This window comes from Xenopus laevis, chromosome 3L (assembly GCF_017654675.1).
Source record: "Xenopus laevis strain J_2021 chromosome 3L, Xenopus_laevis_v10.1, whole genome shotgun sequence".
Classification (NCBI taxonomy): domain Eukaryota; kingdom Metazoa; phylum Chordata; class Amphibia; order Anura; family Pipidae; genus Xenopus; species Xenopus laevis.
The window spans coordinates 144,507,518-144,567,273 of NC_054375.1; the positions used below are offsets into that span (position 1 = coordinate 144,507,518).

Consider the following 59,756-nt stretch of genomic DNA (forward strand, 5'->3'; position numbering starts at 1 on the left):
AAAGAGAAACTGGTGTGTGCCACTGTGTAACCCTTTACTGGTACATTCTCTTTATTTTAGTGCAGTTGCTATGGCGATCAAGTGACCTGAGCCTCTATGCATGACAGATACTGGGAACTGAGATTTACAGCGCAGTGTCTCTACCTAGTGGGTACTGAGGAATTATATCCCAGGGGAAGTCCACCAGGAAAATAAACACACACCTTGCAGTGTATAAAAAAATAAGAAAAATGTGGGAAGACTTAAAACCAGGTTGCACTGAAATATGTCTATATAAAATGAAATAGAACATGTGACGGAGAATCAGTGTCAGAGGTTAGTTTTCTGTTTTGTTTCATTAGAACTGAAAGTTACAATTACTTTTTTTTATGCATGCGTTGGTTTCCTTAATGTTGTTTGCAGCGGTGCTGTATCCTAAAACAAAGATATTCATATTACTCTATTGATCTGACTCAATGACAGTAATAGTTTAAGATAAATCCCTATAAGTACTACTAATATATACTATATATACTATACATGGCATACAGCATGTCCTGACCACAAAGTTGTCATTATCATGTATTCACTACTCAACATTTCTGCCATATTAAAGGAACAGTGTAAAAAAACTGGGTAAATAGACAGGGGCGCTCCGCCAATGAGGCAAGCTGAGCAACCCGCCTCAGGCGGCAGCGCCAGATAGGTTTCCAGGGTTGTCAAAAAGCTGCTCCTGGTACCTTTAAGAGCTGAATTTCTGATTTTGAAACCGGAAATTCGACTTTACTAGAGCGTGAGAGCGCAATTGGCCTCTTCACACTAGTGTTCCTGCTCCTTCATAAGAATCGGCGCTGTAAATAGATGTGCAAACTAAAAAATGTTTCTAATATAGTTAGTTAGTCAAAAGTGTAATGTATAAAGGCTGGAGTGACTGGATGTCTAACATTTTTTAAGAAAAACACAAGACAGGTAGGTGATTTGGGATTATTCCTTGGAGATAGACTAAAAAATATTGTACTGTATTGTATAGTTTCAACATGATGGAAGTGAGTTTTTTTTATCCTAATCTACCATGTAGAGGTTTGATGTTTTGGATGGATTTTGAGTTATTGGGGTGTATTATTGAGTTTTGTTAATTCCTACATTCAGCATAATAATTGAGGAATGAATAGCAGCCTCTGTACATGGTGTTGAAAGCAAACTGTTAGATTACCTGGTGGTCTAGCAGTCCGTTGTTGTCCAGTGGGAAGTCAGCGGTACCCGCAAAAACCCGGTTGCATGCATCTGTTGCACCCCGGTCTTTGTTCAGTCACGCAAGCATGCATTTTTAAAAGGGCCATGGGCAATAACACACTGCCCAACATAGGTTCTATTTGCATAGTTCCTGGGTGTGTTTTTATTCTGATTTCCGTTTGATACTTGCCTGTTCTTGACTCCGATATTAGCTGCCTGTCCTGACTTTTTTGCCTGCCTTTTGACTACGACTTGGATTTCGATTTTGAACTACGCTGCTCTCATGGTATTGACCTCAGCCTGTTTTTTGTCTATGCACTGATTGATCCCCGTTCATCTGCTCTTACACTCTGGTCCCTTGCCTGCCCAGAACTCCTCCCTCTGATCCTCTCACAAGTAAAGGTGGCCATAGACGCAAAGATCCACTCGTTTGGTGACATCGCCAAACCAGCGGATCTTTCCCCGATATGCCATTAACAAGCATGTCTATATCGGGGGGCAATCTGAACGTTCGGCCGTATGGCCGAACGATCCGACTACGATGCGCAATGGGCTCCGGCGGGATCGGTCGGGTCAAAATTAAACCTGTCCGATCGTCCAAATGACCGATCTCCGCTGGACGAAAAATGACGGCACACTCCACACACGATCCAAAAACCATACGAATCCTCGATTTGTACGATAGGATCTTTGCGTCTATGGCCAGCTTAAGACCTTGTGGCATCCGAGTAGCAGAGGGCTCCTCCCGAAGTAAAAGGCGGTTGTTAGAGACAGAAGGGCAGTGTCGGACTGGGATGCCAGGGGCCCACCAGTAAACCTCAGATTGTGGGCCCACCAGAAAACCTTAGACCATGGGCCCACTATCGAAACTATTATTTTTCCTCTCCTAACTTAACCTCTTTATTCTCCTAGTCTTTTATATCTACTTACTATAATCTATTCTTCCATTATTAAGCCTAAAAAATAGAGAATGACCATGAAATAGGCCAAATGGTTAGAAGCAAGAGGCCCTGGTATCCCGGTGGGCCAGTCCGACACTGCAGAAGGGTGACCCGAGACCGGGACATTGGGGGTTGTTCAGGGCTCTGGGAAACCGAGTGTGACACAAACTCTGGGTCAAAAGGATTATATACTGTATATTGTATTTTCTTCAAATTTGTCCTCAATGAGTTTCAGGCACACGTGCAATTAAAGACAATCCCACACTAGCTCCAACAGTGTTGTGCAATTTTCCTTTCAATTATTACTCACCTCGAGCTCTAGTGCACATGACCACTATACAGGAATCTGAAGAAAAAATACAAAAAAGTTTTACCATAAGGATATAACTTATTTATCGTGCATGTAAAGACTTTCATGCCACCTTCTTGGACAATACTATAGAAATGGTCCCCAAATATCACAAGATTTGCTTTTATTGGTGCCCTATAACCTAGGCAACTGGACACCAGCCAGTCATAATCCACTAGGACTGTGTGTAAATGTGTAAGAGTCTGGAATATGGAGGGGGGTTGCTGGATGTTTTTGCAAGGAATTTAGTTAAATAACATATTGATGAAGAAGATGCATTTAGTGCCACATGTTAAACCTGGATGGAAAAAAACTCTACCCAAGTAAATGTTTCCCTTCGCTGATTCCTATTAACTACAGACTTTGGTTAAATAGAGGAGTAATTAAAGGGGTAGTGAGTTAAAGGGGTTAGTATTCCCATGGGCAGAATTGTAAGAGCACAGAGGCATCTGTTCACTAAAGTGCCTGCATGATTACTAAAGTGCCATGTGACTAATTGGTCTTTTAATAAGTGGATAAATGGTGTTATTTATACAAAAATAATAATATTTAGGAATCTTTGTAACAGTAATAAAAGATCAGCTGATTTGAGTCTCTATAAATGATGAGTAAATATTGAACTGTGGGGTTATGTAAGAAAAGATGAAAGCATTCAATGATTACCCAAATAATATTTATCATAGGGAATCATATAATAGACCTTCAGACAACTGTTCTTCTTTAAAATATCCAACATAGAGTATGCACTCTATGGGGCTTTAATACAGCACAAACCACTCTTTTGAATACAAAGAAGCCCTGTACTTAAATCCTGCCTATAGCAATGTGAACCACCCAGGAGGAGCAGAATCATTTCATATTTGCATTTTTTATAGAGAAGATCTTTACTCTCCTGGGAAAAAATAAATAAAAAACCTATAAAAGATAGTCTAGGGCTAGAGCAACACTTCAAGCCAACATGGCCCTTGTGAAGCTTTCTCCACTGCATGTCTGACCCAAGCATTAATCACAGTTCTATTCCCTTCCTGACATTTTCTAAGATGATTAAAGGGTTTGCAAACGTAAGTATGGATAAATGCCTAATTTTAAATATTACTAGAGTGGTCCAATAATGAATATGTTTTAAAACTAGGCACTCCTTATAATTGCAAAACTAAGGAGCCTTTTATAGACCAGCAGGGTTTCTCACACATAGAAAATATTAAAATAAATTAAAAAGCCTGTCTCTACATAACAAATGCATATTGGCCATCAACCTATAGCATGTTGTGTCTTTGCTTATCTATCTGGTTTATATAATTAAGCAGGCCTGTACTCTTACATAGGAAATAATGGACCAGATTCAATTCAGTGAGAAAAAGCTTTATCACGAGAAAAGTAATGGATGAGATTCAATGTGAGATACAATTCAGTTTAGAAAAATGGTTTATACCATGAAAACTCTATTGAATTCCATGGGAAAAATGGAACTGAATTTGGAGAAAAGCTGGAATAAAATCTCATCCATGAGTTTTCACGTGATAAATCATGAGATAACTTTCTCTCACGGAATTGAATCTGGCTCAATGAACCAAAAAGACTCTACTTACTATCAGACAGAGAACAGTGTACCCCTATCATAAAATATAGAAATGTTAGCACTCATTGAGGAGTACCCTGACCAAACAAATAAACAAGTGCTTTAATACAGGTCATGGAACTCCAAGGTGGGTTCTAATATTCTCATTAGTTGCAATAGGGGGGGTGAATAAAAGTTTATAGTACACACAGTTCTGACAAGAATCAAGTGGCAAGATCCACATCCCTAATGACTGACTCTAACTAATAACATCAGTAGTCAGTCTTTAGAAGGTAATACATTACACGTGACTGCAAGTGAGGTGCTGGTGGAACCCTAAATGAAATGGGAGCTGCTTGAGAGAGGGGCACTCTTTTGTTTAGACCAAGTTCCAGGTTTAGGTAGTGAATACCATGTCATTGCTTTTATAAGCATCAGCTCTGACATCATTAATCATAAAATGCACCAAATGAAAAGAAACGAGTGAGCTGCAGGGTTTCTAGAAGTTGTAGTTCTGTTACAGCTGGAGAATTTCCTCCCCTGGGTCTTAATGCTCTGTCATTCCTTCATTACTCACCTTCACATTTATTATCCTCTTTATTATCAGTGATATTGAATTTAACTGTGTTGTGTTTCGTACGATATCCAGGATTACACTGGCACCTGTAGCCTCCCTTTAAGTTTTTACACTTTGAGTTAGCGCCACATTTGTGGGTGTTTGTATCACACTCATTTATATCTGCAACACAAAATAACAGATATTTTGAAACTCTGCTTTTTGGACAAAAAGATTATACAGGTAATTTACATCAGCAAGTGCAGTGAGTAAAGTGAAATTTCAAATACTATTGCCATGTTTTTTCCCACAATGTATGTATATTTTTATTTATATAGTGCTCATTGAAGCACTGTACAGCAAAACAATAGTTAACAAACAAGGGATCACTACAATAATAAGTAACAATAAGGGCATTATTAGAAATACAATTATAAATATATAAATAAATATAAAATATAATTACACTACAGAGTATGTGCTCTGTGTCAAGGAGACAAAAGGATGGAGGACTCTACCCGAAGGGTTTACAGTCTAAACAATGCAGCACCAGCAATCCAGGATTGTTGCATTCACTGGTGGGGGTGTCATCTGTCATAGTTATGCCTATGCATTAGGATTAACACAATTGCCTAAATATTTTGTTGCAAATTGACTGCAAGTGGGGTAAATATTCAGTTGGCATTATCTCCAGTTTTTAGTGAACACAGAATGCAGGCTGATGTGGGCAGGGTTAGACTGGGCCAGGGGGACACCGAGAAAAAACATGGTGGGTCCCAGCCCTTGTGGGGGACCCAACAACCAGATCATGGACAGTAAGTGAAGTGCAGGGGAAGGGGGGGGCATGGTGTCACTTTGTGTGGGGGTTGGTGGCACTTGAGACTAGCTGTGGGAACCTGGAACAACTGCCTGGTCCAGGGGTGGTAGTAGCTCAAAAGCCACCCAAGTCAGTCAAAGCTCTGTGTCAATTGGTGCAGCAGCACTTGATTTGGAACATGAGGCAGGAATAACTGATTGTATGTACCTTTAATGAATTGAGTTTAAAATACAATTCGGATGTTTAATGAAGATGTTAACATATATTGCCAGAGCGTTAAGGTTCTGGACCAATCCTTCAGTCTAATTGTTTATATGAAGAAGTGCAATTGTCTATATCCCCATTGGTCCCTCGGGGGACAACTTTTTTGAATCTCTGAGAGAGAGATCATCTTATTATCAATTATAAAGTCCTTGATTCTAGTTGATCTATTTTCCCACACGTTCTATCTGTTGAAGGAACTGGGTTCCATGCTAGAAATAAATTCTGGATTGAACATCAATGGTTGTAATATATACGGAGAAAGGGATAAGTGAAATTTATTTTTGTTTTCATGCCAAATTTTTAATGTTGTTTTCGTTAAAGGATGATCGGAAATGTACCGCAATAAAGAACTCTTTTCAATCCATTAAGTATTTTCTAAGGGATATTTGACTAAGTTCTGCTCAGGAATAATACAGTCCTTTTCTTTGTCCTTAGAGTGCCAATCCAAAACTCTAACACGATGCACAGAAACATAATAGTAATAAATGTCTGGCAGACCTAGTCCTCCCTTGTCTTTGGGTAGGACTAGTAGTTCGTATTTTAGTCTAGGTGTTTTCCCCTTCCAAATGAATTTAGAAATTAGAGATTTTACAGATGCGAAAAACGTTTTGGGGGCAAGTATGGGAAGCACTTGAAACAAGAGGAATTTCGGAACTATAAACATTTTAATTGCTTGAATTCTTCCATGCCATGTGAGTCCTAATTTATCCCAATTGACAAATCTTTTTTTGTATTGATGTTAGCAAGGGTAAATAATTGTCTTGATACACTTTTGAAATATCCGCCTGAATTTTTATACCTAGGTATTTAATACTAGGTTTTGTCCATTTAAAAGAGAAATTTTCGTTCAAATAATTGGTCATATTAACTGAGCTATTTCTATTTAGAATTTCTGATTTAGTGTAATTAACTTTAAAGTTAGACAAACACCCAAATTCAGCAATGTTACTATATTTCGTAAAGAAATTTTTGGTTTTGTAACGCATAGCAGTAAGTCATCTGCGAAGGCAGCACATTTGTATTCTTTCCCTGCTATTGTCAACCCTGCTATATCCGTATTATTCTTAATATGATTCAGTAATGTTTCCATCACTAAGACAAATAGAGTTGGAGAGAGTGGACATCCCTGTCTTGTTCCATTAGATATATGAAGTTTAGGGGAGAGTATCCCATTCACTCTAATTCTTGCTGAGGGTTTATCGTATAGGGTCATAATACGATATCTTATATTTAAACCTAAACCAAAACCTATCAATGTCCTATCGAGAAATTCCCAAGAAATTCTATCAAAGGCTTTTTCTGCATCGGTAGTATGTAATATTATAGGAATATTCTTAAGTTGTGCACGATGTATTAGGGATTTGACTTTAGTAGTATTATCCTTCCCCTCCCTTTTAGGAACAAATCCTGCTTGATCTGTATGAACTAACTCTGAGAGATACAATTTCAATCTGTTACTTAAAATTTGGGTGTCAATTTTCATATCAATGTTGATGAGTGAAATTGGTCTGTAGTTAGAGCAAAACTGAGGGTCCTTGCCTAGTTTAGTTATAACTATAATAAGTGCTTCTTGAGCTTGTTGGTAAAAACCGTTGGTATCAGAAATAGAATTAAAGTACTTTAATAGAAGTGGGGCTAGGTGTTCCTTGTAGACTTTATAGAATAAAGCTGAGTATCCATCTGACCCAGGACTTTTACCAACTTGAAGGGAATTGATGCACTCATTAATTGCAGTAAGAGAAAAAGGGGCTTCTAATTCCTCTACCTGTTCTGGTGTAAGTTTAGTTAGATGTGCTTCATTGATAAATTTATCCATATCATTGGCTGAATTTGTTTGTACGATCCTTGGTTTTAAATTGTATAGATTTTGATTGTATTCTTGAAATGAGGCAGCGATGCCCTTTGTATCGAAATGTATTTGGTTATTCACATCTTTTATTGATTGAATCTGTGTTTTTACTATGAAATGGGTGTCAGATATTAATTGACAGTTAGATCCAATATATCTTATAGGGGGGCTCCTTTTGCCTATAAGATGTATTAGAGCTCACTCTATTAAAATCCCCAGACATCTTGTCTCTCTACATGCAGGATTTGTGCAAAAGATTATTTTGTTAGATTTTGTTTGTACTGGAATCAGTTATTTGAGTGAGCTCTAATTCCTCTGCTAGGAAAGGAAGCCCCCCTATAAGATATATTGGATCTAACTGTCAATGAATATCTGACACCCAACTGCTGCATAAAGACAGAATGAATAGAAATAGATGCTGAGAGAGGGATAGTGGACATACATTTAATTATTTCAGAAATAATGCAGCATATTAATTGATTGTATTTAGAACTTTTCTTATTTGAGTCTGATGAAACTAATATTAAATTTTCATTTTCGTGATAGTGCCCCTTTAAAAATAACTGAATGGAGATGCCCTTAAAATTCTGAATGATAAATCACATAATTAGTACCTCTCCTTCTGCTGCTTGAGAGGGGTGCCCAATCTCCATGTGAACCATACATGTTTTTGTGCTCCTGTCCTGGTTATTTACTTACCTTCACATTGAGTATATGTTTCATTATGGCAGAATTCTGTTTTGTTTCCTTTTGTCTGAAAGCCAGGGTCACACACACACTTGTATCCTCCCACAGTGTTCATGCACCGAGCATTATAACCACAGACATTTGGGTTTTTCTGACATTCGTTTACATCTGAATAGAAACACAAAATACTGTCACTATATATTTCCCATTGTCATTTAGTGGCATGTCACACATTAATGGACCTATTTATGTGGCCTTGATTTTTTAGGGGAAAACTAACATTTTTAGAGAGAAAAAAAATGTATTATACCCCCAAAGCTGCTAAAAATCCAAAAATACTCCAGCTAAAACCTGTTGAAGTCATATAGAAGTCAATGGCAGATGCCCCTTTTACAATCTTGAAATGATGATCTGTGCTGGATAATCCAAAAAAGTTGGGGTTTTCGGGCAACCATTTGAAAAAATTGAGCGATTTGAGCGTCAAATTAAAAAAAAATTGACAATTCGAATCGTCTCACACTTTGTCAAGACTATTCCCACACCAACTTTTTCGAGCTGATTATTTGAAATGAGTTAAATTCATGGATGGGAGTTAGGTCAACTTATTTAATAAAAAAATAGGATATATTTGAGTTTTAGTATATTTTTAGTATACATCCCTAAGTCAAATGGGCACGTAGCACTGCAGTTTAAGATGTGGTGGGGCCCTGGCAATGAAAGAAGGCTGCAACAGCATTTTACACTTATAAAGGGTAAGACATTAAATTAACCATGAAGCCCTCGGGTCATTGCTGAATTGCAATACCCAGTATCCGAGTGTACTGATAAATCTGATTTAAGTGAAGAATTTACATAACCTTTATCAAAATATGCATTTTTGAGTTGTTTTTTTTTTTAATTTCAAAAACAGGATCACATAAAAAGTGAAATAATAACTTGAATCACTTTCATAGTTTTCAGTATATCTGCCAAATTTCAAATCTATCTTGAATCCTGCTAATACTGCTCCCATTGACTTCATGAACTCCCCAGCTATTAGATTCCAAGTTTTTATATTTCAGTTTTCATTGTTTTGCATTTAATACATCTGGAAACACCTCAGTTATTATTTTACAGGGAATTTATAACTCTTCCAATTCACCTACCTCCCTTCAACAAGCTGCAATAGACACAATATCACATGTATTACACAATAATTATATTGCCAGTCTGTAACTCTGCCGGCTACTTCCAAAAGTCTGGGATAGATACACAGATTATTTAATCAGATATGGTATATATACCACTAATTTATAACACCTCCTCTCCTTCAGATTATTCAGATTATCTCCTCAGCTATTATTGTTAGAAACCTTGTCCCAAATGCATAAATTGCTCATTCAGATACATATGACATTACTGCTGCACAATAGGTACCCTCCATCCAGAGCCATTTTATATATAAGCACGAGGGATTGTGCAGGGAGGAAGCTTTTGGGGGAGGCCCTCTGGTGCATATATAATTGAAAAGTTTTTCAAAATAAAATGTAAAAATATCCCCCCTAGTGCCACAGTTGATTTACAGTTTAAAGGACATGTACACCCCCACACAAAAATGGAATCACTGACGAGCCTCTTTGAAATCTCTAAATACCTGCCACTCTGGTTGTTCAAAGGTTAACAATAAGGCTGCAGCATCCCCTTAATCACCTAGGATTCATTCTACTCCTCTAACCCACTCAGCCCCCTCCCTCGGGAATTTCCTTTGGCTGTTGGCTCATGAGCATGCTCAGTTCTTCTCACCTCAGATTAACAAACACACCCTCCAATCTAGCAGCCAATGAAGATATGGCATTGCTGGTTCCCATAGAAACTCTGCTCTAGCTGTCTGCTCCTATTTTTAAATCCTTACCCCCTCTCCTGAGCTTGGCTTAACTATTACAGTGCTCAATCCAAGCAGGACTTGTCATTATAGTAAATTATGTTTGTGTTAGCCTGCATTCTTCAATTGCATGCACTTTACATTACATATGTGCTGTTGGTGGATATAAATGCACTGATGATGTGTAAGAGGGAAAATGGCCCCCGGGTGAAAGATGCTGTTTGTTTTAGAAAATGTGATGGCGCTGGCAAATGGAGGGGATGTATGCAGTAAAAATAATGCCATTTTGGTGTGGGAGATGTGCCCAATTTATATACATGGTAGGAAAATGTAGGCATTACATGTCCTTTAAATCTGAGGATGAATGGTAGAGGGCCTATTGTAGTAAAATCTGGAACAGTGTGCATGACATCATTCTGCACATTGGGGGCTGTAAGATCCAGTACATAGGGTGGCACCGGAGCTAAATACAGCCCTGTCCCCATCACATACAGAAATGCCCATCTATCCAAGTATATACTCACCCTCACATTCTGGTAAATGAAATCCAGGAACAGAAATGCAGTTCTCTTCTCTCACTGTAAGTGATCACAGGCAAGAGGATTGTGTTAGATGTCTTACCCTTTATATATTGTTTTTCATTATGTTTCAATACATAAGATGACCAATTAAGTCAAAATCACATTTGGTCTGGCCAGTCATGTGCTCACTTACATTTCCTTGATTTTGAATTCCAACAATATACACAAATATCATATAGTGAATAATGTATTGGAAAGTAAGAGGGCATTAGAAGTTACAAAGGCATCCCTTGGGGTTTATTCCCTGATGGGCTCAGTAGCTGTAACCTCACATGCCTTAACTGTTTTGATAGTGTAACTATCACCTTACTCACAACTTGTTCTCTTGACCTTGTGCCTTCTTCTCCTAAACACTGTGCTGCAGAACTTACTCCAGCTCTTACAGCTTCAATTCTTCTGTAGTACTTCACCCCCTCCATTCAAACAGGCCTGTGTCAAGCCTATTGTTAAAGAGTCTACCATTAACCCATCCTCTCTCTTCTGCTACTAAAACATATAATTAACTTTCTACACAATCTGGTTGCTGGCCTGCACGCTCTACTGAAACTGTTTTGTGCAGAGTTTAAATAAGTTTCAGGTTGCCAAAACCAAAGGTCGCTTCTCTATCCTAATCCTCGTTGACCTATCATCTGCAACTGACCACTCCGTCCTTATGTAAATTTGGTATTTGCTGGCTACAAATAAAAATTTGCAATTCTGTTTGTACATAAAAACAGTTTAAAGGACATGTAAACCCGCCACACAAAAATGTAATCACTGAAGAGCCTCTTTGAAATCTCTAAATACCTGCCACTCTGGTTGTTCAAAGATTAACAATAAGGCTGCAGCATCCCCTTAATCACCTAAAATTCATTCTACTCCTCTAACCCACTAAGCCCCTCCCTCGGGAATTTCTGTACTTGGCCCTTTATTATTTTGCCCATAAACTCCCTCTTTGGGGAATCTAATCTACTCATTTGGCTTTAAATATTATCTGTATGTTGGTAACAAACTTATCAACCCCTTCATTAACCGCAAAAAGTCACTCATCACTCAAACTCAAATCTGTATCTGCCTCCTAGCAATCTCCAATACCACCTCAAACTAAACTTCAGGCTAACCATAACCTTACAAGAAGTGATCAAATCTTCTTTCCCCATAAGCCTGGTCATATCCCCCCCTTTACTATCTCTCTTGATGCAATGCTCATTAACCCTGTCAGCACTAGTGCTGTTTCCAACTTTAAACTTTTCCTTCTCGCTACTCCTTACATCTGGAATGCCATGTATCCAAAACTGGTCCACAATAGTGAGCTCTGCCGAAGAAACTTACGAAGACCGCTTGCCTTCATCCATATCGGCTTTATTCAAGCATACCTAGTGATGCAGTGGCTTCAACAGTGCATATACGTTAAACATCCCCAGCCATTCTATATCCTATGGTGGGAAGGGGGCGCACATATGCACGGGGAGGGGAGTGGGCGGAAGAGTTGGGAGAATGGGGATTGGAGTGCGCCAGGCCCCTCTAAGGATTTGCAGGAGGGCCCGGTGCACTCTAGTTACGCCATTGGTCACAGTATATATTAAATGGGTGTAAATCACTACTGTATGATAGGTGCACATTAGCAAAAGGAAAAGAGAAATGTATATAATATACAGGGCAAGAGAAGCATCTGCACAGGGCCCACTGCATTGGGGAGCCCATTGTCCCACAATTTTTTTTTTCCAGGAACTTAAAGGGGAACTAAAGCCCCTCTCCACTGACCTCTCCTCTGAGTCTATTACATAGAAAAGCATCCCAATTTGTGAATCTGACATATCAATGCAGAGTAGCAAAGCTGAGTTCTCAGGCATCTTCTTCTGTATCTTTTGTATTTTCTGCAAGGCACCAAAGTGGGTAACGTTGGGTGCCCGGGACTGTGGGGAGGTACTGGAAGCAGCGGGAGCTCTGGAATCGCTATATGGGATAGAAGGATTGGTTGATGGCACTAAGGGAGGGCTGTTATAAAAAGTGGAAGCTTCTTAGCCTCTTCCTCTTGTGACGTCATGGGCACCTGGAGCTCTGTGCAGGCTGGCAGCTTGTCTGGTCTCCCCTAATATTGAGTATCCCATCCCCCCACTTGTTGCACTGTTACGCTTATATTGTAACATTTATGTGCTAAAAAAAAATTCAATGAATTGTTTTCCATATTGTTAAGAATATGATGTGAGAAAAAAATATTATTATTGTCACAGCTGTTGGCAGGTAATTGTTTTTGGTCCATGCCATTTGGGTATGGCCAGTAAGTTTTTCCCTTTACATGCCCACCTTGGCTGCGGTGGCTGGCATCTGTGGTAACCTGGGCTTGGTATAACATGGCAAGGTTTTAATAAAAGCTGCGGCCGACCTTCACCCACGAAAAGGAAAAGCTGAGTCTTGTGTTTTATTATTATGCAATTTTCCTTTCAATTGTTACTCACCTTGAAAACTGAGCAATGCACAGAGAGCTGAAGAAAAAATAAACACAGTGTTACCATGAGAGTATACAGCACGTTTGATTCATTGTGCATGTAAAGACTTTCATTTCATCTTTGTGGACAATACTTTACAAATGATTCCCAAATATCACAAGAATTGCTTTTATTGGTGCCCTATACTCTAGGCAACTGGACACCTGCCAGTCATAATCCACTAGGACTGTGTGTAAATTTGGGAGTAATAAGAAATGTCTGGAATATGGGGGGGGGGTGCAAGGAATCTAGTTAAATAACATATTGATGAAGAGGATGCATTTAACGTCATATATTTACCCTGGATGGAAATAATTCTACCCAAGTAAATGTTTCCCTTCACTGATTCCTATTAACTAGTGATGAGTGAATTTATTCGCCAGGCGTGAATTCGTGGCAAATTTGCGCGATTCGCAAAACGCCTGCGAAAATTGGCTGGTGAAAATTGGCCGGTGTAAAAAAAAAGGACACCGGCGTCAAAAACGGATGCCGGCTCCATTTTTTGCCATTTCACAAATTTTTGCAAATTAACCCATCATTACTATTAACTACAGATTTTGATTAAGTAGAGGGATAATTAAAGGGGTAGTAATTTAAAGGGGTAGTAAGTTAAAGGGGTTAGTATTCCCATGGTCAGAATTGCAAGAGCACAGAGGCATCTGTTCTCTAAAGTGCTTACATTATTACTAAAGTGCCATGTGACTAATTTGTCTAAGTGGTGTTATTTATGCAAATGTAACAGTTAAAGGGGGTTGTACAGTGAGCTAACCTTTAGTATGATGTAGAGAGTGATATTTTGAGACAATTTGCAATTGGTTTTAATTTTTTATCATTTGTGGAGGTTTTTTCAGCTGCTCTCTAGTTTGTAAATTCTGGTTGCTAGGGTCTAAGTTACCCTAGCAACCATGCACTAAATAGAATATGCACTGACTAGAAAGATGAGTAATAAAAAGTAGAAATAACAATGGATTTGTAGCCTTACAGAACATTTGTTTTTTTTATATGGGGTCAGTGACAGTGACCCCCTTTTGAAAGCTAGAAAAAGTCAGAAGAGGCAAATAATTAAAAAAAAAACAATAATAAAGAAAAAATAAAAACCAATTAAAAAGTTTCTTAGCATTGGCCATTCTATAAAATACTAAAAGCTAACTTAAAGGGGTGGTTGGCCTTTAAATTAACTTTTGGTATGTTATAGAATGGCCACATCTAAGCAGCTTTGCAATTGGTCTCCATTAATTATTTTGTATTGTTTTTTAATTATTTGCCAACTTCTGCTCTTTTCAGATTTCATATAGGGGTCACTGACCCCATCTAAAAAAACAAATGCTCTGTAAGGCTTCACATTTATTGTTATTGCTACTTTTTATCTCTTGTATTTTTTTCCAGTCCCTCTCCTATTCATATTCCAGTCTCTTATTTAAATCATTGCATGGTTACTAAGAAAAGCTAAATAACTCAAAAACCAAGTTTATATAAAAAAGTAATTAGCAATTTCTGAATGTATTATTAAATATAATTATGGTTAATGAAGTAATATCAGTAATGTCAAGTTATTTTCACAGTATATATTATTTCAATTCAATAATAATACATTAATAAGAGTCATTCTTTCCAAGTGCACTAACATTTGCTGGTCAAGTTGAAAAACTTTATATCTCTCCCACTATACAATTTTTTTTTCACATTACACATCTCTCAAGTAGAATTTAGTGACAATTGTGGTCTTTAATGAGCCTTGTGAGACTTGGATGCGTGGATGTGCTAATAGGGATGCATCGAATACAGGATTTGGTTCAGGATTCAACAGAGATTCAGCCTTTTTCAGCAGGATTCTGATTCGACAGAATCCTTGTGCCTGACCAAACTGAGTCCAAATCCTAATTTGCAAACCACGTGACTTTTCGTCACAAAAGAAAAAAAAAATCCACTTTTTAGTTTCATGCCCCTAATTTGCATATGCAAATTAGGATTTGGTTCGGTATTTGGCCGAATCATTCACAAAGGATTCAGGGATTCGACCGAATCCCAAATAGTATTTCCAATGTAATAACAGAAGCCTTGCTCTAGAAACCCTGTTCTATAGTTTTATTCTGGAGCCATTGTCATTGTCGAAGACTATCAATCTTTAGTAAACAGGTGCCTAAGAAGTACAAGAGCTCACATTTTTCCCAGGAGAAGAGACAATGCATTAGGGGTCAATTCCACTATAGATACACAAAGACCTGTAGGCACCCCCATGTATACAGTGCTGCCTGCATTCAGTAGCTTCGTATTCATGAAGGGGGGATGAAGGGAGACATACAGACATTCCTCCTCCTGCCATATTCCTAGCTGTCAGGTACAATCTGCATAAGGTCCAGCACTTACAGCCTTCTCTGTGTAAGAATAGGGCTGCACCTACACAATAAATCCAACGCTCCAGTAGGGGTTCCCAAGTAAATCCCGCATCTATCTGGCCAATCCCTGGTAACTTAATATTAACAATATACATGGGATCCGCTCAGTGTCGGACTGGGATGCCAGGGGCCCACCAGAAAACCTTAGACTGAGGGCCCACTTTCCAAACTATTATTCCTCCTCTCCTCACTCAACCTCTTTATTCCCCTTTTATATCTTCTTACTATATTCTTCCATTATTACACTTTTTGTTTTCCATAAAGAAATAGGTAATGACCATGAAATAGGCTAAATGGTTAGAAGCACCATCGGGAGTTTTCCTGGTATCCAGGTGGGCCAGTCTGACACTGGATCCACTCACCATTCCTGTCTCATGGCCAGGGTGCCTCCCGCCCCGGACCTGGCGCTTATACTCTGGAGCGGTTAAATATCCCCAAACTTGCAGAGTGCATAAATCATCTGTTAAGAATCTTACTCGGTTAGCTTTGTGACCCAGGTGCTGCAGCCCTGAGTCCATCACTAAGTAGGGAGGTCTCTGAGGAAGTGCAGTGACACGAAACGCGACAGACCTCAGACGCTGCTTTTACCGGTGTATCAAGATGTATCAATACATCTGTTTTTAATTATAATTTGGAATTAAGCCATTCATTTGAGAAGACCCTGAAGTGCGCCGCTGTAAAGATCGGTGTGTTCAAAGGACTGCGCCTACCCCTTTTTTTTTGTAAACTGTGGCAGGGGCAGTAATAAATTATCCCATAGTGTTTCAATAGCCTAAAGATTACTTAAAATAATACTTCACTATACTCTGCCAAGTGCACTTACCTATCAGCAACCATCCAAACTGGGTTCTCATCCTGATACGTCTCTGCAGCAAGTTGGTCTATTAATAAGACAGAATGAGAGAAAATGAGGGAAGTTTCACAATGAAACCACTAATGTGGTTAGAACAGAGATTATTAGTCCATCTCCTATATAACTGACTCAACAACTTTATAAAACTCAATTCAGTTAATTTACTAATAACCCGTAGTAACCAATAATCAGGCATTTGTCAAATCTAATCACTATGGCTACACAAATAATTTGTACTGTTCAATGAAACATAGACACAAATGCATTATGGTATTTTTTGTGAGAGCAGATATCACTGCATCTAACTCTGAACCCACAAAAAGTAAATGAGGGTCAGTGGATCTTATTTGCCAATCATAAGCCAGGTGCAACAGAAATTTGTACAACTCAAAAAGTTTTTTACAATGCAGCTTTTTGATCTCATAATTTCAGTATAAATGATGAGATCATGGACAATTCTGCCTGTGATAAATCTGTCTGCGGTGGGACATGGGTGTATAAATGTAAAGGATGGGACTTAGCACTCATTCATTTTAATAAAGGTGCAACCTGCCTATGGGTGGAATAAAACTATTTGGGGGCAACTACTTTATATTTAAATTAAAAAAAAATAACGTTCTTTTAAAGAGAAAATATGCAGTCTATCTATAATCCAAGGAAATGGCAAGTAAACTTACCACCTTTTTCAACATTATTAAGAGGTAGGTTTTTCTTGATGGGTAGGATAAATGTTTATTTTCATAGTGCAGAAATTGTTATTACTAAATTGCAGATTGAGCATGATTTTATTCTAAAGGAAAAGAATAGGTAAAAAAAAAAACTTAGGGGTTTTGTTCCCTACTATTCTAGGAGAGAAACGTGGCCATCTTCTTCTGTCTCTCAGGGATTCCTCACAGTCACTATGTGCTGTAAAGTGGAGCAGCAGCATAGAAACATTAAAGTGATACTGTCATGGGGGAAAACATATTGTCAATTTCCCAGCTGCCCCAAGTCATGTGACTTGTGCTCTGATAAACTTCAATCACTCTTTATTGCTGTACTGTTGGAGTGATATCACCCCCTCCCTTTTTCCCCCCAGCAGCCAAACAAAGGAACAATGGGAAGGTAACCAGATAACAGCTGCCTAACACCAGATAACAGCTGCCTGGTAGATCTAAGAACAGCACTCAATAGTAAAAACCCATGTCCCACTGAGACACATTCAGTTACATTGAGAAGGAAAAACAGCAGCCTGCCAGAAAGCATTTCTCTCCTAAAGTGCAGGCACAAGTCACATGATCAGGGGCAGCTGGGAAATTGACAAAATGTCTAGCCCCATGTCAGATTTCAAAATTGAATATAAAAAAAATCTGTTTGCTCTTTTGAGAAATGGATTTCAGTGCAGAATTCTGCTGGAGTAGCACTATTAACTGATGCGTTTTGAAAAAAAAACATGTTTTCCGATTACAGGATCCCTTTAAGGTGCAGTTCCGGCAGCTGAAACCTTCAGCAGAGGTGTCATGAACTGCTATGTTGTTATTTTTCCCATTGTTCCGTTGATAATCTACTGGGGGGGGGGGGGGAGAGAGAGGGACATACAGAAAGACAGGTTTATCAGGGCACATATCACATGGCTGAAGGCACTTGGGGAATTAGGAAATGGCTAGACTCAGACCCATATTTCAGAATTTACTCTTTTGAAAAATGGATTTCAATCCAGGATTCTACCAGAGGAGCACTATTAACTGATGCATTTTGTAAAAAAAAACAACATGTTTTCCATGTTTTCTCATGACAGAATCCCTTTAAGTAATAAAAAGTGCAAAGTTTGCTACAAGTCTTTTATTGACACACACAAAGTGTTTATTGACATGCTAGCAACAGCTGGTGGCTCACAAACAATGAAGATGATTGATTTACATTCGTGAAAGATTTAAAGGGATTCTGTGATGCGAAAACATGTTTTTTTCAAAATATATCAGTTAATAGTGCTGCTCTAACAGAACTAATTTTTAAAAAGAGCAAACCGGTTTTTTTATATATATTTCATTTTGAAATTTGACATGGGGGCTAGATATATTGTCAGTTTCCACGGTGTCCCCAGTCATGTGACTTGTGCTGTGATAAACTTCAGTCACTGCTGTACTGCAGGTTGGAGTGATATCACCCCCCCCCCCAGCTTCTTTCCCCCAGCAGCTGCCTAGTAGATCTAAGAACAGCCCTAGTAAAAATCCAGGTCCCACTGAGACAAATTCAGTTACATTGAGTAGGGGAAACAACAGCCTGCCAGAATGCAGTTCCATCCTAAAGTGCTGGCTCTTTCTGAAAACACATGACCAGTCAAAAGGACCTAAGATGCACCTACACACCAATATTACAACTAAAAAATACACTTGCTGGTTCAGGAATGGAAGTTTATATTGTAGAGTGAATTATTTGCAGTATAAACAGTGTAATTTAGAAATAAAAACTACACCATAAAAATCATGATAGAATCCCTTTGAGTTACTTGAAAAGCCTTAGCAACATCCTACCCAAGAAACCTAACATTTTAGAAACAACCAACCCTCCATACCTTGGTCATTGTCCTGAGACAGCTCTGCAGCAGATCAGTCACTTAGAAAGACAGATTGAGATGAATAGAGAAGTGGCGCACTTATAACCCCTAGCATGATAAGATTAGCTCCTCCTCTGTATATCAAAATCATTCTTAAACACTGGCATAACAGCAGCAATCGTATCCTGCATAAAAGCAATGTGTTCAATGACACTCAGTAAGGAGTGACCTCCTGCTCCCACATTTGTTCTGCAGTGTCAATAAGGAATCCTCTGTGTTTCCCATAGACCAGCTGAAATGGTGAAAACAAGGAGGAAACTTGGGGTACCTCCCTGATGGCAAATATTAAGGGGGGTATTTATAAAAACTTGACCTTTTCACACTGATATTAAGGGTCCCACCCCTTTTTACTATATACATATTTAAAAAAATATTTTGGATTCTTTTTACTACTTGCTGCAATATCCTTTTCCATATCAATTTTAGCTTGTCCGATTTGCATGATTTATTGACCTCCTTGTATCTTATAAATGATTCGGCTGTCCCAGCTAACTTGAAAGCCTTCAAAGCACGCCTTTTCTTATCCACCTCAACACTAACGCTTCTATTGAAGCATAAGGGTTTTGTTTGGCAAAGAGGTTCCTTGCTTACAAGGGGAATATACTGACAGGTATATTTATTAAGCAGAATTTTAAAGATTTACTATTAATTTAATGCTGTGAAAAGCCTTTCCCAGTTAATATGTTGCAGAGGTGCTTGCCCACCATGAGACCCTGAAAAATGTAGCCCTAGTAGTCACAATCTATGCAGTAACAGAACCTGTACCCGTTTTAGCGAAGTCTGATTGCCACTATGGAACAATTTCAGGTCTGTAGGGCAACTGGCAAGAGCAGGTGTGTGATTTTATAAAAACTCTTTTGTATCAAAGGAGAAGGATAAAATATACTATCCACTTTGCATCTACTTTGCTGCAGTTGATTTATGTGCCCAACAAGATGTCTGTTACTAATTACCAATGGTTCTTTTTCACTGGTCCAAACATTCTTAGCTAATTCCATGTGCACTTACACTCATGCACACGGACTTGGTAAATAAACACTGAAGAAAACTGGCCAGACTATCGAAACCATCTACGCTTTAATCTCAGATGCCGACATTAGGAACTCACCCCTTTGTAGCTTACGCCTTGATTCAACCGTAAAAGGTCACAGAGCCAACAAGATTTTACAAAAGGCCCAAAAACATCTACTAAATGAATGGGTCAGACAGATCAATTCACCATTGAGGCCCTTAAAGGGCATGTCAAGTCTAAAATAAAATAAGGCTAGAAATGCTGTATTTTGTATACTAAATATAAACATGAACTTACTGCACCACAAGCCTAATCAAACAAATAATTTATGCTTTTCAAAGTTGGCTACAGGGGGTCACCATCTTGTAACTTTGTTATACATCTTTGCAAGACTAAGACTGTGCACATGCTCAGTGTGGTCTGGGCTGCTTAGGGATCGTCATAAACAAAGCTGCTTGAGTTCTGCATGGCTGGGAAGTAAGGCGGGGCTCCCCCTGCTGTTCATAAGTATGATTGTTTCCCTGCTCAGCAGTTAGGGACCATCTGACAATTCCTATCCACAGCAGTAAATGAAGGGAGAAATTCACTGCATACAGTCAGGTTTCTTATAAAAACGGTACACATTTTTTAATTAAAGTACATTTGAGACATGTTTCTTTTTCATTAAAGAAAGTAAAAATGGGATTTTATTTTTTTGCCTTTACATGCCCTTTAAGCAGAAAATTGAACATCTAAAAGAGAGTCTGGCTAAACTACCTGATGTAATGCTGGAAAGGGTGTTTTTTTTCTGGTGGCTCAGACTGTTGATACAATGTAAGACAAGGCAGCTGATTAACAGAACTGTCTTTGCTGGGGAACTAAGACTTTTGCAACATTGTTTAAAAAGCAACCTGGAGTTCAGCCAATGCATCTGTTTTTATAAATAACTCTAAAATCGCTGACTTTTTTTTAAAATAAATGTATTTTGAAAAGTTGCTTAGAATGATTTCTTCTTTCATTCAGCAATTTTTTATTTTGGGGTTGACTTGACCTTTAATAATGATGTCTAAAAGTTCTGTTGTAGCTTCCTGTTTCTGGTTTATATTACTGTATATGCTGTGGAAAGTGGTTTGGCCAAACATTTATAGATTTCAATGGGCTGAGTGATTAGATAATTTGGGAAGCAGGAGGGAGGTGGGGGGTTACATTTGGGTGGTGCCACAATTTGTAGAAATAACTTCCTTTCCAGCATGTCGGTGGCTACTGGGTAATATTACAGGTAAATGGCTGTAAGGCCAAAAATAGCAAGAACCAAAAGTAGGTTCAGGGCCAGATTTACATAGTGGGCACCCCTAGGTCCTCTGACATTTGTTACTCCTGTCCCCTCCCTTTTATTCGCGCAAATTTTCATCATCTGAGCAATGGGGATTGGTGCACGGGAAATTTAAAAAACTATTTTATCTCCCGAGCATCCGCAATGTTTCTGAACCAATGTGGGTGTGGTTGGGCAGTCATTCAACCCAGTCTCTGGCAATCACCTATGGAAAAATATATATGAACACCTTCCTGATGAATTGCCTGTAATGTTTACTCCTAGCTACCTGTAAACATCACAATTTATTAAAAGGTTACTCCACCAAAAAACTGCAACTGAAAAAGTCTATATAGTGTCCACCATACATATAATTACATTTTTATTGTATTTATAAATGTATTTGTAACTGTAATTGCTACTGGAAGCAAGCAGCGATTGTCTGGTTCTTTATGTTCTCTGCAGTTCTGACTCAAGGGGATGGTCAATTCAAATCAACTATTTGATGTAGGTTTTGATATTCTACAGCAACTCGACTGATCTTTACTTTTAAGGCTTTTTAAAAAATTAAGTTGTGACAACTCTGCAGTTCTGAGTGGTTTTGCAGAGAACTGACAATTAGGGGCCGATTCACTAAGGGTCGAATTTCGAAGTTAAAAATACTTCGAAATTCGACCCTCAGATTGAAATCCTTCGACTTCGAATATCGAAGTCGAAGGATTTAGCGCTGATCCTACGATCGATCGATCGAAGGATTTTCCGTTCGATCGAACGATTAAATCCTTCGAATCGAACGATTCGAAGGATTTTAATCCAACGATCGAAGGAAAATCCTTCGATCAAAAAATCACAGGCAAGCCTATGGGGACCTTCCCCATAGGCTAACATTGACTTCGGTAGCTTTTAGCTGCCGAAGTAGGGGGTCGAAGTTTTTCTTAAAGGGGAAGTACTTCGACTATTGAATGGTCGAATAGTCGAACGATTTTTCGTTCGATTCGTTCGACTTCGAACGAATTTAACCAATTCGATGGTCGAAGTACCCAAAAAATACTTCGAAATTCGAAGTATTTTTCATTCGAATCCTTCACTCGAGCTTAGTGAATCAGCCCCTTAGTGATGGGCGAATTTATTCGCCAGGCGCGAAAAAACGGACGCCGGCGTCAAAGACGAGACGCCCGCGTCAAAGACGAGACGCCGGCGTCAAAAACGAATTTTTCACCGTTTCGCGAATTTCGCGCAAATTCGCCCATCACTACTGACAGTACACTGTTAACAATCACACATACAAATGGATGGGCAGGCCCAAGCTCTCTATATTTTTGTTTCTGTGGCTTTAGGAAGATAATCCAGTCACTATGCAAGGTGGCCAATTGTTGGGCACCTCAGTTTTTGTAAAATGTATAAGAGGCATTCACCTAGGCTGAATTTTAGCGCTAGCAATTTTTTTAAGGCTGTATAATGTTTGATGCAGCTAGTCAACTTCAGAGTGTAGATTAGTCCGAGAGTTGTAAAAAGTAGCAGTTGGTTAACATACAGAATGGATTAGACCAAGTGCTCATGATTTCTCTTTATTTCAGGTTTGACAAGAGCTTGGTTTAATAAGAAATGGTGGGTAACAGGACATGGCAAGTTGAGGAAGTTTGAGGGTAAGAGTATCAAGTAGTAGTGAGTCAAAGGCAACTGGACATTAAAGGGGATATTTATTAAAGTCCAAATGCAACAAACTTGAAAAATTCTTGTTTTTTTTTAACATTGAATTCAAATTTTTAGTGAAACCCCCCCCCAAAATTTTTCGAGATTTATTATACCCAATGATGAAAAAAGTCCAAATCCGAAAATCTGTCATCTCAGACCTATCGAGGTTGTATATAAGTCCTGGACGTTTCTGTGGTTTGCACTGGAATTAGTCCACAAATCCGTTTATGTCTCGATTTTTTTGCTTTTGTCCCCAATGTGATTAAATCATGCTTTTTTAATAATAAATAAGGTTTCTAGTTTGGTCAGACTTTTTTTTATTAAAATAATCAGAAAAATTCGGATTTTGACAAATAAGGCCCTTTAGAGTTCAGTTGCCTTTGACTTAATTCTACTAGACTCATTTATACTCATACACACAGACTTGGTAAGTAAACACTGAAGAAAGCAGCTAATGATAAGTAAAAATAATGGGCACATTCCAAAATGCAATGGTTCTTTGTGATTTCCCACCTGTAAAGCAATTGATTCATTTGTAGATAGAATAATGATTAGGAAGTAGTTCAAGGGCTGACCTGCAATAGACTTGGACAACCCCACTTACCAGTAACTATCCTAGTTAATAGGCACCAAGGATGAATTGACACTTGGTGGAAGAAACCATAGGCTCAGGCACTTTTATAAGGCCTCTAGTTTGCAAACATTTAGTTAATGCACCTTATCAACTAACTGAGGGCAAATGCAACTAATGGAGTAATTTCTCAGGTAGGTAGTTAGTTACCCTCAATATGATTTTTTTTCATTAGAATATCAGGACAGTTACAAGCCAAACAATGGCCCTTTATCAATCTTGATAAAGGGCCATTGTTTGGCTTGAAACGTTGTAACTGTCCTGATCATTAAGCCTAAGAAAAGCAAAATAAAGGCTTTTTAAACAGATATTCCTGTTGGTGCTGTCTGCTACAGTGTGTGTGGACTTTCCCAAAATGGGGAAATTATTTTTTCTAGAGAAATTACAACATACAAATATAAACAGAAGGGGAAGTGAACATGAAGATTAAAATTAGAGATCAAAAGATTAAAGATTCATTTTAAAGGGGATGTAAAGGCAAAAAATAAAATCCAATTTTTACTTTTTTTAATGAAAAATAAATCTATATCTAATATACGTGTACTGTTTTTAAAAGAAACTTGACTGTATGCAGTGAAATTCCCCCTTCATTTTACTTGCTCTGACTGCTGCAGATAGGAAACTTCAGACGGTCCCTAACTGCTCTGCAGGGAAACAATCATACTTGTACAGATTTGTTTGTTTCCCTGTAGAGCAGCCAGCGACTGTGTAGAGATTTGTATCTGCAGACCCAGTGCAGTCTGTATATTCTGATTATTAATCAGTCTTGCTGTATCGGCTTCTGGCAGATATTATTTTACTTGTGCTGTTTTGATAACTTATGTCGATTCCTAAACTTAACCTCCCAACTGGATTTTGTCGCTTTTATATTATATAATGAGGGACATTAATTCAATTGAACATCTGGAAAGAATATTACTCCATTTTGAGTTAAATTCTGAATCATTACTTGCAAAAATTGCAAATTTCATAATATGTAGTTCCCTAGGGATATGGGCTACTGAAATATATTTTATCATATTAGCAATATCCAAAATACAGTATAATGACATTTTTTGTGAAAGTAATTTATCCAAAGATTTAAAATGGACCTGTGAATCATTGGCCACATCTTGTGTATCATTTGAGTCAGCAAAGACAGAATCTAAGCTACTAAAATTGTGGATACGTTGTTCTGGTCCCCTTAGGGCACATATTTTCTCTCTGACACTCATATTAGGAATTAGCACAGCAGCACACCAATAAGGGTATATGAATTGCACGTCACTCTTAATAAATAATTGTTTAGCAAAAGTGTGCCAATCATAAGCCAAACCCTATGGAAAGGCTTTTAATATATGCACAAATATTGAGGTGTGGTAATTAAAGTGATAGCAAATACGTAAATATAAGTTAATTACCAAGAACGAAAATGAGAAAAAAATCTTTATATATTGTCTAAAGTCACACCTTCCAAAATACTCCTAAACCTTGTTCATTAGTGCAAAAAGTGAGTAATTGAAATTTTATTATCAAATTAGTCTCTCCTAAAAAAAAACCTTGTCCTTGTCTATATAATGTAGTAATTAGTGATGAGTGAAAACATTTGCCATAGTTAGATTCACAGCAAACATTTTAGTTTTGGTGCCAGCAACATTTTTTCACAGAATGGAGTAAAAAGGGGGATATGATGGGGAGTGGGAGAGGCCATGGCGCTGGCTGTGGGTATGCTGCACATGTTACCCCATAAGAGTCCAACCCATGTGCTACTTCACCTTCAGCAGGCACCAGTGAGCAGCAGGAGGTGGCATCACCTGCCAGCTCAGTGCTAGGGGACACTTCATCCCCTTATTGTTTGATCCTGAGGTGGACTTGGGCCCAGATACCCAGGATCTTTATAGGGAGCAGACAGGAATGGGGGTGTATTCATGTCTGATGAGGAGGAGAAGGTCATGGCACAGCCCACCACATTAGCAGCAGGGGATTTTAGTCAGGCTCTCCTAATGGTAGGGCAGCCCCATACTTGCCATCCTTATAGATGATGGTTTCCCTGTAGTTACATCACATTCCTCAGCCTGTATGATTTGTTGCAAGTGCTGTATTACTCAAACTGAGATTATTTCATTGCCAGGTGAATGGCTCCAAGTGGATTCAGCTACAGATGGCGCAGCAGCACCGCCAGACACAGCAGGACCACCCCCATCTTCTGCAGATCTCCAGCTGGCAGAAGAAGAGCCTGAAGAAGCTCCCCAGCTGCCAGAACAAGAGGAAGCCGAAGCAGTGGCAGCAGCAGCTGTTGTTGCAACTCAAACCGTTGAGCAATGGCACCACCACAGTGACCTGCTGTTTGGTCTTATCCAGCAGGTCAATGAAATAAGGCAGGAACTGCAGGAGATGAAAGATATCCTCCTCACTTTGAGGGACAACCCTCCTCCTCTGTTATAATTAGAAATCTATGATCTTTTGATGATCACTTTAACAGTTAGTTTATCACCATTGTGCTGTTTTGTTATTTTTATATTGTTATATAGTTGTTCAAACTTATAGATTTGGAGGTTTTTTTTTCGTTTAACTACTACTCAGATGGTACTTGAAGTTATTTGGATTATATAACACAACTATGACTATTCTCGATCTTAGTCATGTAACATTACATTACATAGTATTTCAGATTCCTTACACATAAATACTGTATTTAGTTCATTTACATAAAAATAAGGTTTATTCATTTTAATGTGGAATAAAAAGGACCCCGATATTACCTGTTCAGATTTATTATTAGCTACCTGTGTTTGTAAGCTAGTAGTAATATACAAACCAAAGCTATTACTTTTTCTTTGTCTTTATTTTTATTGTTTTCCAAAAAACACAAAAGGTTTTTCATTTTAAACAGTTTATGGAAACCACGTTTAAATTAGCGATGCATATGCCATGCAGTTTACGTCACAAAAAAAAAATAACAAATATATAAATATATGCGCCATAACTTTATTATACAGGGGTGATGAACTATTAAACAAATGAAGTAATTAAATAATTAATTAAGTAAATAAATCGAATCAACATAAAACCAAACCTCACATGGTAGATTTACAAAGTTGAATCTGGAAACTAGTAACTAAATATAGGAACAGCAAATGCTTTGAAATGACCGAGAGTCATTGAGACAGCCCCAAAAAATTTAGCTTTATGTCTAGGGTCCATTAGATTGGAGTAAGTAAAGAGACCGGTTATCAATCAACCTGTGTTTTAAATGGGATTTTTCTGTTCTTGTTCATGTGGCCTCTTGCCAGCATAGCTGATTTAATTATGCTAAAATGTCTTTTATGGGGGGGGGGGGCTCTAAAATCCAGAACAAAACTAGGGCCATAGCAGCCATAAAACAGAAAATTAAGTTTTGGGATCATGTTAGGATTAGAATTATGTTGCTTTTTGGTAAAACAGCATCTTCAGCAGGCACCAGTGAGCATCAGGAGGTGGTATCACCTGCCAGCTCAGTGCTAGGGGACACCTCATCCCCTTATTGTTTGATCCTGAGGTGGACTTGGGCCCAGATACCCAGGATCTTTATGAGGAGCAGACAGGAATGGGGGGTGTATTCATGTCTGATGAGGAGGAGGAGGCCATGGCACAGCCCATTACATCAGCAGCAGGGGATTTTAGTCAGGGTCTCCTAATGGTAAGGTAGCAGGCTGCTGGTGTGGAGTCAGATATCAGCATGCTGCATGTGGATGTGGGAGCCATGTTTGATGCAAGGTCTGGTTTGGGGAAGGATTTGAGAAAGGCAGGGACAGACCCTGGGAGCCAGCTCAAGAGGATAACAGCAGCAGTTAAGGGGGGGGGACTATAATCACTATGACAGTTGACTGTCATATAATTGCAGAGAATAAGTAAATCAGCTATCAAGTGGAGCTTATCTGCTACAAAAACACATTCTTAATGGTGTTGCCTGCCCCATACTTGCCATCATTATAGATGATGGTTTTCCTGTATTTACATCACATTCCTCAATTTGTACAGTACAAATTCAAGTGCTGTATTACTCAAACTGAGATTCTTCATTGCCAGGTGAATGGCTAGGGTCCATTAGATCAAAGTAAAGAGACCCATTTTCAATAAACCTGTGTTTTAAATGGGGTTCTTCTGTTTTAGTTCATATGGCCTCTTGCCAGCATAGCTGATTTAATTGTGCTAAAATGTCTTTTATGGAGGGGGAAAGCTCTAAAATCCAGAACAAAATTAGGGCCATAGCAGCCCTACACAAAGGGGCCCATTCACTAAGCTCGAGTGAAGGATTCGAATGAAAAAAACTCGAATTTCGAAGTATTTTTTGGGTACTTCGACCATCGAATTGGTTAAATTCGTTCGAATTCGAACGAAATCGAACGATTCGAAGTAAAAATCGTTCGACTATTCGACCATTCGATAGTCGAAGTACTTTCCCTTTAAAAAAAACTTCGACCCCCTACTTCGGCAGATAAAACCTACCGAAGTCAATGTTAGCCTATGGGGAAGGTCCCCATAGGCTTGCTAAACTTTTTTTGATCGAAGGATTTTCCTTCGATCGTTGAATTAAAATCCTTAGATCGATCGAACGAACGTTTAGCGCTAAATCCTTCGACTTCGATATTCGAAGTCGAAGGATTTCAATTCGAGGGTCGAATTTCGAAGTATTTTTTAGATTCCCTTACCAGAGGTAATGTAAAAACTCATTTTTCAAGAAACTGTCAAAATTGGAGCCTTTCTTTCCTTTTGAAAAATGCTTATAGCTCGCGACGGCCACTTCGCCCTTTAGTAAATCTGCCCCTTTGTCGGAAAGACTAATTTAGAAAATGATAAAGGAAACGCTGCAGGTTATAGGTCAAGGCTATGTTACAAAAACATTACCTTGGTGTGTCTATGAAGACTCTCATGTATGCAGGTCATGATTGCCTTTGACTTAATTCTTATAGATACTGTTTATTCTTGGTGCATTTTGCATTCAAAGCAGTTTCTACAGAATTTCATATTTTATCCGACAAACATTGTCATAGCAACATCCTTTGCTCACTGGGACATATACTGCAGAAAAGAGGAAGAAACAGTCCAACTGGTGCATACTGGAGTATAAGTATAAAGCCATCTAATATCCATCAGAAAATGGCGGATTTCCACTGCTGCCAATGACTATGGCTGAGATCAATTGAGATGATTTTTCATCACTTATGCCATGAGTTTTATGGTATGCATTAACTTTTCTTTATCTGCCAAATTGGCAATCATTGGTCCTTTAAATCTATTTTCATTAACTAGCCATAAAGAGGGTTATTTATCAAAGGTCAAATTTTAGAGCAATGTGAATTTTTTTTTATCTTTAAGAAATTTGATTTTATTCAAATTGTATGTTATTTATGAAATAGTCCCAATCTGAAAACTCGAATCAAATTCGAATCAAGTTTTCCTCAATTTTTTTTCTCCCCTTGGAGTCTATGAGAAATCATTTTCTAAGCGAAACTTGGGAAAAATTTGGCTCATTACTACTATTAACATCTTCAAATAGTTCAAGGGACCTCTGCCTTGACTTCTACATGAACTCGGCAGGTTTTAAGTAGAAAATAGTCGAATTAGAACTGTTTCCAGGGTCACGGTGTGATAAATATCACATTTCAATTCAAATTCAAGTTGGTGGTTTTAAATTTGAATTTTTGTTAATTGACAGAAAAAGAATCGAAAATTTGAATTTACCATTCAAACCTTAGTAAATATGCCCCTAAAATGGTTTTGAGGTATATTTATAACTTTAAAATATAGGAACAAAGAAAATAGTAATTGTAGGTTGGACCCCGATAGTAAGTCAAAAGTTAGCCACACCTCATTTGGCACAAATCAAAGCTTGTCAACTATTTTTGTAATTTGTTGTAGGGATTTTGTTTTTAAGTCTTCCTTGCAGATCACTTCTGCTTGTACTGATGTTTAAACCAGGGAGCTGTGAGGGCCATCCCTGGTTCTTCTGGAACATGAATAGATATGAGTCAACAAGGCCTCGATCTTCTTTTCTATCGTTTCACACCATGTGTTTAGGCATAGACAAATTATATAATCCATATCCAATAAATGAATTAAAACACACCAGATTTACATTGCACAGGTCTGTTTGTTGATGAGTCCTGCCCAGCTGTCCCTACTTTGGCTACAAAATCAATCACCTGGAAATGGGCAAGAGTTGCTGGAAAATGAGAAGCGTTTCATGAAAATCGTACAGGAAAAAATATGTAGAGCAGGAGTGTGGCCTTACGATATGAAAATTTTCCTTTTGAAATTTATGGAAATTCTATTCTGGTTTTTATCACTGTTTGTAAAGATCTAAAAAAAAAAACCTCAATAAATAAATTCAATAAACCAGTCAAACTCAATAAACCATAAATTACAAATAAGTATACTTATTTATGTTGAATTATTTATAGGCAAAATATGTTCATGTGCTGAGTCTTTTTCCTGAGGAGCTTACACGCAGTTCCTTGCTTCTGTGATTTGTATCTTCATTCAAAGACTCAATTCAGTCTTACTCACTTCTGGCTTTAGTACATCATGCAAAAGAAAAATCAAGATGAAATGAGCAGAGTAGCATCACTGAGAGCAATGAATATAAGGGTTAGGACTGGAATTTACCGATATTAAAGTCATAGGGACAGTGCTTCCTGATACAGCCTCTGACTCTGGCTTCTTAATATGCAGTCGAAGGAAAACTTTGCGATATTCCGCCCTTACCTACATGCAAAGAGAAAGCAATGAGTCATAACATGTGCTATCAATAGGAGGATTAAAGGAGAATTCAATTGTTTAATAAAAAACCCATACCCCCTACCCCACGTAGACCCTCCTCCCTCTCCCCCCCAGCCTAACTGCCCCCCCCCTTCAGCGCAGATTCAGGCATCAGAGTTCCACGCAGCCATTTTCCACATCTTCGGTAAGCTGACTGGGAGACTTTCGTGGCGGCGCATGACCAGTTGGAGCAATTTGGCAGTTTGCAACAACTGCGCATGCTCCAAAATGAACGGAAATTGCCTAAGCGCCAGAAGAAGACACGAAGACCCAGAAGATGGCTGCGTGGAACTCCGATGCCTAAATCTGCGCCAAGGGGTAAGTATAAAGCATGGGGCATTTCCCTGGGGGCAGTTAGCCTGGGGGGAGGGGAGTCTACGTGGGGTGGGGGTACATTTTTTTTTTGTTAAAGGGTTGAATTCTCTTTTAAAGAATTGCACCACCTGGTACAGATAAACACATGCTTGAAAAATAGTTCTCACACATATCCCACACTGACCATATTGTCCAAACATTAGTTCAATCCACTAATAAATGATACAGGTATGGGATCCACTATCAGAAAACCCTTTAGTGGAATAAAAACCATCCTATTGGGTTTGTTTAACATTTCAACAATTTTCTAGTAGACTTAAGTTATGGAGAGCTAAATTATAGAATGATCCATTATCAGGAAAGCCCCAGGTCCCGAGCATTCTGGATATCTCATCACATACCAGTACCATACCTGTATGTAAAAGCATTGTTAAAGGGATTCTGTCGCGGGAAAACACATTTTCTTCTAAATGCATGACTTAATATTGCTGCTCAAGCAGAGATCTGCTACATTTTTTTGAAAGAGCAAACATATTTGTTTATATTTAATTTTGAAATCTGATATGGGGCTAGACATGGTATTAGTTTCCTGGGTGCCCTCAGTCATGTTACCTTTTCTCTAAGCTTCAGTAACTCTTTACTGCTGCACTGTAAGTTGGAGTGATATCACCCTAATACCTTTCTCCGCAGCAGCCAAACAACAGAACAATAGGAAGGTAAACAGGTAAGAGCTCTCTGACAAAAGTTAACAGCTTCCTGGTAGATATGAGAATAATGCTCAAAATAGTAAAAATCCAATTTCCACTGTGATATCTCGCGTTACATTGATTAGGAGAAATAATTGCTTAACTGAAAGAAGTTCCATTGGGAAGTGTAAGCTCTTTCTGAAAGAACAGGATCTGGAGTTAATTATTTGTAATTTTAACAGTGTAATTCAGAAATCAAAACTACACCATAAAAAACAGGACAGAATCCCTTTAAATTAGCCACTCTGATTATATGATAGCAAATAAACATTCACTCCAAATCTCACCCTAACTTGTATTCAGGTGGGTTTTCTGGAATATCTAGGCTAACAGTGAATCATTCGGCATAATTTAATGATACATAACATTATTGTTGCACACCTAAATCCATTCTATTCAGCCATCCAGCTGGACCAGCCCAAAAGGTAAGGAAACTAGAGTGTATTCCTTTTAGCAAATTATTTGAAGACTTGTTAAGGGATCACATTCAAAATGTTGTCCTAGTGAGTGGCATTATGAGCAGCAATCAGCATGGCTTTATGAAGGATAGGTCATGTCAGACAAATTTGATGGCTTTTTATGATGTGGTAAGTAAGATGCTGGACAGTGGGGGGGGGGCAGTAGATGTGATCTATTTGGATTTTGCCAAAGCGTTTGATACTGTGTCCCACAAACGACTGATTTCTAAACTAAGGTCTGTACAGAGGGTGGTTGTTAATGGTACATTCTCTACTTGGCGTAAGGTTCTTAGTGAAGTCCCTCAGGGCTCAGTATTGGGTCCACTTTTATTTAACTTGTTTATTAATGACTTAGGGGAGGGTGTTGTAAGTAATGTATCATTGTTTGCAGATGACACAAAACTATCCAGCCCAATTAATTCCATCCAGGATGTGACACTTGCAACAGGATCTTGACAAACTGGCAATCTGGGCAGCTAAGTGGCAAATGAGATTCAATGTTGATAAATGTAAAGTCATGGAAAAATGTAAAAATGTCCACTTATACCCTTAATGGGACTGCACTAGGTAAATCCATTACGGAAAAGGACCTTGGAGTCCTTGTAGATCAGCTTGGCTGTAGCAAGCAATGGCAGTCAGTGGCATTGAGGGCAAATAAGGTCTTGAGCTGTATTAAAAGGGGCAAGGGGGTATATTTATCAAAGAGTGAAGTTAATAGTGAAGTTCCGCCACTTGAGTGAAATTCCGCTACTCTCCATTCATTTCTATGGGATTTTTATAGGCGTATTTATCAAAGGGTGAACTTTCACTTTCACCCATTGATAAATACGCCTTTCAAAATCCCATAGAAATGAATTGAGAGCTGCGGAATTTCACTCTAGTGGCGGAACTTCACTCTTTGATGAATTCACCCAATAGAGTCAAGGGAGGAAGGGGTTATTCTTCTAATGCTTTATTTAACAGTAGGTCATTCCAAGTACCAGGGACTGGTCCAATTGTCATCTTGGAGTCAGGAAGGAATTTTTTCCCTCTCTGAATTTGATGGACGTGAGTCTTTTTTCAACCAAACTTACTATGTTACTATGTAGTTGTGCTTAGATTAAATATTGTATTTGTTGATGACATATATATGAACATGATGTGCAAATTGAATTCCAGTTTGCCTTAAAGTCCTTTTTGTTCAGCATCCAAATACCTAGAAGTGGTGTGTGTGCTTCAACCACCTTATAGAACCTTGTGAGTTGGGTACAAAGCAGTCTGGAAACTATTTTCCGGGGTTAGGTAGAAAGAAAACAGAAAAAAATGCAACTGCAGCACTTCTTTATTGCAAAAGTGAGAAGTTGAATTTATTAGCTCAGAAAAACAGGCAATGTTTTGGGCTTAGTCTTACTATTTCTCAATTCAACTTCTCACTTTTTCAACAAGAGGCACTGCAGCTATATTTTTTCTAGTATTTTTGTTCAGCATGATCATCACAAAGTGTCTCCTACCAGCCTGGGGTCAAACTACCATGTCATTTAAATCTCATGAACAATACTTTTTAGCATCAAAAAAATCTGGAGTTGACTTCACTAGTGTCTGCCTAGATTTACAATGACTGGTGAATGATTAATATATAAAGGATTTGGTGACCTGGCGATTGAGCAGGCAGTGCACAAGGAAGATGAATGCGCCCTGAAGGCTGTTGCAGATGGTGAACAGATACGATGCCACAATGGCTCCAGTTCCACACTGGAAGAAGCCAAGGACCCAAGTAGATCCAAGTATGAACAGCTGAGCCAGGGCTTTGAAGGTCAATAACCTGTAGTGAGAAGAAAATAAACCAGGATCCTCAGCTTCATCTCAGTAATGCATTGATAATTCTGAAAAATATTCTCACCCATAAGATAACACTAATTATTTAATAGATATAAGAAAGATCCTTCTTGACGGTTTTCTTTATAAATAAAATGAGCCTGATAGCATTTTCCATTTTAAAGGAGAACTAAATCTATGATCACTGGGGAATGGCAAAATAGTAGCTCTTACCTGATACCTGTGCTGGGCTTCTGTTTGCTAAAAATTGCACCAGGGGTATTTCTGTAGGAGCCAGTGCTTGAATTGGGTTGAAAAAGGTGAAGGGACGGTATATGTGCCGCGCGTAGCGCGGCGGCAAAAATATTTAGACCACACCCACAAATGTAGGCTCCACCCACAATTGTAGGCCACACCCACTTTTAAATATGTCTCGCCACCAGTTATTTTGCTATTTCCATGTTTACGAAAAATATTTTTTTAATATTGCAAGAAATAGAATGACCCTAATTTTTTACAAATAAATAGTTACATAGTTAAATTGGGTTGAAAAAAGACAAAGTCCATCTAGTTAAACCCCTCCAAATGAGAACCCAGCATCCATACACACACCCCTCTCTACTTTCACATAAATTCTATATACCCATATCTATACTAACTATAGAGCTTAGTATCACAATAGCCTTTGATATTATGTCTGTCCAAAAAATCATCCAAGCCATTCTTAAAGGCATTAACTGAATCAGCATCACAACATCACCCGGCAGTGCATTCCACAACCTCACTGTGATGAACCCACTTTATTGCTTTATATGAAATGTATATACAGTATATGCATTTAGAAGCTTGTAAAGTGTAATCACACAAAATATATCAGCAGTTTGTGAAAGCCTTGGTTGTCCTGAAAAAAATAGTAATACCCAGAACCCATAGCAGGGTAGGACAGAGGTCATTTATCAACACTGGGCAAATTTGCCCATGAGCAGTAACCCTTGGCAACCAATCAGACTGCTGCATTCATTATTCTACTTGCTTGGCTTTAAAAAGCTTATCACTGATTGGTTGTTGCAAATTTGCCCAGCGTTGATAAATGAGCCCCAGTATCAAAGATCTAGTAAAGCTATTGGTAATACTAGAGGTCGAGTGTTGCCTGCCTATCACTGGTACCGATGAGAGACACACACACAGAGTGAGGGTAGAATGGGGTCAATGCCTAGTGACACAAGCAGGACTGCACCCCACACACACATATATATACTGCAGATATTTGGCGTAAAAGGGGGTGGCGTCACCTTGTCCGAATCCAGTTCCGGGTCCTCCTGGCACAGGCGGTATAACAAGGATTTGGGATCCCACAAAGGGTCTGCTTGGTGCTCAAGAAGTATGTGCCGCCAACATTCAACCGGATCCATTTGCTCCCTGTTCAACCTGAAGATTCCTGGAGTCCTGGGCTAGGAGGAGAACGGAAGCTGGAGCAGGCGAGTCCAGGACTAGGAGGGCTGGTCCTGGGGATATTCAGGGTAGCGGAAGCCCCTCATGGCTCCAGTGTTTCCCGATGCAATTCTATTCTTCCATGTTTGGATCACACTTGGCAGCACTGGGACAACGGCGGAGCAATAACACTAAGGAAAGAGAAGATTCGGGGGGTGTGTGGTGTCACAGCTACCTGAACTGCTGTCAACACGAGGTCCATCTTGCTACACATATCACATGACATTTCATCCCTTTTCGTTTAGTTATAATCCCAAGGGATATCACACATTTGATTGAACCATTCAATAGGGTAACCACATCAGTCTCTGCACGGCACATGCACATTGAGCACATGCATCATATGTCACAGTCTACATTCACTCATCAACCCATATAGTAACGCACACTTAATTTCCACCTTTGATCCTAGCACACATTAAGAGCACATGTCTGTTTTCCACATATATGGTGTTCTTCTTCATATATGGTGTTCACACATAACATGAGACATCCCATGCTATGACAGCAACCCCACAGTATAGGTTGCACATAACATCCACTATCAGGAAGTGTCACATAAATCACACACATAACTTCATTTCCATTCCAACATTCACAAATGTCACTTCACACCACACAGCCATAGTAACACATTTCCCCACTTGTACATAGTGACAACACATAAGAAGTCTCCACACAATGTGGCTACACACTTTCCACTCACAGCGATTCACCACAGCATTCATGTCAGTTGCAGTTCACCTTTCATCCACTATTTGCACTACCTAAACATAAACTCACATGTACATTTTAGTTCCACACACTACTTTCATTTCATCCCACTACATACACCCTCACACATTTAGTCCTGTTGACTCTTTACCCCCAGTACATACATCACTATTCCGTTCAATTTCATCAGATTAATAGCAGGTCACGGATGGGCGTCCTTAGATAACAGAAACACGCACGCAAACACCCAAGCACTTGCCTGACACTTCATTGCTGTCCCTGCAGACTGCAGTGTTGTACTTTGCACAGCGGGCGGGAATGGGTGGTGCGGCAACGGTCCCACGTCAGTGGCGTCGCACTGGCGATGTTGCGCCAGCGCGCAAATTTGATGCGATGACGCACTCGGGCCGGACGGTCGGACCATTTTAAAAATAAATGGGCCCGGGGCCATACTGGGTTCTAGCTAGGGTGCGGGGCCCCCATTGGCGCAGCTGGGGCCAAATTGGCCTAAGACCGGCCCTGAGCCTGCGGCACTGGCTGAACCGCATGGCCCGCAGATCTTACTCCACCAGCCCGCCCATCTTCCCTTGCTACGTCACATTACGTAGTGGCCAATACGCGTCGGAGTTCCAGCCCAGAACTGAAAGTGAGAGCGGCAGTGGGAGTAGCCGGGCTATGTGAGGTAGAAAAAAAACCGGAACAAAAAAAAAAAAAGCTCCGGTATTCTCAACTCTACCATCCCGCCTGAGGTGATGCAATTTAGTGAAAAAAAGAAGTGGCGGGATGCCATCCCGCCGCATCCCGCCCCAATTCAAGCACTGGTAGGAGCTCATTTGTCACAATCTCCTTCAGCTCATTTCTTCCTTTCTTCCAATCCTGGGCAGGCTCATGTGAACTAGAGTGAAAAAGGCAACTTGGCTATATTTGACTTTTTACATAATTATGGGAAGAAGTCAAAGACGATTGTGACAATAAACATCTACAGAAATACCCCAGGCCTGTGCAGTTTTTAGCAAAAGGAGCACCAGCCTGGGGTATCAGATATAATCACTGGGGTGCCTAACATTATATCTTTAGTTCTTCTTTAAACCGAATCCATGGTAAAGATCAGAATTATAAAAACACAATTCAAGTGACTCATATATTGATTTTGTATTAAGACTGGTTATTAACATATTGTTTTTTTAAAACTTCAAATCTGAATTATTGAAAGCAAACCCTCCTGTATCTTTTTTTTCCCCCACTCACCTGGTGTTCTTCAGAGTTGAGATATTTGCATTCAGTGATGCTAGCTTCACTCGGAGAAGCCAGACTGTTGAAATCAGGAGTACGGTATTTGTCTAAATGGTAAAAGAAAGAGAGCTGAAGAGAAGAAAGCAACATGTAACGGAAGTAACAAAGCATTAAAGGGGTCATTCACGGTGCCCAGTCACTGTGAAAAATGGCTGTTATCAGCTATTTTTGGCAACTTGCAACTATATTGGACATTGTGCAAATAGTCGTAAACCATAGGACTCCAAAAAAGTCTACATTTTGAATCAAGTGTTGCCTGTGTCATGAAGCACTTGATTCAAAAAGAAATGGGTGGGAGGGGGAGGCATGTTGGTGTATCACCTCCCACCCCCCTACCTGCCCTGTAGGGGCCAATGGGCTAAAGGTACAGTAGCTCTTCATAGCAGTTTAATGGCCAAGCCTGCCCAAGGGTTTCTTAGTATAGTGCATGAGCTGGTATCTAATAAATACAACATTTTTATTTTAAATTTGTAATGAATATTTGAGAAAGACTGCCAGCAAAATGAAAAAAGGAATTTTTAAAGGGGTGGTTCACCTTTAAGTTAACTTTCAGAATGTTTTTTAAATTGGTCTTCATTATTTATTTTTCATAGTTTTTTTAATTATTTGAATTATGCTTTGTTCTTCTGATTCTTCCGAGCTTTCAAAATGTTATTAGTACTTTTTATTGCTTATCTTTTTATTCAGGCCTCTCCTATTCATATTCCAATATCTTAATCAAATCAATGCATGGTTGCTAGGGGAATTTGGACACTAGCAACCAGATTGCTGGAATTGCAAACTGGAGTGCTCCTCAATAAAAACTTGAAAAACCACAAATAATTAAAATTGACAATTAATAAATAAATTATTGCAAATTATCTCAGAATTTTACTCTCTACATCATACTTACAGTTCATTTAAAGGTAAAGAAAAATAGGGCATTGTGATAAATGTTCAAATTTGTGTTCAATTTTGAAAAATCAGGTAATTTTAGCTGTAAGAAAATTGTAGAAAAAATAGAGCAAAATGACCAAGATGTAGACCGTTTAATACAAATATAAAGGCCTAAAGATTTCAAATTTCAAATTGAAGGCCTGAGATGGAAAATTTATATTTCGTGCAGAAAATTATTTTAGAAAAATATTAATCTTCCAAGTCAACGTTTGATTTTTGCTACTTGATATTTGGAAATAAAAATAACATTTTTGTTTCCCATCTTTAATGAGTATTTGAGAAAGATTTCCTGCAAAATGAAAAAAGGATTTTTGAATTTGTTTAAATAAATAATGAAATTTGTGTTCCTGGTTATTTTAACAGAATAATTAAACAAATAGAGCAAAATAACCAAGATATTTAATAGAAATATAAAGACCGAAAGACATTTCAAATTGGAAGCCTGAAGATGGAAAATTTATATTTAGTGCATAAAATTATTTTAAAAACATGTTAATGTTTCTAGTCAACTTACTTTTGATTTTTATTAATTGATATTTGGAAATAAAATCATTAAAAACACAATATATTTAAAGAAACTGAACGATTTAAGCAGACAATTTTGTTTTCCAGTCTTTTTATCTGCAGTGCTGTTGCACGCTGGTCATGTTCCAGTCTTTTAACTGGAGTACAAAAAAAATCAATAGGAGGAGAATTTTTTGTTAAAAAAGTAAAGAAATGGCAAGGAAAATAATCAAATTTGTGTGTTTGTGTGATACTTGTAAGACATTGACAACTCACAGTGATGAAGACACAAACTGGACCAAGGAAACTCCAAATGAGATTTAGATTGAGCCAACAACTACAAGGAACCAAACAGAGAATCACGTCATACCAAATGACATATACAGTAAATATCACATACATGTTTATGTTTTATTTAAAGCTGCCTGTAATTATCAGGGTCCTACCTAGGTCTGTTAGGTCCTGTTGCAAAATAGATGGTTTTAGTTAACAAAACATGATTTTGGAACCTTTCATTAGGTTGTTTTAGTGGAAGATCACATTAGACCATGGACCTCCACAAAACCTGTTTCTCAGCTGAAATAATTGATTGCTTAGTGTTATCTTAGACATTATCTATAGACATTGTTCTTTTTGCCCTTGTACTTTTTTTGTGACCATAGAGTGTAGCTGAAGTTGTGTTTTACAGTGTAATTGCAAACATCAAAAGCAACTCCTTACAATTCTGCCACGCTGTGTGGCACCACCTTCTCTTACCAATTGTGAGCAGTGTACCTATAGATACTAGGGATGTAGCGAACGTCGGAAAAAAAGTTCGCGAACATGTTCGCGAACGTCCGGAAAAAAATGCGAACGGTTCGCGAACGTTGCGAACCCCATAGACTTCAATGGGAAGGCGAATTTTAAAAGCTAGAAAAGACATTTCTGGCCAGAAAAATGATTTTAAAGTTGTTTAAAGGGTGCAACGACCTGGACAGTGGCATGCCAGAGGGGGATCAAGGGCAAATATGTTTCTAAAAAATCCATTGTTGACACAGCGCTGCGTTTTGTGCTGTAAAAGCAGAAATCACACTACGTCACTCAGGTGGTGTTTCTGGAGACGGTATTATTATTGATATTTAGACAGAATGTGAAAAAGCTCACACAGCTAGGTGGCAGTGGTTTGAAGAACAGATGCAGATGAGAGATCAGCAGCAGGACAGACAGCTGCCCACAGCAGCTACATACAGAGCACTGCAGTAGAAGGTATATTACTAGCCAGCAAAGCTACCTAACCTGAAATGTCCCTCAAATCCCTGCAGAGTTCTGTCCCTACAATACAGAGCAGTATCAAGTAGATTACTAGCCAGCAAACTTACTATCAACTGTCCCTCAAATCACTAACAGCTCTCTCCCTACACTAGCTCTTGCAAACACACACAGGCAGAATGAAAAAACGCTGCAGGGGAGTGGTCCAGGGGATGTGGGGGTGGTCCAGGAGGGAGAGCTTCCTGATTGGCTGCCATGTATCTGCTGGTCTGGGGTGAGAGGTCAAAAAAAAGCGCCAGGTAAGGCGAACCCGAAATGGCGAACGTCGCGCGACGTTCGCGAACATTCGGCGAGCGCGAACAGCCGATGTTCGCGCGAACAAGTTCGCCGGCGAACAGTCCGCGACATCCCTAATAGATACAGAGAAACCCTGAATCTATCACCACCCTCAAAGCAACCTGTGCCTAAAGAATTGGGCATCAACATCATTTTTACATCCCAACCCCAAAGAATTTCAGTACAATTTGTTTCTTATGGAACCACCCAGCAACGCAGTTGAGTCATATTGCAGTGACACCAAAATTATAGGAAAAACTATGCCGTGTATGTAAAAAAAATGACAACTTGCATCTACAATAGCATTTTGAATATTGCCCTCAGTTTCATTCATAAATGAGCCCTATTGTCTCGTAGAATCCAGCAGTTTCTTATACAGGAATATCATATGGCTCATACAACTTAAAAAGTATATTTGTCATAAAAAGGATTTATTTATAGGAAACCTTGTTTTTATGTGATATAATTATTTAGGAAACTGTAGTGTTCCCTGGTATTGGTTAAAATGGTAGTATATTCAGTTATGAAGCTGCTCTTAGACATATAACATGAAAAAACTCTAAGGGGGTTATTTATGAATGTCCAAATGCCAAAAACTTTAAAAAATTGAGTTTTTTTCGACTATAACATCTGAATTTTTAGTGAAAAAAAACTCAAATTTTCCATGATTAATTATATCCCGAGAATGGAAAAAGTCTGAATCCGAAAATCTGGCATTTCAGACCTGCGGAGGTTGTTTATAAGTCAATGGGAGAAGTTCAGAAGATATACTGATCTGTACTGGGTTTTGTGCAAATATAAAAAAAAAAAAATAAGGTTTTTTTGGCTGAAAGATCCGAAAAATCTGTACGATTTGAATTTTCGGACGATTTTCTCAATTTTTTTCGAGTTTTTTTCATAACTGGAATTTTTCGAGAAAATGGATTAATAAATAAGGTGCAGATTTGGTCACATTATATTTTAGAGATAAATTCAGATTTTGATAAATAACCCCCTAAAATTAAAGTGATGATGATTTTTAGACACACCAAGGTGCTGATTTATCAAAATTGGAGTTTGTGGGTTTTTTTCACATTTGAGAAAAAAAATGTGTATTGATTAAAAATGGAGTATATTCAGTTATGAAACTGCTCTTAGACATATAACATGATAAAACACTAAGTCCAATTTTTTTTTTAATATAAAATCTGAATTTTTAGTGAAAAAAAATGCAGATTTTCCGTGATTTAGTATACCCTGAGAATGGAAAAAGTCTGAATCCGAAAATCTGGCATTTCAGACCTGCTGAGGTTGTATATAAGTCAATGGGAGAAGTTCCGAAGATATACTGATCTGTACTGGGTTTCGTGCAAAAATTTAAAAAAAAGGATTTTTTGGGAGAAAGATCTGAAAAATTTGTACAATTCAAATTTTCGAACGATTTTCACAATTTTTTCGAACTGGAATTTTTCGGGAAAATGGACTAATAAATAAGGTGCAGATTTGGTCAGATTATGTTTTAGAGATACATTCAGATTTTGATAAATAACACCTTAAAAATAAGTGATGCTATTTGCAGACACACCAAGGGGCGGATTTATCAAAATTGGAGTTTGTGGGGTTTTTTTCACATTTGAAAAAAAAATGTGGCAAAAAAATGCGATTATACTCGGGAATATTTTTCAGAAGCTTGAATAGTCAGTGTTTATTACAGAAAAACAATAACGTTGGCAGAAAAACCTTGACTAGTAAAAGCTGTCAAGGTTTAATAAAAGTCAGGGGAAATACTCTCATTTTCCCAGTTCGTTTTGAGGCACTTGCATTTTTTTCCCCTCAAAAATAAGTAAATATTCCTCAAAGTAAGAAAGTTGCATCACACACTATTTAGCAGTTACAGGTATGGGATCCGCAAACCCGTTATTCAGAAAACTTGAATTATGGGATGACTGTCTCTCATAGACTCCATTTAAATTAATTAATTAACATTTTAAAAATGATTTCTGTAATAATAAGGCAGTAGCTTGTACTTGATCCCAACTTAGATACAATAAATCATTATTGGAGGCAAACCAATCCTTTTGGGTTTATTAAATGTTTACATGCTTTTTTAGTAGACCTAGGGGCCTATTTACGAAACCTCAAATTTTTCTGGTTTTTAAAAGGGAAAATTCACTTTTTTATGGGGAAAAGTTTTTTCTTAGAGATTTATTATACCCCAAACCTGCTAAACACCAGAAATAAAAAATACTCCATCTCAAACCTGTTGAGGTCATGTAGAAGTCGATGGCAGTTGTTGCTTTACATTGTCATCTGCACTGGATAATCCAATATAGTTGTGTTTTTGCGGCAACAATTCGATAAAGTCGCATTTTTGTGTGCGACAATTATACAATTGGAATGGACACACTAATATGTCCCATCGTTTTTTTTCTCCGACTTTTTTGATAAGAATTATTGATAAATAAGTTAGAGTAAATGGATAAATGGATGGGCGTTTCATCAACTTTGTTTTAATAAAAACAATTATATTAATTAGAGATTTAGTAAATAACCACCCTAATGCATGCAGAACCAAAATATGCAAAGAACCCTTATCTGGAACCCCGAGCATTCTGGAGAAGAGGTCCCATACCTGTACCTGCAATTTCATTACAATTCTGTAAAGATACTGAATTGTGGTTGAAAAAGATGGCAGATTGCATCTGAATTGTGCGCATCGCACTCATTTATTTAATAAAAGAATACAACCTGAAACTGTGGTTCCAGGAAACACTTGCATTTTAATACACTGTACCTGTACTGTACGTAGCTAACTTCTTGACATGGTTAAGCATTATGGTAACAATTAAACATCCCTTTCATGTAACTTACCGTTTCCTTGTGCCGTATCCTTCATAACTAACAGCTGCTGAGATGGTGACTATAACTGCAGGAACCCCAAACCCAATGAAACAGGCAGTTGGGAAGTGAGAGCGTCTTGATGTCAAGTAGTTCATTGCATTCAGGTTTCTCACAGTGAGGAAGAGGAGAACACTCTCCAGAGTCATCCAGCAGAAAGCACAGAGGAGAATGTAGTGGAGACAACCAGCAATGATAGAGCAGAGTATCTGTGAGAAAGAGCCAAAGTGAGTAGGAGGAATTTGGGGATAGACACAAAAACATATGAACCAGGGAAGTACTGAATGTACCCCTTAAAACACAGTTTATGAAAGGGCTAAGTAAAGCTAAGGCTAAGTAAAGATACAATGCATCTCACATAAATACCACAGAAGTATAATAATGATAAACATGTCCAACCTAATATGTAATATTCTATGTTTCTGAATTTTATGGTTTATTAGAAATATAGGTATTAACAACCCCCTGTTGTAGAAGTCTCTAAAGAGTTCTATGACTAGAATTCATAAGGCTGCAGACTGAAACACACCGGAAAAAAAAATCGAAGGCGGCTTATAATTTTCTAAAGCACTTATTACAGAGAAATAGGAACCCACTTTAAAAAATTTGGATAATTTGATTATGATGGAGTCTATGGGGCAAATTCACTATGCGCCGAAAATTCAACTATTTTTGAAGAAACTCCTATCTATTCTATTGCACTTCGCCTGGTCTGAGCTGGCGAAGTCAAGTCTGGTGCAAGAGGTAACGTTCAGTTATTGAATTAACGTAGTTACATCCCTTCGCCAGAGCGCAACTTCGCCTGGCGTAAGGGTGCGAAGAAGCGCTAGAGTATGTCTACTTCGCTAGCGAATTTATGCCAGGGACTGTTAGTAAATCAGCGAAGTGGCAAAATTACGTCACACTTTAGTAAATTTGCCCCTATGAGAGACATCCATTCTGTTATTCTGAACTTTCTGGATAATGGGTTTCAGGTAACGGATCTCATACCTGCATACTGATTCACTGGCGCTGCAATTTTAATCACTCAATGCTTTTAAGCAAGATAATATTGACACTTACTGGTGAAGATATGGCATTCTTAAAAAGGTGTAATCACTCTAGTTTTTATTGTTAATTTTATTGCTATTTTTGCTAATTATGAGCTATGTGATTTCATTTTGGCATCTCCTTTTTTCACGTGCACTTATTTAAACACAGTTTGTTCACATGTGTATTATCCTTGATAAAGGTACTTTTATAGGACAGAAATGTTGGAACATGGTGGAATAAAGAAACTTGATTATTTTTTAAATTATGGAGTGCTGGTTCTCATTATATATATATATATATATATATATATATATATATATATATATATATATATATATATATATATATATATTTATGTATATATATATATATATATGAGACCATCACCTTTATATGTAAGATCATATTTCTTGCTGTGAGTATGTTTCACAGGGCTCCTTTTGGCCTGTAACTGTCATTTATAAGTGTCTCCTTGATTTTTGGATGACCATGGATCTTCAAATGAAAGAACTTACTATAAACCGGGTTTGATGTAGGCCAAACAGGATGATTAATTGTCCCAAAAAGAGGCATCCACATAGTGCTATTAACATAGAGGTGTGAGGGCTCCTCAGAGAATGGCACAGAATGAATGTGAGAAGAGACAGAAAGAGGCAGAGAAGAGACAAACTGAGACCAATGTGGGAGATGTAGAGAAGGCCATGATCTTCCTGTTAGGAGAAAAAGCAATAATAAATGTAACATGTGAGTGGTGTGATTACATCTAGATAGTAACAGTGTATTATGGTCTGATATACAACTATAAATACTAAATTGCTAACATTATTATATTATAACTAAAGATGTCAATATTGAGCAGGTTGATCACATTTCTAGGTCTTCATATTGCAAAGTCTTTAAAATGGACTGACAACACTAAGAGCATGATCCAAAAAGCTCATCACCATCTTCATTTCCTTAGGAGAAATTACCTTTTATCAAACCACAATTGAAAGCAACATAGTGGCGTGATACGGCAGCATCACACAACAGGAAAAACTCTCTCTCTCTCTCTCTAAAGAGTGGTAAGAACTGCTGAACTAATTATCACCACCACACTCCCATCAATATCCGATCTAGACACTGCCAGGTGTATGAACAAGATTTAAGCTATGACTAGCGTCATCCAGGACATGAGCTATTAATCTGGCATAAGCCCAATTATTGTGAATGTATAAAAACTAGAAGTAAAAGACTTTTTAACAGCTTCTTCTCAAGGAAAGTCAGACTAATTGCAACCAGATGTTGGGAAAGAAATAATCATTAGGACTCCTTTAACCTCATGATCTCATACTATTACACTCCAACAAATAAATATACTCTCTGCACTCTATTGTAATACTCCATAATTATGCTTTAATAAAGCATTAGAGAGATTTATTACATGATCCCCTTATATATTTATACATAGTTATCATTTTAGCCCTTAAAGGGGAAGGAAACCTAGTTGGGGCAAAAACCCTCCCTCCTCCCATGCCCACACGGGAGAGGGGGAGGGTTTTTGCCCCAACTAGGTTTCCTTCCCCTTTAAACACCTCTTCTCCAGAGTGAACATCCCCAATTTGGCCAGTCTTTCCTCATAGCTAAGATTTTCAATACCTTTTACCAGCTTAGTTGCCCTTCTCTGTACCCTCTCTAATACAATAATGTCCTGTTTGAGTGATGGAGACCAAAACTTTGTCCTTGATGCTGCTGACTGGCATTGTTTGCTACAGCCAAGTTTATCATCTATAAGACTCCAAGGTCCTTTTCCATAATGGATTTGCCTAGTGCAGTCCCATTAAGGGTATAAGTGGATATTCTTACATCCCAGGTGCATGACTTTACATTTATCAACATTGAATATCATTTGCCACTTAGCTGCCCAGATTGCCAGTTTGTCAAGATCATGTTGCAAGGATGCCACATCCTGGATGGAATTAATTGAGTTGGATAGTTTTGTGTCGTCTGCAAACACTGATACATTACTTACAATACCCTCCCCTAAGTCATTAATGAACAAGTTAAATCAAAGTGGACCCAATACCGAGCCCTGAGGGCAGGTCCGGACTGAGAATTAAAATAGGCCCTGTCATTTTAGGTACACAGAGGTCCAATCAGCCCCCACCAGCCCACTGAATAGTGACTTTCTATGGAACCTTATAGCAGCCCCTCTGACATTTGCCAGAACCCACAGATTGCCAGTCCGAGCCTGCCTGAGGGACCCCACTAAGAACCTTACTCCAAGTAGAGAATGTACAAATTAACAACCACCCTCTGTACCCGATCCTGTAGCCAGTTTCCTATCCACGTGCAAACGATTTCATTAAGCCCAACAGACCTTAGTTTAGAAAGCAGTCGTTTGTGGGGCACAGTATCAAACGCTTTGGCAAAATCTAAATAGATCACATCTACTGCCCCCCACTGTCCAGCATCTTACTTACCTCATCATAAAAAGCAATCAAATTTGTCTGACATGACCTATTCTTCATTCATTAGGACAAAATTTTGAATGTGATCCCTTAACAAGACTTCAAATAATTTGCCCACCACAGATGTCAAATTTACTGTCTTATAATTGCCAGGCTAAAATCCTAATCCCTTTTTAAATATTGGAAAAACATCAGCATTTCTCCAATCCATAGGTAATATACCAGATGAAAGAGAATCTGAGAAAATCAGTAAAAGGGGCTGGTCTAAAACTGAACTAAGCTCTCTTAGAACCCGGGGGTGTATGCCATCATGCCCTGGAGCCTTGTTTACATACATTTTTATTAAACTTTTATGGATCATATCCTGAGTCAGCCACTGACTATATTGAGCTGAGCCATAAGTGCAGCTATAAAGTGAGCCAGGGAACTCAGACTCCTCTATTGTATATTCTGTAAAAATGTTTGGTTTCCACACCTTCTAAGCATCTGCAACCACTAGTTCAGAGTCCAAAATAGCAAAAAAGATGTGCTGACAACTCTATCAATGAAAAAAACCAAGTACCACAAAATAAAGAAACTGCTAAAGAGAGTTATTATGTCGCACATCTTGGTGTAATTAAATATTGGTCACTTCAATTAATAATTGAATTCATATTGTGAAAGACGAGTTTCATTACTGAGTATTGTGAAAAACAAAAATAGTTAATTCATAGTTATAAAGTGCTGATAGTGTGTAAAGTGCCAATTGTCTGGTACGCAGTTCACATTGCACTAATAAATAAATAACCCAATTAAAACATAACATTTAATGGCTCCTTTAAAAATAGAAAAAAATGAGGGAAAAATTCACAAGTTAAAAACACTTAGGGGCACATTTACTAAGGGTCGAATTTTGAAGTGAAAAAACTTCTAAATTTGACCATCGAATTGCAGCAGTTCGATATTCAGTCGAAGTATGGCCATATTCGTTCGAAGTAAAATCGTTCGATCGATCGATTAAATCCTTCGATTCGAACGATTTAATCTATCGATCAAACAAACGTTTTTTTTTAAAAAAAACTTTAACTTCTAAAAACTTAGCCAACCAAATTTGTTTACACTGAAGAAAATAACTGATTTAGCACATTTGCCTTTTCTGTATCTGTTACCATACTGGTACCATTATTTAATGGATCAACACTCTTAACCTCCATCTTTTTACTATTAATATATTTAAAAAACTTTTTGGGTTTAGTCTGAGCCTCTGCCGCAATGCACTTTTCATTACCTTTCTTTGCCTTCATTAAAGGGCATGTAAAGTCAAAAAAATAAAATCCCATTTTTACTTTCTTTAATGAAAAAGAAACCTATATCCAATATACTTTAATTAAAAAATGTGTACCGTTTTTATAAGAAACCTGACTGTATGCAGTGAAATTTTCCCTTCATTTACTGCTGTGGATAGGAATTGTCAGACGGTCCCTAACTGCTGAGCAGGGAAACAATCATACTTATGAACAGCAGGGGGAGCCCCCGCCTTACTTCCCAGCCATGCAGAACTCAAGCAGCTTTGTTTATGATGTCTTAGTCTTGCAAAGATGTTTAACAAAGTTACAAGATGGTGAAAGTTTGAAAGCATAAATCATTTGTTTGATTAGTCTTGTGGTGCAGTGAGTTCATGTTTATATTTAGTATACAAAATACAGCATTCTATTTTAGACTTTACATGCCCTTTAAATGCAGCTTCTGTCCCCACAGACGTGTAGTTTTTAATTGCCTTTCTCTTCTTTCCAATTGATTTCTTTAGTTCTATATTAAGCCACATAGGATTATTCTTAGAGCTTCTACATTTACTCATTAAGGGAATAAATTGAGAACAGTAATGATTTAATGTTATTTTAAATTGCATCCATTTCTGTTCTGTGTTTTTAGCTGAAAACCTAATGCCCCAATCAATGAGAGCTGTCTCTGAAGGGCAGCCCTCAAGGCACTAATATGAGCTTTAATGAAATTGATAGTTTTTGTTGCCCCAGTGTATAATTGTTTTTTGCATTATATAACATTATGGTCACTATTACCCAGGGGTTCAATGACTTGCACATTTGCTATAAGTTCTGCGTCATTTGAGATCACTAGATCCAGAATAGCATTTTTTCTGGATGGCTCCGCATCAACCTGAGAAATCAGCCCAGTTCTCCAAAAGGCCAAAACCCTCCTCCCTACACCAATCTCTCAGCCACGCATTAATCTCCCCAAGCTCCCGCTTAGCGTTGCTCTTGGCACAGGTAATATCTCTGAGAAAATCACATTTGTTTTCCATTAGTATGTTCCATTAATGCCATGACATTCATAGGTTTTAAAGAAAGTGAGTTTAGTCTTGGTTTCAAAAACCTCTAAAACTGCTAAAATTCGACCTTTGATAAATAGTTCTCCAAGGGGCAGTGATTAAATTCAATTGCAAGAAAATCTCAGCAAAAAATGTTGATGTTAATATTTTTGACTTATATAAAACTTATATATTTGATAATGCTAGGAATTATTTGCTAAAAAACCCCACCCAACATATGTGTCATAAGTAAGAATATGATTTAATAAGCTTAATTTGATTAAAGATCTGCCCCCGGCCTAGACATTTGTAATGGCTTCAAAGCACTTTTTTTTTTAAAAAAAGGCCTGTTTAAACAGTATTGATGAAGAATTATGAAGACTTATGTTTTTTTCTACTAACAGAGCAATTTTAGTGTAGTTTTCCCAGATTATTAGTTACACATCATTCACTGGAGATAAATGCATAGTGAGACAGGATGGTTGGCAGCCTTGGTGTTTGTATGGTTGCTGTTAGTAAGACACAGTCATGATCTATGGTTCTGGTTCTAAAGTACAAATGAAGTTACCTTTATATCACAGGGAGCCATGATGACAGCAAAGGTGGAGAGATGATCACAGGAGCAGACAGTGGTGGAGACATTGGAAAATGTGATGTTACAGCCTCTCTGTGACCATCCACTCAGCTTGGGGTCCCAGAATACACACAAGGATACCTGGGAGGAGTCGAGGGCCTCAAAGAAAAACATATTAACGTTATTGTTAACGGTACCTCCCCAGACACACACCTAACACTTTGCCACAAACCTAAACTTGCAATCATATCAGCTTATAAGGCAGAAAGTAGATGATGGAGTCTAATGGTGACGTTAACTAAACAACACTTGGATAATGGATAGTGATGGGCGAATTTGGGGCGTTTTGCTTCGCTGAAAAATTTGTGAATTTCACGCGAAATTCAGGAAACATTCGTGAAACGGTTCTGGTGTCTATTTTTTGCCCGCTTTTTTTGGACGCTGGCATCCGTTTTCAGCGAAATTGCGCTGGCGTCAAAAAAAGGAAGCCAGCGTCCATTTTTTTTGACGCCGGCGAATTTTCATGGCGGTTTCACGAATTTATTCGCCGGTGGCGAATCGCGGGAATTTGCCGCAAATTCACCCATCACTAATAATGGAATACTTGGATTGGGGGGGACCCATAGAATCAGTAAATTATAACTTATAAGGTAATATTTTGACAATGTTTTGATATATTTAAGAAATCCCAACAGGGAGAAGAGGAAACACCTGTGAGTTTTTTTTTAATTATTCCACTGTTGAGTTGTTGTTCTAGATATGTCACTGCAGTACAGGTATGGGACCTTTTATCCAGAATGCTCTGGACCTGGGGTTTTCCAGATAATGGATGTTTCGTAATTTAGATCTTTCTACCATAAGTCTACTAGAAAATCATGTAAACATGGGGAGGCACATTTATTAAAGGTCAAATTTTGAAGCTTTTTTAAATGCTATTAAATTAGAATATACTCGAAATTGGGGGGTTATTTGATAAGCAAATTGAATATCTTAAACTCTCACAAATTTTACAGACTCAAATTTGAGTTCTTAAAGGGCCAGAGTGTGATAAATCTTGAAATTCGAATTAGAATTAAAAATCAAATCGAGTCTGGATAATTCACAATTCCAATTTTGACCTTAAAAAAAATCAAAAATTAGAATTAGAATTTTCAATTCGACCCTTAAAAATCCGCCCCCAAAAAAAAAAAATAGGCTGGTTTTACTTCCAATAAGGAATAATTATCTCTTAGTTGGGATCGAGTACAAGCTATTGTTTTATTATTACACAGAAAAAACAAGCCAAGTCTGGGAAAGAGACAGCTGAAAGCCTCACAAGTGAAAAGTGAGCATTTCTGTGAGTTGCAAGGAGCAGTGGCAGCTCCTGTAAAGTCTGTAGGAAAACAGAATACATTTTTCTGTCTCCCACAAAGAAAGTTCTACCAGCAGACTTCTTTAAAGGTGCGGCGGCCCTGGGGTTGCAACAGACTGCCAAGTAAGTGAGAGCAACTTCGCTTGTGCGATAGGAGACCCCTACATCGGGATCCAAGGCAGGAAACTGCCAAAGAGGTTTTTATTATTACAGAGGATAAAAAATCATTTTTAAAAATGTGGATTATTTGGATAAAATGGAGTCTAAAGGAGACAGCCTTAACATACTTTGGAGCGTTCTGGATAACGGGTTTCTGAAGAACAAATCCCATACCTGTACTAGAAATGTCAGTTTGGAAATTATCTAGATACGTGTCCCTACGAGTACCCTATGGTAGTCCTCTGGCAGAAAGTGTATACTGCAAAAATCTACCACTGACCTGCAGATTATACAGAGTAAAGGTCACTGGGGAGTTAAGGTTTTCTGTTGTTTGGCTTGTGATGCTTCCAGTTACCACCTGTGAATTGACCACTGCGGTGTTTTCTTCAGCTGCCCCCAATGACTTGAGAAAACCCCCACTTAATCTGGAGTCAAGACTTTTGTATGAAATGAAAATGGCTCCATCTAAAGAAAGAGAGAAAAGTGGTTATTATATGTTATTATATGTCACATGGCCTCACCACCAAATATGTTTCAATCTTCTGACCTTCAGGTTTAGGAAGGAGGTCACATGACACATTCATGCTGTTGAGTCCCACATTTAAGGTTATGAAAGAACAGTTTTCTTTGGCCACCTTGGTAGCAACACCTGAAAAGAAAACAGTATGAAAAGTTTGGTGGACATATGTCTCAAAATGTTTTACACATGTAACATAATATATAAGTGGGTAATAAGTCAGGTGCAGAGAGGAATTTGGCAACATACACATCAAAGAGGGTGGATGTGTATGAAGCATAGTAACCAATAGAAGCCTTAAAGGACAAGGAAAGGCAAAAAAAATAAAATCCCATTTTTACTTTCTTTAATGAAAAAGAAAACTATCTCCAATATACTTTAATTAAAAAATATGTACCATTTTTATAAGAAACCTGACTGTATGCAGTGAAATTCTCCCTTCATTTACTGCTGTGGATAGGAATTGTCAGATGGTCCCTAACTTCTGAGCAGGGAAACAATCATACTTATGAACAGCAGGGGGAGCCCCCGCCTTACTTCCCAGCCATGCAGAACTCAAGCAGCTTTGTTTATGATGATCCCTAAGCAGCCCAGACCACACTGAGCATGTGCACAGTCTTAGTCTTGCAAAGATGTATAACAAAGTTACAAGATGGTGTAGCCAACATTGAAATCATAAATCATTTGTTTGATTAGGCTTGTGGTGCAGTAAGTTCATGCTTATGTTTTAGTATACAAAATACAGCATTTCTAGCCTTATTCTATTTTAGACTTTCCTTGTCCTTTAAAAAGAGAACCATTCAAAATCCATTGCAACAGCTGTCACACAGTATAAAAAGATGGCACCATAAAAACGTGTATATTTGTTTGGAAATAAGTCATTTTATTTGAACAGAGATTGTCTAGCCCCCACTGCCTTTATCCTCTATCATATGGTGTTCACTCACATCAGGGTTATACATATGTTCTCATGAGTTTATATGAAAACACAGGAAAGGTAGATTCTATTTAAAAAAAAAGTAGGGCACACTCCAGCGTTATGCATTGCATTAATCATAGCCTACGTGCTCATGAAAATGCATAGGTCTATAATATGCACTATATTTGTTCAAACAAATGAAGTTTCTACTTTTCACTCATATGTGGGATATGTGAATTCCTGCTGAAATCTCTTGTTGGTATGGATTACAGTATCTCACTAAGGGAAAGGTCTAGGGCATTTGCATCTTGAACCCACACTGTCAATGGTGAGCACTTTAAGGGGCACATTTACTTAGCTCGAGTGAAGGATTAGAATGAAAAATACTTTGAATTTCGAAGTTTTTTTTTTTGGCTACTTCGACCTTCGACTACGACTTCAACTTCGAATCGAACTAAAAATCTTTCAACTATTCAACCATTCGATAGTCGAAGTACTGTCTCTTTAAAAAAAACTTCGACCACCTACTTCGCCACCTAAAACCTACTGAGCATCAATGTTAGCCTATGGGGAAGGTCCCTATGGGCTTTCTAGCCAATTTGGGATCGAAGGAAAATCGTTTGATCGATGGATTAAAATCCTTCGAATCATTTGATTCGAAGGATTTAATCGTTCGATCGAACAATTATTCCTTCGATCGTTCAATCGAACGAATTGCGCTAAATCCTTCGACTTCGATATTCGATAGGGCTATTATATCAAACATGCACTTTTATACTTTGCTGTATTTAAAAAGTGTTTCTCCAGTTGAACCCAATGAATTTTCCAGAACATTCAGGGGGTTATTTATCAAAATCCGAATTTATCGGATCGATTTTTTAATATAAAAAAGTCTGACCAAACCAGCCCGGGGTATAATAAATATTGAAAAATTTTAGTTTTTAGCATTCAAATTTTAATAAATAACCCCCTTAATGAAAATCTCTAGAGTGCCTACCAGCCGACCACAAATGTCCCCACCCAAGCAGTTATATTCTGGGAGTTAGAGTTTGTACTTTATCCTCTACTTTGTGTAGATTTCCTGTAAGCAAATAATTTAAGCTGCATTCGTACCTATCTCAGGGGTGCTAAAATTCTGATTGCTGGGATTTTTAGAAAATGATTTCAATACTGATAATTCCACAGTCTCTAGAAACCCATTAACCACAGTACTGACTTCCGAAGAGCTGAGATTAGACCAAGAAGGGTCACTGAGAATCCCAGAGGCAGAATTTGTAATGTTCTGTAGACAGAGAAGAGTGGAAAGAAATAGGGAATGAGATTAAATGAATGTCAGAACAATGAAATGAACAAAAATGTATTGTGTTGTGGCCTTTCATAGTACAGGATTTTTACTTAAATTTACTTAAATATTTAAACCATCTCTCTCCAAATCAAGTTTCTCAACCAACTCTCTTACCTTGATGTCTAATTTGGTCTTGTTACTCTGGCAAGAAGCTTCCAGAAGGTGGTAAGTGGACCTCTGATGAATACAACTGGAATTCTAAAATTGATACAGTAGAAGGAAAAATGTTTCCCATGTTTGCTCACACACATTATAAGAAAGCTCATTTTTAAAAACCATTATATTAATTGCACGTAAAATACATGAAGCAGTCGCAAGACTCCCTGTATTTCAGTTGTGTAAAGTGAATGACTGTGTAGAACACCAACAAACAAAAAGATATAAATGCAAAAATCACAGAGGAGCCTTAAATTTGAATATATTTCCTAAAATTTTAAAATATCTCCTATATTTACAGTTTTGCAAATTTATAAAAATTTTGGCTGCGATAGAAATGTTTGATTCACCAGGACTGCAACATTTTACATTGGTGTAATCCAGCACCTATGTCAGTAAACTATCCCTATCCAGATTTACTGCCATTGAAAATGTTGTTGAAGTTGTCAAAATACTAGTAAAATAACTGGATTTCAGTAACATTTTGCTTCTTTAATAACATTTTCTTTTTTACTTGGACAGTTATTTTGACATTGCTTTGAACTCAATGGAAACTTTTTGAAGTTTTATAAATAGGCTTTGGCAACGTTGAGAGCAGCCTGCAAAGAGCATTGGAGTAGTAAACATTACAACATGTACATTTTGTAAATAGGGTCCATAATTACTATGAGTTCATCTGGATCAAGGCAAAAATAAAAAATACCAGCAAAGGCAGATTTGGATTGTAAGTCACGTCACATCTTCTGGGAATACATGGCCAGATCTGCTTGCTTGGAGATGTTGCCAAACAAGCAGATTTTGCACCAATATGCCCACCTTGAGTGGGCGATATCGGGCTGATTTGATCATGATTTGATCATGGGCCCTAGGGCCCAATGATCGGATCACAAGGCCAGGAATGCAGGTTATGGGATGGAGGACCGCATCAACGAATGTGGTCCTTTATCCAACTGGAAATTTAAGCCAGCCTCATCAACAATGTGGTCCTCAATCCAACTGGAAATTTAAGCCTGCCCAATCAATATCTGCCCAATTTTCAGCCAGATATAAATGGCGGAAGCCTGTCAGAGGGCACATCCATACACTGGCTGACTTTGTCAGCAGCTTTTCTTGGCCCATGTATGGCCATCTTAACACTGTCAACTAGGGATGTGGAGTCTTCAATCCTCCAGCTGCAGATAAAGTGCAGTGTGACCTTTTGTAACAACTAAATAAAAAGAGATTGAAGATCTCTTGTGTCGAGAAATGTTTCTGTCAATACCCATCTTTGCCCAATCCTTTGAGATTTTGAATAAATAGGCAAATAGGTTGTGATTAACAGTAGAGAAGAGATACTCAGTGGTTGACCAGACATATAAAGGTTCTGGTTGACTAATGAGTGATTTCATTGTATGTAATGCATGAATAACAGATCATCTTCTCAAAGGGTTTAGTTAGGATGGGAGGTTACTAGACTACAATTCCCAGTAACTTCTGGTTATGCCAGATGCCTGCTCAGCATTCTTATATTTAACAATAAGGCTGAATAAATATGAATAACTTAAAATGCCACTTCCTGTAATTTCTCCCAAGCAAACAGCCTTCTCAATTTGTGATGAAGATGCCCCCTATCTTCTTGTGGTCTTAAAATTGGTTTAACATACTACACTTCTCCCTCCAAATTGAGTTTTAAAATTATATGACTTGTCATGGTTCACAAATTCCCTCTGTTTTAATGAAATTGCTAAATTTTCAGCAAAGTGAAATGGGACATATTTGCTCAGCACATATAGCTACCTTTTACATTAAAAAGTTCTTTCATTATACCAGCCCTCTAGATATTCCTGAATTACAATGCAACCACATATCCGACAAAGTCACAAAAAAACTGCAGGGGCTGTTTGGCTGTTGAATTAGTATATTGAAGTATTGGCAACATCTAGGTCACATGACTGCATATGGTTTCAGTACCCACCCAGTAAAGATGGAGGAGATCAAGATGGTAATTCTACTGCTATCCCAGCAGCTCCCATACGGGGAGAGGGAACATTCTCTGAACACATTCAGATGGTATTTGGACACAGAAGTCTGGTATGTGAGATTGGACAATTCCATTATTTTAATACATTTCTTTGATTCAGTTACTCACCTTTTGATCACAAAAACTCAATGTTTCACTTTGCTTTTGCAAATATATCTCACATAATGCTAGAAAGAAACAAAAGAAAATGAATACACAGTAATATATTGCTATAGCATATTTTAAGGCAGTAAGTAGTGTACCAGGAGTGAATTAATGAGATAAATGCAAAAAATATGTTGATTGGGGAAAAGTATTGGTACTGGTCTCCTCCACTGCCAGTTACAAGTATACTGAGAAAAATGAATGGCAATACCTGTGATCTGGGACGCCAATAGAAATCATGGGGCCCGCTTTATAAAAAGCTATTGATGACCAGGACCCCCCTATAAGTTAAAAAAAAAAACATTGGAGAAAGGGCCCCCCTTATAAGTTAAAAAAAAGTGGGCCCCAAAGATTATATTTTAAAAAAACATTGGCTCCAGGGCCCCCCTTACAAGTGAAAAAAAAATTGGGGCTCCGAAGAATATTTTTTTAAAAAAAACATTGGTGGCAGGGGCCTATAGAGTATTAAAATAATACATTGGTGGCCAGGGGATTAAAAAAACAAAAAACACATGGGTGTTCAGAGGAATTGAACCCGTGGCTTCAGGACTTCAACTTCGCTTCCTTTTCGTGACTTAAGGTTTTTTAGACGCTTCAGGACTTCAATTTCGGGTGTTTTCGTGACTTTGGGTCTTTTCGCCGCTTCAGGACTTAGGCTTCTGCTGTTTTCGTGACTTTGGGTCTTTTTGCCGCTTCGGGATTTCGGGTTCGGCTGTTTTCGTGACTTCGGGTCTTTTTGCCACTACAGGACTTTGGCTTTTTGGCACTTCCATATTCAAGATTCGGCTTTTCGGCACTTCCGCATTCAGGACTTCGGAAGGAGGCGGCACAGCTTCGGGCTTCGGCGCTGTCAAGGGGGGGCCCGGCTCTTTCAAAAGTTCAGCACTGCCGGGCCCCCTTCAGGCCCAGGCCCGGTACAATCGTACCACCTGTAAGTGGCGTGTTCCCAGGTTTATTGAAGTGCTCTTGACACGCAGGTTATGATCAGACGTTTTGGGACAACGATTGCCCTTTCTCAAGTGATAACCCACCATAGATTCTGCCATTGCTTATATACTCATATTTGCAGTGCCATCTAGTGTGCAACTCCCATAGTGCAAGCAATGATACAATGTATACAATTAACATACAAAAGTCTCCATAATGGTAACAAATTGTCTCCAGTGTAATTGAATAGTCCCCAAAAAAATCTTCAGAACATCACAAAAAATCAAAAAAAATCAGGAATATTATTTTGTTAATGAAAATATTTGATTGAAGTACAAGAGTACAAGAATCTTTCCTTCTCCACAGTTAGTAAGTATTATGATTAACTACTAATTCAAGTGTTGAAATGCTCGTCATGAGCACTTCAATAAACCTGGGAACACCCCCCTTTTGAATCACAGGTATTGGCATTCTTGGCATTTTTCTTAGTATTAATGAGATAAATGGCAGCACAAAATGCTGGTGATGGACAGGGCAAACAAATCTGATATACAGGCATCTTTTTGATGGTAGTAAACCCGCAGTTGGCTTGTAGTCTCTATGAATTGAGTGAACTAAAGCGCAAACAAATTCCGCATCACTCTACAATAAATTGAGATATACACTCCTGTCTGTTTAGTCCTGGTTTCTCTAGTCCTGGGTCCCTGTATGGTGAAGTATTGCTGGGGCACTGGCACCTTCCATACTACCAGTTGTAGCTTCAGCTGCTTAACTAGATGGTCTGCCATTATCTTTCACCACCTACAGTGAGCTCTTAACGTATCACTAGATATTCTAACTCACTTTGGGTACCTAACTGAGGTAGTACGCCACAGACCCCCTGGCTTTATTCACGGTTGTCTTCTCACATCAGAGGAGGTGGTCCACTGCCTTCCCCCTTTATGTAGCCTTCCTATAGAAATCCCCTCTAAGTGCCACAGAGGAGAACCTACTCTAGAACTCCCTCAACCATCAGCTCCATCTAATGAAACACTATTTACACACACAATACACTTATTATAAAACATATACCTCCTACAAGTTCACCATCTTCTATTTGTGCTTGCTACCTGAAGTAAATATCACTTACTCACCAACCACCCCAATCAGAATAAATCTTAACATGGACCTTTGGATAATTGTTTTCTTTAAGATATCTAACAAAGGCAATCAGAGTCCTTCTTTCTTTGAATCCTTTAGGTAAGTATGGAAATAACCATTTCTAACATCGGCAGAAAATGTCAAAGTACAAACATGTTCCTAGTTTAATTCTTGATATGTTACTAAGGCTTTGTGTTTGAATCAATTTGTTGGCCAACTGCATAGAGAGCAATTTAACAAAATAAAATTTTAAGATTGGCCACAAAGCAAATTGCACATTCCTACCTTAATTAAGGAAGACATTCTTTGTATCCATTATGTTTTATCTAGAGAAAACTATAATCCACTCTTTATTGCTAGTACAAAAAGGAGGTTGGTCATTGTACTGTGCTCCAGACAGACAGAAGATACTCAGGAGGTGAGTGAGCAAGAACAGGACAAGGAGGAATCACTCACCTATGCACTGTAATTGGGTGGCCCCTTTTTTAGAGATGTCTCTGTATCCAGCATTGCAGGAGCACATGAATGAGCCAGCTGTATTTTTACAAAAACTGTTATTCCCACAGGGTGAAGGATGCTCGCTGCATTCATCTATATCTATAATAAAGCAAAATTAGATTGAATGTAGTTTACAAGTACACAAATTATGGTATATGTACAGTTATTCCACATTTTTGCATTTACTTTATTGCACATATACTGCATTATACATTCAGCAGAAATAACATGCCTTTTACCTTAAAGGGAACATGTAGAGTTTTTGAAACTCATCTGCAATATATAGCCTATAATGTATGCAATATGGTGCCAGATATCAGTATAAGTTATAATGATGATTGACAGATTGTTATGAAACTTGGCAACAAAGTCATCTCAGAGCAATCCATTCTTTTACTGTACTGTTCCTCCTTGTGCTAAGTTTGAAACTTTTCTGGCCTTTTACTGGCCTTCCTATATTTTAATCTAATTTCACTATTAATAACATTTGCTTCAAGAATAATTTTTACTGGCCAGGAAACTGTACCTAGTTCTGATGATTTGTTTTACCTAGTGCAAATAAATGAGTATGATGGAGGTTGACCTGAGGGGAGTAACACTTTCAGCATTTTATCAATTATCTCTTAGTTTGTATCAAGTACAAGGTACTGTTTTAGTATTACAGTGAACAAAAAAATAATTTATCAAAATTTGGATTATTTGGATAAAATTGAGTCACCAAAACTAGTTGGGTACTTACAGACGTTCTATATAGATTGAAGCATGTCAACCATTAATATTGTCCAGATTCCACCCCGGATTCACTAGGAAAGATGCGCTTCTAATAGTGTAAAATCACTTTAATATACAATAACAATTTTAAACGTTTTTCTCTTTTTTTTCGTTAAATTTTTTCCTCTTGTCTATCCCTGAGCTTCTTCGAGAAGCGCTGTTTCACAGGGTTTTGTATTTATCTATATATTCCATAACTACAGCCAGGCCTCGGCCATCCACCTTGATCAACTTGTTGAAGTGTCTCTCCCTCTCTCTGCACTGTAAAGAATGATTTACTGTACAGCATAGGAGAGAGAACTCTACAGGCCAAGGCGCCATTGTCTTTCTACATCTAAA

At 38.1% G+C, this 59,756-nt stretch overlaps 1 protein-coding gene across 1 annotated transcript; it reads right to left on the bottom strand.

Annotated features, from left to right (window-relative positions):
* Positions 1-29,302: 29,302 nt before the first annotated feature.
* Positions 29,303-58,741, bottom strand: LOC108710362 (adhesion G protein-coupled receptor E1). Its single transcript, XM_041587199.1, has 14 exons — positions 58,605-58,741; positions 56,046-56,104; positions 53,876-53,959; positions 53,530-53,698; positions 51,528-51,629; positions 51,261-51,445; positions 49,465-49,629; positions 44,657-44,851; positions 43,083-43,318; positions 38,925-38,985; positions 37,164-37,255; positions 33,549-33,717; positions 30,245-30,343; positions 29,303-30,151 (listed from the first exon to the last, which is right to left on the bottom strand). Exons 1-14 carry the CDS (start codon positions 58,669-58,671, stop codon positions 30,119-30,121), a joined length of 1,716 nt encoding a protein of 571 aa, XP_041443133.1. The 5' UTR covers positions 58,672-58,741; the 3' UTR covers positions 29,303-30,118.
* Between the last annotated feature and the right edge of the window lie 1,015 nt (positions 58,742-59,756).

Excerpts from the sequence above, each read along its gene's own strand:
- LOC108710362 (XM_041587199.1), bottom strand. The coding sequence starts at position 58,671 with ATGTGCTCCTGCAATGCTGGATACAGAGACATCTCTAAAAAAGGGGCC. Across the intron at positions 53,699-53,875 it reads AGACCAAATTAGACATCAAG|AACATTACAAATTCTGCCTC; the intron begins GTAAGAGAGTTG and ends CTCTGTCTACAG. Across the intron at positions 49,630-51,260 it reads TTACTCTGTATAATCTGCAG|GCCCTCGACTCCTCCCAGGT; the intron begins GTCAGTGGTAGA and ends TTTTTCTTTGAG.